A 72,089-nucleotide genomic window follows, 5' to 3' on the forward strand; every position below is an offset into this window, starting at 1 on the left:
GAGAATATTTGAGTTATGAGTTTGGTCTTCATTTGAAATAATGCGGAATAGTTTCGCAACTCACGCCACCCGGAACACCAAAGTGTAATGGTGTGTCCGAATGTCGTAATCGTACTTTACTAGATATGGTGCGATCTATGATGTCTCTTACTGATTTACTGCTATCGTTTTGGGGTTATGCTTTAGAGACGGCCGCATTCACGTTAAATAGGGTACCATCGAAATCCATTGAGACGACGCCTTATGAACTGTGGTTTGGTAAGAAACCAAAGTTGTCGTTTTTGAAAGTTTGGGGCTGCGATGCTTATGTGAAAAAGCTTCAACCTGATAAGCTCGAACCCAAATCGGAGAAATGTGTCTTCATAGGATACCCAAAGGAGACTGTTGGGTACACCTTCTATCACAGATCCGAAGGCAAGACTTTTGTTGCTAAATTCGGAGTTTTTCTAGAGAAGGAGTTTCTCTCGAAAGAAGTGAGTGGGAGGAAAGTAGAACTTGATGAGGTAACTGTACTTGCTCCCTTATTGGAAAGTAGTTCATCACAGAAACCGGTTTCTGCGACACCTACACCAATTACTGAGGAAGTTAATGATGATGATCATGAAACTTTAGATCAAGTTGTTACTGAACCTCGTAGGTCAACCAGAGTAAGATCCGCACCAGAGTGGTACGGTAATCCTGTTCTGGAAGTTATGTTACTAGACCATGACGAACCTACGGACTATGAAGAAGCGATGGTGAGCCCAGATTCCGCAAAATGGCTTGAGGCCATGAAATCTGAGATGGGGTCCATGTATGAGAACAAAGTGTGGACTTTGGTTGACTTGCCCGTTGATCGGCAAGCAATTGAGAATAAATGGATCTTCAAGAAGAAGACTGACACTGACGGTAATGTTACTGTCTATAAAGATCGACTTGTTGCAAAAGGTTTTCGACAAGTTCAAGGGATTGAGTACGATGAGACCTTCTCACCCGTAGCGATCCTCAAGTCTATCCGAATCATGTTAGCAATTGCCACATTTTATGATTATGAAATTTGGCAAATGGATGTCAAAATTGCATTCCTAAATGGATTTCTGGAAGAAGAGTTGTATATGATGCAACCAGAAGGTTTTGTCGATCCAAAGGGAGCTAACAAAGTGTGCAAGCTCCAGCGATCCATTTATGGACTGGTGCAAGCCTCTTGGAGTTGGAATAAACGCTTTGATAGTGTAATCAAAGCATTTGGTTTTATACAAACTTTTGGAGAAGCATGTATTTACAAGAAAGTGAGTGGGAGGTCTGTAGCATTTCTAATATTATATGTGGATGACATATTGTTGATTGGAATTGATATATAATTTCTGGATAGCATAAAGGGATACTTGAATAAGAGTTTTTCAATGAAAGACCTCGGTGAAGCTGCTTCCATATTGGGCATTAAGATCTATAGAGATAGATCAAGACGCTTAATTGGACTTTCACAAAGCACATACCTTGACAAGGTTTTGAAGAAGTTCAAAATGGATCTAGCAAAGAAAGGGTTCTTGCCTGTGTTACAAGGTGTGAAGTTGAGTAAGACTCAATGTCCGACCACCACAGAAGATAGAGAGAAAATGAAAGATGTTCCCTATGCTTCAGCCATAGGCTCTATCATGTATGCAATGCTGTGTACCAGACCTGATGTGTGCCTTGCTATAAGTCTAGCAGGGAGGTACCAAAGTAATCCAGGAGTGGATCACTGGACAGCGGTCAAGAACATCCTGAAATACCTGAAAAGGACTAAGGATATGTTTCTCGTATATGGAGGTGACAAAGAGCTCATCGTAAATGGTTACGTTGATGCAAGCTTTGACACTGATCCGGACGATTCTAAATCGCAAACCGGATACGTGTTTTTATTGAACGGTGGAGCTGTCAGTTGGTGCAGTTCTAAACAAAGCGTCGTGGCGGGATCTACATGTGAAGCGGAGTACATAGCTGCTTCGGAAGCAGCAAATGAAGGAGTCTGGATGAAGGAGTTCATATCCGATCTAGGTGTCATACCTAGTGCATCGGGTCCAATGAAAATCTTTTGTGACAATACTGGTGCAATTGCCTTGGCAAAGGAATCCAGATTTCACAACAGAACCAAGCACATCAAGAGACGCTTCAATTCCATCCCAGATTTAGTCTAGCTGGGAGACATAGAAATTTGCAAGATACATACGGATCTGAATGTTGCAGACCCGTTGACTAAGCCTCTTCCACGAGCAAAACATGATCAGCACCAAGGCTCCATGGGTGTTAGAATCATTACTATGTAATCTAGATTATTGACTCTAGTGCAAGTGGGAGACTGAAGGAAATATGCCCTCGAGGCAATAATAAATTTATTTTTTATTTCCTTATATCATGATAAACGTTTATTATTCATGCTAGAATTGTATTAACAAGAAACATAATACATGTGTGAATACATAGACAAACAGTATGTCACTAGTATGCCTCTACTTGACTAGCTCATTGATCAGATATGGTTAAGTTTCCTAACCATAGACAAAGTGTTGTCATTTGATCAATGAGATCGCATCATTAGGAGAATGATGTGATTGACTTGACCCATTCCGTTAGCTTAGCACACAATCGTTTAGTATTCTGCTATTGCTTTCTTCATGACTTATACATGTTCCTATGACTATGAGATTATGCAACTCCCGTTTACCGGAGGAACACTTTGTGTGCTACCAAACGTCACAACGTAACTGGGTGATTATAAAGGTGCTCTACAGGTGTCTCCGAAGATACTTGTTGGGTTGGCGTATTTCGAGATTAGGATTTGTCACTCCGATTGTCGGAGAGGTATCTCTGGGCCCTCTCGGTAATACACATCACTTAAGCCTTGCAAGCATTGCAACTAATGAGTTAGTTGCGGGATGATGTATTACAGAACGAGTAAAGAGACTTGTCGGTAACGAGATTGAACTAGGTATTGAGATACCGACGATCGAATCTCGGGCAAGTAACATACCGATGACAAAGGGAACAACGTATGTTGTTATGCGGTTTGACCAATAAAGATCTTCGTAGAATATGTGGGAGCCAATATGAACATCCAGGTTCCGCTATTGGTTATTGACCAGAGACGTGTCTCGGTCATGTCTACATAGTTCTCGAACCCGTAGGGTCCGCACGCTTAACGTTTTCGATGACGCTTATATTATGAGTTTATATGTTTTGATGTACCGAAGGTTGTTCGGAGTCCCGGATGTGATCCTGGACATGACGAGGAGTCTCGAAATGGTCGAGACATGAAGATTGATATATTGGAAGCCTATGTTTGGATATCGGAAGTGTTCCGGGTGAAATCGGGATTTTACCGGAGTACCGGGAGGTTACCGGAACCCCCAGGGGGGCTTAATGGGCCTTAGTGGAAATAGAGGGCAGCAAGGGGAGTGTGGGGCACGCCCCCCAAGGCCCAAACCAAATTGGTTTAGGGCAAGGGGCCGGCCCCCTCTTTCCTTCTCCCCCTCTCCCTTTCCTTCCCCCTCTCCTATTCCTACTAGGAATAGGAGGAGTCCTACTCCTAGTGGGAGTAGGACTCCCCCTTGGCGCGCCTCTCCCTGGTCGGCCGCCTCCTCCCCTTTCTCCTTTATATACGGGGGCAGGGGGCACCCCATAGACACAACAATTGATCGTTTGATCTTTTAGCCGTGTGCGGTGCCCCCCCTCCACCATAGTCCACCTCGATAGTACTGTAGCGGTGCATAGGCGAAGCCCTGCGTCGGTAGAACATCATCATCGTCACCACACCGTCGTGCTAACAAAACTCTCCCTCAACACTCAGCTGGATCGGAGTTCAAGGGACGTCATCGGGCTGAACGTGTGCTGAACTCGGAGGTGTCGTACGTTCGGTACTTGATTGGTCGGATCGTGAAGACGTACGACTACATCAACCGCCTTGTGCTAATGCTTCCGCTTTCGGTCTACGAGGGTACGTGGACAACACTCTCCCCTCTCGTTGCTATGCATCACCATGATCTTGCGTGTGTGTAGGAATTTTTTTGAAATTACTACGTTCCCCAACACTTCTTATGGTTGTTGTGTGGAGATGACTGTAGCAACCCGACCTCAGACGGTCAAGTCTCTGTGCTTAAGTGTCATCCCTGGATCGGTATGCTGACACACACAGTACTCGAGGATTTATAACAGAGGTAAATCACATGTATAAAGTAACGTAAATACTATTACCTCAATCCAAAAGGCAGAAGTAACAAAGGTCGTGGATTCCCATCAACACCAACGACAAAGTTGAGTGTAGAAATCGTAACCCTAACATATCACTTACTCGTCGTAAGATTCCTGCAACATGAGATGTTGCAGCCACAAAGGGTCAGTACATTGAATGTACTAGCAAATTCACACCATAGGATAATGATGAATAATAGCTATCACTACATGCATATTTGGCTGGTGGAAAAGCTCTACGGTTATAATGTTTTTGCGAAAAGCCAATTTTTCCCTACTGCAAAGGAATATATTTTATTTAACTACAAAGTTGGTTGATAAATATTGAGAAGGTTCCTCCAACTCAATCCCAAAATAATAATCATTAACCCAATCAAATTAATTAATTAAAGTGTTGAGATCAACATGATAATCCAAGAACCAGATACTCAAGATGTCCATAACCGGGGACACGGCTAACCATGATTAGTTTGTACACTCTGCAAAGGTTTGCGCACTTTTCCCCACAAGACTCGAATACATCCATGATCGGAGATTCGAGACACAGTCTTTCTGAAGCATTAACTCTCCACTCTGGATAGACAATACCACCTACAACCCCCTACATCTGCTAGTCTACCTCTTCGAGAGCTTCACGCAACTTACTCAACTATGCCAGAGCCCATAATGGCTTGTGGCTGCACACGGAAGTTTCTAGCATGAATAGTCTTATGATCTCTTTGAGCCTGGGTGGCATTCCATAGGGTGATCACACGGGTCCTCCGGGATCCCCTTGGGCAAGCACTGGGTTCTCCAGGTGCCCGGGCAGACCACTGGGTGCTCCATGGTGCCCCTACCATTCCACCCAGATGTATATTAAAGTAGCCACCTTAAGTTGAACCATTAAGTAAACAATCTCACATCTGTCATGGAATACACTCAAACCCAATCCACATCTACGAGCATAACATAGTAGTATAAGCAAAACGTAATAGTAACTCCCAAGGGTTTAATGCGGGACAATAGGTTCCTACCTAATCAACTACTCCCCAATACCCACATGTTATCAATCCTACTCATGCAATGTTTGAGGGTTGAAACTAATGCATAAAAACTAGGTAATAAAGGGATATGATCAAAGTGTGAACTTGCCTGTACTGTTGATGAAGATGATTCGCACTCAAAACTCTTGATAGTTCTACTCGTCACACTCCGGTCAATCTATCATGAGCAAGCAATAGTAACCACACATAAGCAATCACTCAAAAGATCGGAAAGAATGAAGAGGACACTTCGGAAAACATCAAAACCAAGCAAATAACTCTTGCAACATAAAACAGTTTCTAACAATACCAAAATTATGTGAATTTGGCCTTATCAGAAAGTTTAGGTCAAGAGCTTCGATTTGCAAAAAGAATCAACCAAATCGGAGTTACGAAACTCATGTTATGATCCAACGAAGTTCAAATACAAATTTGTTTGACTTCAAATTTTAAAGCTTTCAAAAATATGTTTAAGTTGTTTTACTGGAAAGAGGGAATCATAACGAACAAGTGGGCATTGGTTTCGTTGGATTTGGACAAACGAGTAAAAAGTAGCGATCGTTTGAAACAGAGGGACTAATTTGTAAGATAGATCTTATCTGATGAGAAAATCATGTTTCCGAAGATTTTATTCCGTTTGGACTCCGTTTGATATTCTGTTTCTCCGAAACACTGAAATAGGCAAAGAACAACAATTCTGGGCTGGGCCTCCGGTTAATAGGTTAGTCCCAAAAATAATATAAAAGTGGAAAATAAATCCCAATATAGTCCAAAACAGTAGATAATATAGCAAGGAGCAATCAAAAATTATAGATACTTTGGAGACGTATCAAGCATCCCCAAGCTTAATTCCTGCTCGTCCTCGAGTAGGTAAATGATAAAAAGAGAATTTTTGATGCGAAGTGCTTCTTGGCATAATTTTAATGTAATTCTTCTTAATTGTGGTATGAATATTCAGATCCGAAAGATTCAAGACAAAAGTTCATATTGACATAAAAATGATAATACTTCAAGCACACTAACTAAGCAATTATGTCTTCTCAAAATAACATGGCCAAAGAAAGTTCATCCCTACAAAATCATCTAGTTTAGTCATGTTTCATTTTCATCACACAAGAATGCTCTCATCATGAACAACCCCGATGACAAGCCAAGCAATTGTTTCATACTTTAGTAATCTCAAACCTATAAACTTTCACGCAATACATGAGCACGAGCCATGGATATAGCACTATGGGTGGAATAGAGTATAGTGAGGGGGGTTGTGTGGAGAAGACAAAAAGGGAGAAAGTCTCACATCAACGAGGCTAATCAATGGGCTATGGAGATGCCCACCGATTGATGTTGATGCAAGGAGTAGGGATTGCCATGCAACGGATGCACTAGAGCTATAAATGTATGAAAGCTCAACAAAAGAAACTAGTGGGTGTGCATCCAACTTGCTTGCTCACGAAGACCTAGGGCACTTGAGGAGGCCCATTGTTGGAATATACAAGCCAAGTTCTATAATGAAAAATCCCCACTAGTATATGAAAGTGATAACATGAGAGACTCTCTACTATGAAGATCATGGTGCAACTTTGAAGCACAAGTGTGGTAAAAGGATAATAACATTGTCCCTTCTCTCTTTTCTCTCATTTTATTGGGCCTTTTCTCTTTTTTATGGACTTTCTTTTTTTTGGCCTTCTCTTTTTTTATGGCCTTTCTCTCTTTTTTTATTCCTCACTTGGGACAATGCTCTAATAATGATGATCATCACACTTTTATTTATTTATAACTCAATGATTACAACTCGACACTAGAACAAAGATGACTCTATATGAATGCCTCCGGCGGTGTACCGGGATATGCAATGAATCAAGAGTGACATGTATGAAAGAATTATGAACGGTGGCTTTGCCACAAATACGATGTCAACTACATGATCATGCAAAGCAATTGACAATGATGATGCGTGTCATAATAAACGGAACGGTGGAAAGTTGCATGGCAATATATCTCGGAATGGCTATGGAAATTCCATGATAGGTAGGTATGGTGGCTGTTTTGAGGAAGATATAAGGAGGTTTATGTGTGAAAGAACGTATCATATCACGGGGTTTGGATGCACCGGCGAAGTTTGCGCCAACTCTCAATGTGAGAAAGGGCAATGCACGGTACCGAAGAGGCTAGTAAGGATGGAAGGGTGAGAGTTCATATAATCCATGGACTCAACATTACTCATAAAGAATTCACATACTTATTGCAAAAATCTACAAGTCATCAAAAACCTCGGCACTACGCGCATGCTCCTAGAGGGATAGATTGGTAGGAAAAGACCATCGCTCGTCCCTGACCGCCACTCATAAGGAAGACAATCAAATAACACCTCATGTTTCAAATTTGTTGCATAACGTTTACCATACGTGCATGCTACGGGACTTGCAAATTTCAACACAAGTATTTCTCAATTTCACAACTACTCAACTAGCATGACTTTGATATTATTACCTCCATATCTCAAAACAATCATCAAGCATCAAACTTTTCTTAGTATTCAACACACTCATAAGAAAGTTTTATTATTAATCTTGCATACCAAGCATATTATGATTTTAAGCAAATTACCATGCAGTTAAGACTCTAAAAATAATCTAAGTGAAGCATGAGAGATCAATAGTTTCTATAAAACAAATCCACCACCGTGCTCTAAAAGATATAAGTGAAGCACTAGAGCAAAACTATAAAGCTCAAAAGATATAAGTGAAGCACATAGAGTATTCTATCAAATTTCAAATCATGTATGGCTCTCTCAAAAGGTGTGTATAGCAAGGATGGTTGTGGTAGACTAACAAACAAAGACTCAAATCATAAAAGACGCTCCAAGCAAAACACATATCATGTGGTGAATAAAAATATAGCTCCAAGTAAAGTTACCGATAGAAGTAGACGAAAGAGGGGATGCCTTCCGGGGCATCCCCATGCTTTGGCTTTTAGGTGTCCTTAGATTATCTTGGGCGTGCCATGGCATCCCCAAGCTTAGGCTCTTGCCACTCCTTGTTCCATAATCCATCAAATCGTTACCCAAAACTTGAAAACTTCACAACACAAAACTTAAAGTAGAAAATCTCGTGAGCTCCGTTAGCGAAAGAAAACAAAAGACCACTTCAAGGTACTGTAATGAACTCATTCTTTATTTATATTGGTGATATACCTACTGTATTCCAACTTCTCTATGGATTATAAACTATTTTACTAGCCATAGATTCATCAAAATAAGCAAACAACACACGAAAAACAGAATCTGTCAAAAACAGAACAGTCTGTAGTAATCTGTAGCTAGCGCAAGATCCGGAACCCCAAAAATTCGAAAATAAATTTATGGACGTGAGGAATTTATCTATTAAACATCTTCAAAAAGAATTAACTAAATATCACTTTCCAAATAAAAATGACATCAGTTCTCGTGAGTGCTAAAGTTTCTGTTTTTTACAGCAAGTTCAACAAGACTTTCCCCAAGTCTTCCCAACGGTTCTACTTGGCACAAACACTAATTAAACACAAAAAAAAACAATCAAAACAGAGGATAGATAAATTATTTATTACTAAACAGGAGCAAAAAGCAAGGAATAAAAATAAAATTGGGTTGCCTCCCAACAAGCGCTATCGTTTAACGCCCCTAGCTAGGCATAACGAGCAAGAATAGATCTAGGTATTGACATCTTTGGTATTAGGAAAGAAAAGAGAAAACTTGCTATCTATAGAATTAATCCTTCTATTTTGATAAAGAGCATGGCTATTAATAGTATAAGAAAGATTAAGTAAATTACGGAAATTTGTATCTAGACTAGCCGTCATCTCTTTAATAGATTCATTTTGGTAAGAGAGCAAAAGAGATGTAGATTCAACTTTCTCATTCATGGGGTGACCAAATATGGTTTTCATTTTTTCATAAGTGTCTATGGAATCCCCTTCAAGAAAACCTTCCTCAAATATAGAATCTAAGACATGCTTAAAAGAGGAAGGAAGGGCAATATAAAAGCTTTTTAAGTAGACTTCAATTTGATATTGAGGCACATAAATAGCCCTTATTCTTAGTAGTCTATACCAAGCATCTTTCAAAGATTCATCAATTAAATAATGAAAAATTCCAGAATCATCTTCATCAAAATTATTAAGATTCTCATCGATAACTCCGGTAGGTTTTTCCATAGTATTTTTATTTATGAGCTTAGCTAGAACAGAAGGGTTGTCCAAAGTACTAAAACTCCGGAGGGAACCCCCAATCCTTTTGGATTCAGACATGGTGAAAGAAAGGCGAGGGAAAGAGAGGGAGAATAGAGAGAGAGGGCGAATAAAACGGCAAGGGTGAAGTGGGGGAGAGGAAAACGAGAGGCAAATGGCAAATAATGTAATGCAGGAGATAGGGATTGTGATGGGTACTTGGTATGTTGACTTTTGCGTAGACTCCCCGGAAACGGCGCCAGAAATTCTTCTTGCTACCTCTTGAGCACTGCGTTGGATTTCCCCGAAGAGGAGAGGATGATGCAGCAAAGTAGCATAAGTATTTCCCTCAGTTTTTGAGAACCAAGGTATCAATCCAGTAGGAGGCTATGCTTCAAGTCCCTTGTACCTACACAAAACAATAGCTCAACGCAACCAACGCTCTTAGGGGTTGTCAATCCCTTCACGGTCACTTACGAAAGTGAGATCTGATAGAGATGATAAATAATATTTTTGGTATTTTTGGTATAAAGATGCAAAGTAAAAAGTAAAAGCAAAACAATAATAAAGTGATGGAGATTGATATGATAAGAACGAGACCCGGGGCCATAGGTTTCACTAGTGGCTTCTCTCAAGAGCATAAGTATTCTACGGTGGGTGAACAAATTACTGTTGAGCAATTGACAGAATTGAGCATAGTTATGAGAATATCTAGGTATGATCATGTATATAGGCATCACGTCCGAGACAAGTAGACCGAAACGATTCTGCATCTACTACTATTACTCCACTCATCGACCGCTATCCAGCATGCATCTAGAGTATTAAGTTAAAAACAGAGTAACGCCTTAAGCAAGATGACATGATGTAGAGGGATAGTTTCATGCAATATGATAAAAAACCATCTTGTTATCCTCGATGGCAACAATACAATACGTGCCTTGCTGCCCCTTCTGTCACTGGGAAAGGACACCGCAAGATCGAACCCAAAGCTAAGCACTTCTCCCATGGCAAGAACAACCAATCTAGTAGGCCAAACCAAACTGATAATTCGAAGAGACTTGCAAAGATAACCAATCATACATAAAAGAATTCAGAGAAGATTCAAATATTATTCATAGATAAACTGGATCATAAACACACAATACATCGGTCTCACAAACACACCGCAAAAAGAAGATTACATCGAATAGATCTCCACAAGAGAGGGGGAGAACATTGTATTGAGATCCAAAAAGAGAGAAGAAGCCATCTAGCTACTAGCTATGGACCCGTAGGTCTGAAGTAAACTACTCACACTTCATCGGAGAGGCTTGGATGATGATGTAGAAGCCCTCCGTGATCGATGCCCCCTCCGGCGGAGCTCCGGAACAGGCCCCAAGATGGGATCTCGTGGATACAGAAAGTTGCAGCGGTGGAATTAGGTTTTTGGCTCCGTCCCCTATCGTTTGGGGGTACGTGGATATATATAGGAGGAAGAAGTACGTCGGTGGAGCTCCGAGGGGCCCACGAGGTAGGGGGCGTGCCCTAGGGGGGGTGCCCCCACCCTCGTGACCACCTCATGGCTTTCTTGACGGGGGGTCCAAGTCTCCTGGATCTTATCTGATGAGAAAATCACGTTTCCGAAGATTTTATTCCGTTTGGACTCCGTTTGATATTCTGTTTCTCCAAAACACTGAAATAGGCAAAAAAAACAGCAATTCTGGACTGGGCCTCCGGTTAATAGGTTAGTCCCAAAAATAATATAAAAGTGGAAAATAAAGCCCAATATAGTCCAAAACAGTAGATAATATAGCATGGAGCAATCAAAAATTATAAATACGTTGGAGACGTATCATCGTCCCGCGTCGGGGATGAGGCAGACGGGGCGCGGGCTGGGCTGGGCCGTGGCTTGGCCCGGTTGGGTGCTGGGCCGGCCCAGTCGGCGAAGAAGAAGTTTTTTTATATAAATATTTTTTTAACAGAGAGAAAAGACAGAAAAATAAAATAAAGTAAAAATATTATATAGGCATATAATATATCAAAATTTTCAGAAAAAGATTTTCTACAACTTGAACATTTTTCTAGCCTCAAATAAAATCCACACAAATTCAAATAAAGCAAAGAGTGCTACAGCTCTAATAAAATCCAATAAAAATCATTTTAAAAACACTAAAATGATTTCAAAATTATTTCTCTCCAATTTTCTGATGTAGGGAATCATTTTACCCTAATTTCTGTATATTTTATTTTGGAGAAAAATAATTTAAAAAACCCAAATAACTCCAAATTGAAAATAATTTCAAAAGGACTTTGAATTTGATCCTTTTAAACTTCCAACTAATATTTCATATGTTTTGAAGAAGTCATTTTATCTTCTCTCATGAAAATCATTGAGTTGCATGAAGTTTATGAATTGGAAATATTTCCGAGTGAAATTCATATATTTTCAAAAACTCTTTTCATTTATTTAATTGGAAGAAGTCATGTCATCTTCTCTCTAGAGTTTTGTATTTGAAAAGAATTTGAATTCACGGAGATCATAAAAGAAAATGAAAGTTTGGGAAAGTCCTTTTATTCCCTCTCATTTAACTTTCAAAAAGTTTCAAATTTCACTCAACTTCACACAATCAATCAAACAATCAATCAAAACTATCTATTTATTATAACATTCCAAAATTTAGAATTTTGGGATGTTACAAACCTACCACCCTTAAAATGAATCTCGTCCTCGAGATTCGGAGAGGCTAAAACGAAATAGGTTAGGTTCGGGGGGTCTTCTCAAAATTCATCGATCATCTCCGGGGTCTCAGGTGCTACCACCCTTAGAAGCATGGTTACGGTTCCATCAAAACTCATATACTCCATCCTTATTGTTGACAGTGTCGGTCTTCTTAGATCTTCAGGATAATTCCTTCTCTGGGCTCTTCCGGTAGTGGCATAACCTTTTCCTCAATTCTTCTATCCTTTCCTCTTGGTAAGGTTATTCCGAGACTGGGTCTTCTTGGCTGACGGATCTGGTGCCAATACTAATCAACTATCGATATCTCATGGTGGTCAACAATTTATGGTTTCTCCTGCAGGAAATGGGTCTGGGTTGAACCTCACAGTATAACCTACGATTAGCAACAACTGCCTTGTACAAGGGAAAATTGCTATACCATTCTAAGGTTCAAACATGGTTTAATATCGCCGTCTCTCTACTATAGGCAAGTCACTCAGATTTGCCATCCCACATAGCAAGGCGAATAATAAGAGTAAGTCGGTATGGTGATCAATCCATCCCGCACCCAAATCATTACCGTGTAGATGGTTTAGCAAATCTCGCATTCTAACATTCGGTCATCCTCACAAGCATTGCAGAATTTCTCTTGTCGACGAACCAAGTTCGGATAAATCCATTGATTCTGCAAGCCAAAGAAACATCTATCGTTCCTTCACAACTCTCAGGTTTTGCGTACTCCTATAAGGCCGTCTGTTGATAAAGGCATATCCTCTTCCAGGTTTTTTCCTTCAGCAAGAATGTGCTTACTTCTTGGCAGGTCCTAGGGCCTGTGGGTTATGGCCCATCTCATCACTTTCAAACCTTGAACTCATCCTCGGGGCAACTGATCTTTAATCCAACATCCAACTTCCAGCTTCCTAGCATACTTAAAATCCATCCAATTGTACTTTCCTTCTTCCTTCTATTGGTATGAAACTAAGACGTGATTACTCGGACTCATCATGGAGTTACAACTGCTCCTTATTACCAACATTCTTCCTCCTTTATATCCAATAGTACTTCATCTCTTCATACTCTTGGGGTATCCCACATATCGAGACAAAATTCATACTTATTTTGTCCGAAATCCACTCCGTGGAATATCATTAAGGTCAAGGGTCCTCACAGTTACTACCACCCTTAAAATGCACAAACTCATCCATAGACCATATTTCTCATATCCTCGAAAATGGTCAAAATCTCTCTTCATAGAGTAACAACTCATAAAAATCCAAATCAGTACCAACGATGCTTTATTGATTCTCAATTTATTACAATCCCCTGCATTTCCTTTACATAATTTAACTTCTCCTGAAAATAAGGGTGCTTACTACTCTATTTATTACATTCCTTACTCCAGTATCAAAATACTGAAGTACTTTACTCATGCTTCCTTGCGTTCTGGACATTCCCTAGCACCATGTCCTACTTCTTTGCAACATAAACAAATGACTTTCGACAAATCTCGTGGCTTATTTGTGATTGTGCCTACTCCTTGGTTTCTTGGCTCCTTTCCTGGGCACATATTGGCATAGTGACCCAAGGTTCTGCACTTGAAACAGGTGATGTAACTTAGGTCCTTCTCTGCAGAGATTTGGTTCTTCCTGGTAAACTTTCTCTTCTTCCTCCTGGATTTCTTTGTTCTGATCAATACTTCCATTTCCTGTGGATCAAACTCCACTTCTTCCATCGGGAAGTCCTCCGGGTACTAGCTTGGCTTTCCTTTTGTGCAATACAGTGATAAATGTCCTTCTTCCCCACATGAATAACAAGCATGGGAGTAAAATCTGTTTAGGCCTTCTCCATCGGGGTCTTCAACAACTTCCTTCTTCACAGGTTCCTCAAAACCTTCCCGAAGGGCTTCTTTCATTGCTTCATTCTTCTGCTGGATGGTTCGTTGTACCATAGGGTAAATGTGACACTGAGCAGGGTAGTGGGTAGTCCCTTCACACAGGAAACAAGTCACGTGCATAGTGGGGCATTCTTTAGCTGGGTGACTTTCTTCACAATGAGGACATCCATCATTGTGTTCCTCATGGGTGTGTCCTATTTCTCCACAAATCTTGCATGAACAAGGCTTCTTCATATCACTTCCATAGGGCTTCAATTTCTGGGACACAACCCGAGACTTTGGCAAATTCGACTTCAATTATTTCCAAGTGGTTACTCCTTGCCATCCATTGATGGTTTGGTACAACCTCCACCAAGTAGCAGCACCTCTTTCAAAGCACTGAAGAGCATGTTGGGTCATATCCTTTCCGACTATAGGGTTATTCTTCATGTGATCCTCCATGTTCTAAATCCATCGGTCCGTCTACAATTGACTTATCGGTCTAGGTAACATGAGTTCATCTCCATTCATCCTCTATTGGGTCCATGGGTTTTGGGGTGAGATAAGAGAGATAGAGAGGGATGCACACAATACAAACAAAAGTTTTGAAAAGACATATTTTATTTGTGGCTGTCGAAAAAACATCAAACAAAATGACAGCCCACAAACGTCGCCTCTAACGTAGGTATATAACAGGGGTTTGGTCTTCTAAAGGTCATTAAATCTTTAAACTCTCCAAACTATTCAAGTCTTGTTCATGTCTCCGATGGCTTCTTCCGATCGTGCTTGTCCTTCTCAAGTTCTTTTGCCATATCATCTTTGTTGACGCGAAGTCTCTCATGACACCCTTTAATATTTCTGGAGTTGTGTTCCAAACTTCTGGGTTTCAACATCCTTGGCATGAACCTTGGTCCCACTGTCCTTCAGTTCCTGACGAATCTCCGGTATCTCGAGGTTTTGTTCCTCTAGTTTGGCTAGTTTGGCTACTTCAGCTTCTGGGTCCTAAGTCCTTCACGAAATGATTCTTTATCAAAATACGGTTTCCTGCAGGTCCATCTTAAAACTCCTGATGTAATTCTCTCGATCCTGGTGATACACCAGCCTAGGTTAAAACTACATCCTTTGCTGACAGATGCTCCTCCATCAGCCTTCCACCATCCAATCCTTCTATGCATGCTTAACTCAACACGATGATAATAGCATAAGCGGGCGATAACATCATGGATAGCCGTGTTTATGCCCATGTCATTGCCATGAGCTATCATTCCATAGTTGATATCTCCTGCCTTAGGGTTCTCTTGAAAAAACTTTGAGTTCTAATGCTCCATGTTCCAGTCTTCCTTTGATACACCTTGATCTCGAGTATTGACAACTTTCAATAGTCTGACAAATTCCATAAGGGTTGCCTTCCTAGTTCATACCAATCCGGAAAATCTTCAGAGCCTTCAAATTCTCCTAGTCTTCGGAGTCTTCAACCGTTGTAGTTTCCATCATTATAATGCATGGTAAAAATCCTCTTCATTCCGAAGTGGTCTTAGTTATCCGATATCTTGTACCTCTTGGAGTGGTCTCATCAGTTGAATCTTCGCGGTCAAAAGGGGAAAGGAGTATAGTCTCACAAGAAGGGAAATTTGAATAAGCTCAGAAGAGAAGAGGGGTAAAAGATCTTTTTGAAGATAAGGTTTGAGAGAAAATCTTTCCTATGGGCTTGCCAGTTTCTAGGGGTCACGTCCTACAGTCAACATGTGCTCTAATACCATCTTGTAGCGACCCGACCTCAGACGGTCAAGTCTCTGTGCTTAAGTGTCATCCCTGGATCGGTATGCTGACACACACAGTACTCGAGGATTTATAACAGAGGTAAATCACATGTATAAAGTAACGTACATATTATTACCTCAATCCAAAAAGCAGAAGTAACAAAGGTTGTGGATTCCCATCAACACCAACAGCAAAGTTGAGTGTAGAAATCGTAACCCTAACGTATCACTTACTCATCGTAAGATTCCTGCAACATGAGACGTTGCAGCCACAAAGGGTCAGTCATTGAATGTACTAGCAAATTCACACCATAGGATAATGATGAATAATAGCTATCACTACATGCATATTTGGCTTGTGGAAAAGCTTTATGGTTATAATGTTTTTGCGAAAAGCCAATTTTTCCCTACTGCAAAGGAATATATTTTATTTAACTACAAAGTTGGTTGATAAATATTGAGAAGGTTCCTCCAACTCAATCCCAAAATAATAATCATTAACCCAATCAAATTAATTAATTAAAGTGTTGAGATCAACATGATAATCCAAGAACCAGATACTCAAGATGTCCATAACCAGGGACACGGCTAACCATGATTAGTTTGTACACTCTGCAGAGGTTTGCGCACTTTTCCCCATAAGACTCGGATACATCCATGATCGGAGATTCGAGACACATTCTTTCTGAAGCATTAACTCTCTACTCTGGATAGACAATACCACCTACAACCCACTACATCTGCTAGTCTACCTCTTCGAGAGCTTCACGCAACTTACTCAACTATGCCAGAGCCCATAATGGCTTGTGGCTGCACACGGAAGTTTCTAGCATGAATAGTCTTATGATCTCTTTGAGCCTGGGTGGCATTCCATAGGGTGATCACACGGGTCCTCCGGGATCCTCTTGGGCAAGCACTGGGTTCTCCAGGTGCCCGGGCAGACCACTGGGTGCTCCAGGGTGCCCCTACCATTGCACCCAGATGTATATTAAAGTAGCCACCTTAAGTTGAACCATTAAGTAAACAATCTCACATCTGTCATGGAATACACTCAAACCCAATCCACGTCTACGAGCATAGCATAGCAGTATAAGCAAAACGTAATAGTAACTCCCAAGGGTTTAATGCAGGACAATAGGTTCCTACCTAATCAACTACTCCCCAATACCCACATGTTATCAATCCTACTCATGCAATGTTTGAGGGTTGAAACTAATGCATAAAACTGGGTAATAAAGGGATATGATCAAAGTGTGAACTTGCCTGTACTGTTGATGAAGATGATTCGCACTCAAAACTCTTGATAGTTCTACTCGTCACACTTCGGTCAATCTATCGTGAGCAAGCAATAGTAACCACACATAAGCAATCACTCAAAAGATCGGAAAGAACGAAGAGGACACTTCGGAAAACATCAAAACCAAGCAAATAACTCTTGCATAAAACAATTTCTAACAGTACCAAAATTATGTGAATTTGGCCTTATTAGAAAGTTTAGGTCAAGAGCTTCGATTTGCAAAAAAGAATCAACCAAATCAGAGTTACGAAACTCATGTTATGATCCAACGAAGTTCAAATACAAATTTGTTTGAATTCAAATTTTAAAGCTTTCAAAAATATGTTTAAGGTGTTTTACTGGAAAGAGGGAATCATAACGAACAAGTGGGCATCGGTTTCGTTGGATTTGGACAAACGAGTAAAAAGTAGTGATCGTTTGAAACAGAGAGACTAATTTGTAAGAAAGATATTCACAGATAAGCCCCTGGCCGAAAACTAAAACTAAAAATAAAAATCCTATCGAGCGAACGTTCGCTACAGAAGCATATGCGAAGAAAACTGTTCATTACAAAACCCTAACTAATGAACGCTCGCAAAATAAACTAAACTAAATAATAAACCATTTTTAAGAAAAACCAAAATAAACCTAAACCCTAAAAAAACCGGACCGGGAGGTTTTGTACCGGTTTAGGTGGCGGTTCGGGTCGACGACGGCGGATGGCAGCGGCGGCTCCAGCGTCGAGGCGAACGGTGGCGGCGGCGGTTCCGGCCTCGGGCGGCGGGGTTCGGCGCGGCGGCTCCAAGCGGCAGCGGGGAAGGCGCAGGCGACGGCGAGGAAGCTCGGTGGCGGCGACGGAAGGCGAGGCGGCGGCGCGGTTCCGGCGAGATCGGGATGAGGAGCGGCGACGGCGAAAACGGGATCCCGCGGTCCCGGGCGCGCTATATAAAGGCGGGGGAGGCGGCTTCGTGGAGGAGGGGCAAGGCAACGGCAGAGCGTAGCCGAGGCGGACTCGGCGGCGTGCGGCGGCGGGAGTCGTCCCGTCGGGGACGAGGCGGATGGGGCGCTGGCTGGGCTGGGCCGTGGCCTCGCCCGGTTGGGTGCTGGGCCGGCCCAGTCGGCGAAGAAGAAGTTTTTTTATATATAAACATTTTTTTAACAGAGAGAAAAGAAAGAAAAAGAAAATAAAGTAAAATTATTATATAGGCATATAATATATCAAAATTTTCAGAAAAAGATTTTCTCCAACCTGAACATTTTTCTAACGTCAAATAAAATCCACACAATTCAAATAAAGCAAAGAGTGCTACAGCTCTAATAAAATCCAATAAAAACCATTTTAAAAACACCAAGATGATTTCAAAATTATTTCTCTCCAATTTTCTGATGTAGGGAATCATTTTACCCTAATTTATGTATATTTTATTTTTGGAGAAAAATAAAAAAAACTCAAATAACTCCAAATTGAAAATAATTTCAAAAGGACTTTGAATTTGATCCTTTTAAACTTCCAACTCATATTTCATACATTTTGTAGAAGTCATTTTATCTTCTCTCATGAAAATCATTGAGTTGCATGAAGTTTATGAATTGGAAATATTTCTGAATGTAATTTATATATTTTCAAAAACTCTTTTCATTTATTTAATTGGAAGAGGTCATGTCATTTTCTCTCTAGAGTTTTGTATTTGAAAAGAATTTGAATTCATGGAGATCATAAAAGAAAATGAAAGTTTGGGAAAGTCCTTTTATTCCCTCTCATTTAACTTTCAAAAAGTTTCAAATTTCACTCAACTTCACACAATCAATTAAGCAATCAATCAAATCTATCTATTTATTATAACATTTCAAAATTTAGAATTTTGGGATGTTACAATGACAGACCTACACAGATTCCAGATCTGAATGCAGCACTTGATGCATGAATTTTGTCATGTTACATTTTTTGTTGCAAGTTCAGTGATGAACTGTATCTTGGTATGAGTTCATGGGTGAACTTTTTAGGGGCATAAACTTGTAACTTGTTGAATTTGCTGAATTTTGCACCTGAGGCATCTTGTAACTTGTTGATTTTACTGAATTTCGCTATGAGTTAATGGGATGCAGCACATGTGCATTTGCTGAATTTTGCCACTTTACTGAATTTGTTGAATGTTTGCACCTCCGCTTTACTGAATTCGCTGATGAAGCACCTCCATTTTACTGAATTTCTTTACTGAATTTGCACCTCTTAGGCCTGGGTCTCGAACCCATGACCTATGGTTAGAGAAGTAGAGTGCAATGCCAGTGCGATAAGAGTAGGAACTTGTTAGGGATAGATGCAGAAAGTTAGTTGTACTCATAATAGAGAGGCCAACTCCCACTCGCCTACTCCCCACTCTACTCCTCTGGACGGTTCGCGTTCCCACCCATCGCATCAATAAAACCACCCACCCACCGCTCTCCACTCCCCACCCACCGACCACCACTCCCCACTCACCGACCGCGTCGCCTCCACTCCCCACTCACCACCGCCGGCCACCGCCACCATGGCGAACATCAAGGGCTGGAAGAGAGCACTGGAGGATCTGGCCAGCAACAACCAGTCGTTCCATGCGCAGATCAAAGAGGTGTGCACCTGGTTCCCGAGCGCAAAGCTCATGCTCAATCACGCGCGCGGGTTGGCCAAGGTGTTAACGGACGGCGAGAAGGCGCGCGCCTTCCCCAGAGGCCTCACAGTGCCGCCACCGTCCTTCCTCGTCTGGGTAATGCGGGAGGCCACGCTCAGCGTGGATCCATACCAGCGAGCTAGGTGGTGGATGTACCGCTCCACCACCTCTCTGGCCCCGGCCCCCCTCGACGGAGACCCTGCGGACGTCGTCGGCGTCATGCTCGTGCTGCTTGCTCCAGTCGACCCTGCGGACGATGACTCTGATGACGACCTGACAGAGGTTGTTGTCATCCCTGACGACGACATGGATGAGGAAGAGGTTGTGCTCGTTGCGCCGGTCGCTGTTGAGGGTGGCAGAAACATGCCCATCGACGTCGAGCTCCCGCCAGAAGAGGTGAAGGTCAAAGAAGCAGAAGAGGTGAAGGAGCCAGTGCAAAAGAAGAAGAAGGGAGTAGTGAAGAAGGAGCCAGTGCGTCGCTCCATCCGCCTGCAACAACTAAAGAAGTGAAGAAGGGGCACTGAAGATGTCTGCAGCTGAAGAAGGGAGAAGTGAAGAAGATGTAGTTAGGTATGTTGATCTATATATTGGCATATAAGTTAACAACTATTTTGAGCTGCTGTTGATCTATCTATCTATGTTGAACTGTTGTTATCTATGTTGAACTGTTGTTATAAGTTATGGCCTATGTTGCTATGTTGAACTGAAGATGTTGGCCTAAGTTATGTTGCTATGTTGAACTGAAGATGTAGTTTATGGCCTATGTTGCAGTGTTGCTTGTTGTATCTTACTATCAAGTTGTGTCTTGCCTCTTTTCTGCCCATGTTGTGCCCATGTGCACACATCCAAAAATAGAATGTACCAGGTGCTCACATTCTGCCAAACATGCAACATTCCAAACTTTACTACCTGAAGATCCCTGGGCCCCTTCCAAATAAAGTGGTCTGAATTTTGCTTACAATTACCTGAATTTAACTTAACTGGAATTTGCTTGCATTATTTGATTTTTTTGCACTATTAGGTTAACTGAAATTTGCTTGATCTGAATTTTGCTTACAGTCAAGTTAACTGAAATTTGCTTGCATTATCTAAATTTTGCTGCAACTATCTGAATTTTGGTACAATGCACAATTTTAGTTCTCTAAAAAACAATTTCATCATCATTTCTTCACGGGGCAAGAGCAATTTCAGTTCTCTGAAAAACAAATTCATCATCATCACAATTTCAGTTCTCTAAAAAACAATTTCATTTCATCATTTCTTCATTTGGTCACTACTACATCAACATTTCTTAGCACAGTAAAAACACCCTACTTGCTAACAATGACAGTTATCAGAATGGCAAACAGGCCAACATACAGAAGAGCTCCAAAACAAAAAATCTTATCTCTAAATTGCTCTCTTTCCTTCTACATCTTCACAATTGCTCTCTTTTCTTTCTCATTCCTTTTAGTTTCTACTTCAAGTACTTTAATCCTGGCCTCCAACTCCATGTTCTTCATGGCTAGATCCTTAATCACTGACTTGGCTCTGCCATCCCTTCCCCAGCCCACTCCTGAAAAAATGATGAGCAATTCAAGTCAAGGCCTTGTACTAAGTCAAGAACTGCAGTTCACTATTCCTAGGGATTCATGATTTCTGTACTTACCTTCTTACCACCAAAGTCAAGAACTGCAGTGACCCTGGCGCTAGGTTCTCCAGGCCCGCCGCCACCCAGGAACCCGTTGACGCCTACTCCATGGGATCGGAAGCCACCACTCTTCTTCTCCCGCCGCCGTCACCGAACGCTCTCATTCTCTCGCCGTCAGGATTTGGACAGGGGAAAGGGGAAAATAGGAGAGAGCTAGGGATTTGGACAGGGATAAAGAAGACAAGGGAAACAAGGACTGTGGGCGTGATTTCCTAAAACATTAAGGGGTTTTCCGCAAAAGAGCCAGTCCGGCCAGGTGTGCCACGAAGCAACCAGCTAGGCGCCAATTGTTCCTGTCTGATTGGTTGTGGACTAGTTGATCACATAGTTTGCAAGTTTGTGGACTAGTTAATCATCTTTTACAAGTTTATGAACTAAACCATCATATCCAATGTAAATTCCTGGGTGTCTAGTGCTCTTGCCTTGGTGCGAAATATGCCCAGCAACCAGCAAGCTGTGCGGAGACATCATGCCAGGCCCGTTCGGACAACACAGACAGCGATTCGTCTGAAAGCAAAGCGTTCGCATAGCAGTGCAGTACCATGATTACCGTACCGAAAGTTGTTGCCGACACGTCGACACTGCCACTCCCCGCGGAGGCGGACATGCCGAAACGGCCAGCAGGCCCACTTTCAGCTGCACCGTCTCTTGGCTAAACCAGCTCCCGTTCCGTCGAAACCTCCGCGCAGGGAAAAAAGGTCTCTCCTGCACGCGCCCGATGCTCACATGTGACATGTCACGTGGACCGCTGGCAAACAAGGCCCACCTGTCATGCGCTTTCCTACTACTCACCGGCCCCACACACCCACAGCTTTCGAAAATCACTTCCTCTGCGCTGTTGCCAGTCAGTGGCACGCACGCCTTCCAATGGCGCTCTCTCTCTCTCTCTCTCCCGTCCGTTCAAACCCCACCCCCCAAATCGCCACTTAATTAACGCCCACAGGCCCCGGCGCGTTGGTTAATTTTAAATAACTTGCTAATCAAGTTATTATATTTTTTTTCTCATTTTTAAGTTTTTCTAACGCTTGTTAACCAAGTTCTAAATCGAATTAAGCGCAAGAAACCGGCGCTCCTCCTAATCCGTTACCCCCCGCGTCCTCTCTCTCTCCGCCGTTCCGAACGCCATTTTTCCCCTTTCGATTGGTTGTTTATTCCTCCCCTTCGCCGCCATCATTCGCCCTTTTTTCCCTTCCCGTATGCGGATCCGTCTCCTTGTGCCCATCGCCATTCGCCACCACGCCCGCGCCTGATCGGTGGACATGCGGAGAGGGGGAGGGGGAGGGGGAGGGGGAGGAGATGGTGGGGATGGAGGGGGAGTGGAGGAGGCCACGGACTTCGAGGTTGGCATCGTCGTGCCCAAGCTCTCGCGCTCCGCGGCGGGAGAGGACTGCGTGGCGAGCCTGGTGCGTGAGCTTGAGGGCGCCGGCCTGCTCGTCGAGCGCGTCCGCGGCGTCCCCGCCGAGTTCATCAAGGTCAGTGCGGCTGTCTTTTTCCTTTTTCAATTTGTTTTGCCATGGTACCCTAATTCCAAGTAATGAGGCGGTTTCCGAGAGAAAGCCCAGAGATTAAAGAACTCCTCAAATTGATTTATAGTGCATGTGGTTTTGCTGTTCCAATTTAGCTGTCCGCGCCCATGGGGATTCTGGGCAGAGCCGCTTCTGAGATGCAGATGAAGAAGCTTACCTACATCGGTAACTCAACTAATGCACTAAGTGTTTGAGATGTGGCGTCAGACCGTCAGTAATGTGTTCGTGTGCTCATTGTTAATCTTCCTTCAGGAATGGAGCTGCAGTTTGAATGGGAACAGGTGGCAGCATTCGTCAGGCAGCCTGATGGTTCCCTCTTTAGCTGGCGAGAGCGTTTTACCTGTTTCCGCTACTTGATATATGGCATTGTGAGTATAACCTCTTTTATAGCTGCTGCCTTTCCTAGTTATGCCAAATTGTAGTTATACTCCCTCCGTTTCGTTTTACTCCGCATATTAGGTTTCTCTTAAGTCAAACTTACTATAATTTAACCAAATATATATAATTATCTACAATATGAAAATGTATTCATGATGGATATAATGATATTGATTTGGTTTTGTGGATGTTTGATGTTTTTTTCTATTAAAACTTGGTCAAACTTCCAAACATTTGCCCTAATATGCAGAGTTAAAAAGAACGGAGGGAGTACACTTTAATATGAGGAACCATATTTATTTTAAATTATATCTACATCTTACATATGGATGCATTCTAGCATACTTTTATTTTTGTGACCTGATTCTTTGGATAGGAAACATTTATTTTCTTATAATAATGAAATTTTCTTGTCTATAGCATTGTGTGCCCTGATTTGAAGCAAAATAATTTGTTTCTATTGTCTGGTTTCTGCATTTGATATTTGTCTCTTCTAAATGATATAGTAACCGATGCATAGATTATCAGAGGACCTGAAAGGGGCAACAATATATGCATATTTGTCTCTTCTAAATGATATAGTAACCGATGCATAGATTATCAGAGGACCTGAAAGGGGCAACAATATATGCATATTTATCTCTTCTAAATGATATAGTAACCGATGCATAGATTATCAGAGGACCTGAAAGGGGCAACAATATATGCACGTTTGATATATGAGCTATAGAAAGTGGGATTTTCTACTTAAATTTTCATTTGTTTAATATGATGTGTGAATAGTAAAGCATATACCCAATCTGAATAGCATTTTAGTTTTTGTGATACGGAATCTCAGATTTCCCTGTGTGATAGCACATTGTTATTGAACCATGCAGGTGAACAAGACCAACTCTGAAATATCTCTCAAATTTGACGATAAAGAGTTCTATTGGAAACAAAACGAGTCACTATTGCGTAGGCTTGAAGATGAAGGAGTTGTAAAGCTAGTCTTCCCTTTGCATGGTACATATATTAACCTAAGATAATAAAAATATTTGTAAAATTCGTAGCATTAGCTAACACTACTTGCTTGTAGAGGAAGTTAAAAGGAAACAGCTCCTGAGAAATTGGGCACTTAACTGGCATGACTTCACATGGCAACCTATTGATGAAGTTTACTCCTATTTTGGAACCAAGGTAGAACAACATGACAGCACGTTGCAGCTACTGTATCTTGTTTCTGGACCATTTATCAAAAGCAAATCAATAAATGAATTCCTTTCGAGACCATAACCCCCCCCACTTTTGAACTGCAGATTGCAACATACTTTGCTTTCCTAGGAATGTATACGCGTTGGCTATTCTTTCCAGCCGTATCTGGATTGGCCACTCAGCTTATAGATTTTGGGTATGCATGTTACCGTGGCACTTTTTTAAAACATGGTACAAATATAACTAATACAGTCAGCTAAGTAGTAAGTATTCCCCTCTGCTCTTTGAACTCAGGTCATTCCAGTGGCTGGTTCTTCCTGCTTTCTTTATCTTCGTGATTTCTTGGGCTGTCTTCTTTTTGCAATTTTGGAAAAGGAAGAATTCAGCACTTCTTGCTAGGTACCATCCAATTCCAGGATATGCAGTTGTTATTCAAGCTCTTGTTGATTAAATTCCTGACCACAACTTTTCTTTCTTCCATATGTTGCCTGAAAGCAGATGGGGCATTAATTATTCATTTGCTGAATACAAAGCTTCGGCCAACGAACTGGAACCAATAAGGCATTATCTTTCTATTGAGCGTGTGGACGAAAAGAATTTTGATGATGCGCCTGCTGAGAAAAGGAGATTGCAAAGAAATGAGTGGTCTGGTGTCCTTCTAAGAATTAGGAACAATGCGATTATTGTTCTGGGTATTATTTGTCTTCAGCTGCCATTTGAGTTGGCCTATGCTCATTTGTATGAAAAAACTGAAACTGAGGCGCTGAGGTAAGAATGTCACCATGATCTATGTAGTAGTTCATTTATCATTGTAGAATAGGATTTGATGCAAGACAATTGTATTGACATCATGGGGTGCCCATATGTAGCATGTAAAGGGGTAGTTCCGTTCACTACTGTGACCCTAATTACAGATTATAGACTTGGGAAAGAAGCGGGACAACTACACCTAATACACGTATGTGTACACTTGGGACACGCACAATTATCTCTCAACCCCCTCCCCCCCCCCTCGCACAGTCGAAGCGCCGTGTTTGGCGATGCAAAGACTGGACTGGAACTCCTCAAAGGTAGATGTTGGCAAGCCTTTCGTCATTGTATCCGCGAATTGTTGGGTCGTGGGAACGTGAAGAACTCGAACCTTCCCAAGAGCCATGTGTTCGCGAACAAAATGAATATCCAGCTTGATGTTCTTGGTTCGACGGTGATGGACTGGATTGGCGGAGAGGTAGACGGCGGAGACGTTATCGCAATAGACGGTGGCTTTGTGGATGGGATGACAAAGCTCATGGAGAAGCTGTTGAAGCCACGTACACTAAACAACGGCGTTGGCCACGCCACGATACTCTGCCTCAGCATTGGATCGCGAAACCGTCGGCCTTCGTTTGGACGACCACGATGTGAAGGTCCAAGAAACACACAATATCCAGACGTAGAGCGGCGAGTGTCGGGACAGCCAACCCAATCAGCATCCTAGTAAGCAACGATGTCGATGGAAGGCGACACACGCAAGGTGATGCCAAGATCTATGTGACCACAGATGTACCGGAGAATCCACCTCACTAAGGACCAATGAGCATCGCGAGGAGCGTGCATATGAAGGCACACCTGCTGATGCACTGCAACTCGGGACGAGTGAGCATCAAGTACTGCAAGGCACCAACAATGAACCTGTAGTAGGAGGCATCTGGGCTAGAGATCCGTCAGTGGTGGAGAGCTTGGCCTTTATATCCACCGGTGTGGCCGTGAGCTTGCAATTAAGCATGCCAACACAGTCAAGTAACTCATGAACGTACTTCTGCCGATGGAGGAAGAAGCATGGATTATGAGTCCTAGGACTAGTCAAGACTAGTCTATCTATAGACTAGTCTATGAGTCTCAATTCCAAGGCCGACTACACTTCAGTGTCGACTAGTCTATGAGCCGTAACTTCGCTGTCGACTAGTGTCGATTAGTCACGCTTAGTCTATGAGTCTCAACCTCGGAACGACTCGTCAACTTGTAAACCTTGGGAAGAAGCCGTCCGGATGACGTACCACCTCGATGCCAAGGAAGTAGTGGAGTGGCCCCAAGTCCTTGATGGCAAACTCGACGCAAAGACGTTCAGTGAGCCGGCGAAGAAGATCGGTGGTGTAGGCTGTTTGGATGATGTCATCGACATAGAGGAGCAGGTAGGTGGTTGCAGCGCCTGGTTGTATACGAACAATGAGGCATCCGAGCGAGTGGAGCGAAACCTGAGCTGATGAAGAAAGGCCGCGATGCGCTGGTACAAGGCACACGACGCCTGTTTGAGCCCATACAAGGAGCGCGAGAACAAGCAGATGTGGTCGGGATGCGTGTCGTCGACAAAGCCGGTGGGCTGCTGGCAGTACACATGTTCATCAAGATGTCCATGAAGAAAGTCGTTAGAAACGTCCATCTGGTGAACTGGCCATGCTCGAGACACCCCGAGCTGGAGGACGGTGCGGATCGTGCCTGGTTTTACAACCGGAGGGAAGGTGTCAGTGAAGTCAACGCCCGCATGCTGCCTGAAGCCTCGCACCACCCAACGAGCCTTATAAGCTCGAGTGTGCCATCGGGGCGGAGCTTATGACGTAACACTCACTTCCCGCTAATGACATCGGCATGTGTGGGATGAGGGACAAGCTTCCGCGTCTGGTTCCACAATAAGGCGTCGAACTCCTCCAACATATCTGCAAGCCACTTAGGATCGCGGAGAGCGACACATGCTGAGGTAGGAAGCTGCGACAATGCGGAAGTCGATGCAGTGCAGACATACTCATTGTCGGGATAATGCCGGCTCGGCCTAGTGATACCCGCACGAGCATGAGTTATCACAGGAGCCAGAGGTAGCGGTGCAGCATCTGTCGATGAAGGCGCCGAAGAGCCAATCGAGTCAACCGTACCGGACGCGGCCGAGCCGGGGCCAGTCGAGCCTGCGGCGATGGCAGACGGTTTGGGCACTGCGTTGGCAGCTTCAGAAGGCGCGGTCGGGGTTGAGGCTGCCATAGCAAACTCGGACACCATAGGGCCATGGGCCTGGCGAGCATCGGCGTGCCAGTAGCCGAGCCGGTCGGACAGAGAGCTGGCGAGGTCCCGTCGGTGATGTCCACATCTGATGACATGCTGAAACGGAAAATACCTTTCATCAAAGTGAACATGTCATGAGGTGATCACACGATGAGAGACCGAATCGTAGCAGTGATATCCCTTTGTGTTAGCCGGATAACCAAGGATTATGCAGGCGAGAGACCGGGGAGCCAGCTTATGATGTGTAGTAGAAGCAATACTAGGATAGCAAAGGCATCTGAAGACCCGTAACTCATCATATGAAGGTGGTGAACTGAAGAGGTGGGGCGGCGCATAGTTCCAACGAACACAACATGGGCGAATGTTGAGTAGCAAAGATGCTGTGGCGAGGGCGTCGGGCCAAAACCGAGCAGGGATATTAACATGAAATAGAAGAGTGCGGACGCAATCATTGAGAGTTGGTAGGATGCATTCGGCACGACCGTTTTGTTGCGAAGTGTATGGACACGTGAGACGGAAAATGGTGCCATGGGAGCTAAGAAGCGTGCGAATGGCGAGGTTGTCGAATTCCTTTCCGTTGTCAGTTTGGATAGCACGGATGGAGCGACCAAACTGGGTGGACACAAGGAGTAGAACGCAACGAGGGAGCGTGCAACATCAGACTTATGGCGTCAAGGAAATGTCCACACACAGTGAGAAAAATCATCCAAGTCACAAGATAGTATAGGTAGCCAATATTACTTGAGATAGGTGAGGTCCAAACATCACTATGAATTAACTGGAAAGGAAACAAACCTATGGTGGATGACGAGCTAAACGGAAGCCGAACATGTTTACCCACACGACAAGCATGACACGTGTGAGCATCGGTTTTATTACATGAAAAGGAAAATCCCTTAAGGAGATGACTAAGTGCAGCGGAGCTGGGATGACCAAGACGGGCACGCTAATGATCAATGCTGACAGAGAGGGCGACTGGAGCGTGGTAGAGGATGACAACTGGGCAGGGTAGAGATCACCAGGGTTGTCATATCGGTGTAGAACCATCCGGGTTCGGGCATCCTTAACAGAAAAACTGAATTCGTCAAATTCAACAGTGACATGGTTGTGGAGAAATGACAATGTTGTTAAGAGACAATGACAATGTTTTTAATAAAGTGTGGAGAAATGACAATGTTGTTAAGAGACAATGAAGTGGATGACGATGGAAAGGAAGTACAACCAATATGTGTAATAGGAAGAGAAGACCCCGACAATGATACGGGCGGAGGTGGCGGTGGGTCTGGAAGTGATGAGATTACCAGGGTTAGGCGCCATGTGAGAGGTAGCTCCGGAGTCCATGAACTAATCACCACCACTGTCATAGTTGGTCGGAGTAAGAGCCGTTTGCAGGGCAGTGAGGAGCATCGGGTCCCATGGTGGGACGACAGTTGTGGCGGTGGAGCAGGGTAGCCATCGAACTGGCACGGCGAAAAACGCCCGAGGCCCCCGTCGGACGGGGGCCTAGAAGGCCGGGAGTCAGCACGGGCATGGACAACCCCTGTCCAAGGGTTGTACCCGCCGCTCCACCACGGTGTAGGCTGCGACTGGGGCACCTGGCAGGGTGGCGCGGTCGTGTTGGTGCACGGTTGGCACGGCTGGTCATTCCTCAAAAGTTGGAGGAGTGAGAAGCGTGAAGGTTGGGACTAGGGTTAGGGCGGCTGCGGAGGGAGGAGGGAGGCAGCGGCGGCGGTAGGGTTGGAAGGTGGAGGCGGCAGCGGCCGAAGATGGCAGCGACGGCGGCGTTGGGTAGGGGGTGGAGAGGAGGAAAGCGTCAGCAGCTGGAGGTGAAGGGAGAGAATGGAGAGGTAGGCTGATACCATGTAGAATAGGATTTGGTGCATGACAATTGTATTCACATCATGGGGTGCCCATATATAGCACATATGTGGGTAGTTCCGTCCACTGCTATGACCCTAAATTACAGATTATAGACTTGGGAAACAAGCGGGACAACTACACCTAATACATGTACGTGTACACTTGGGACACGCACAATTATCTCTCAACAATCATCAAACTGTGCTAGTGACTTGCTAGCTAGTATTTCTCATGTTACTCTATTGACTATGCCAATTTGATCTGCTATGTTTTTTTCCATTTTTAGGTATGTCTTGACTGCACTATATCTTGTTGCAATTCAGTATTATACAAGGATTGGTGGAAAGGTGTCTGTCATTCTAATAAAGTATGAAAACAACCAAGGAGAACAGTCTAGTGCTGATAGTTTGATTTATAAGGTAAACATTATGACACAACAAAGCTGGTTCATGCTTTAAGTTAAGCTTCTTACTCCTTGTGCATGTGCAGGTTTTCGGTCTATACTTTATGCAATCATATATTGGGTTATTTTACCATGCATCCCTTTATCGTGATATTTTGACACTCCGGAAAGTCCTTATTCAACGTCTAGTCGTGTCTCAGGTATTTGCACTCTGCAATGCAAGTACACCCTCTGTTCTTAAATGTAGGTTTCATTATCGGGTATGATGATGCCGTACACTATGATGATATATTTAAATTTCTAGGTGTTGGAAAATCTGATTGAGAATTCTATTCCTTATCTCAAATACAGCTACAAGAAGTACAGTGCTGTTCAGTAAGTTTTGTTGCCTTGTATAGTCTTTGCCCTGCAGTCCTGCTATTCTTATTTCCAGGCCAATAGAAGAATGTAAGAAACCCCTCTCATTTTGTAGCAAGAAAAGACAAGAGAGAGAATCACCATCAGGGAAGTCAGTTCGATTATCAACAAGAGTGGAGAAAGAATATTTAAAACCCTCTTATACTGCAAGCATTGGAGAAGAGCTCGAAGATGGTCTGTTTGATGGTAATAATGATAAGTAGTTGCTGTGCTCAGTTGCTATGGTAGTTTGCATAGTATTTGGTTTATAAGTCTGTACCACTTTTGCTGATCTAACAATGGCATTTGTATTCTTGAAAGACTGTCATTTTTGCTTCCATTGTTGAATCCATTGCAGATTTTCTTGAGCTAGCTCTTCAGTTTGGGATGATCATGATGTTTGCTTGCGCCTTTCCATTGATATTCTGCTTTGCTGCTCTGGTATGTGGTTACGACGACAGTTTACAGTCGTACATGTTTTAATTCTTAAAAAAACCATCTTCATGACAGAACAATGCAACTGAAATAAGAGCGGACGCATTGAAGTTGTTAGTCATGTTGAAAAGACCTGTTCCCCGTGCTGCAGCTACAATTGGAGCGTGGTTGAACATATTCCAGGTTCATTAACACTACTGTTTTGCACTACTGCTAACGGCACATGCACGTCTTGATGTTCATTGTAATATTACTCTTTTCAGTTCCTGATCGTAATGGCAATCTGCACCAACTGCTTGCTTCTTGTTTGTCTATATGATGAGGAGGGTAAATGGCGGATTGAGCCAGGACTCGCGGCAATCCTTATAATGGAGCATGCTCTCCTCTTAGTCAAGTTTGGCTTCTCGCACTTTGTCCCTGAGGTGATTTTCTTCACCGTTATGCTTTGTGCATATGTAGTGGTATTTATATCAATGCCTTTGTTTGCGGCACAAATTTATCTTAGAAACTGAATGTGGGCTTTTCCTCTTTTTGTTCAATTAGGAGCCTGCATGGGTGAGAGCAAATCGAGTGCGGTATGTAGCTCAGGCACAGACTGTCTGCTCTCAACAACTATTGAGGAGCATTTCAAAACTTGATAGGAAATGGGAGTGAGGAGCATTACCACCTTCAGTATTTAGAAGGCAAAGCTAGTTTTGTAAACTAGGATAGAGCAGAGATTTGTCAATCTCGTGTAGGCAGTGTAGAAATTTTAGTGCTCTAATTACTGACGTCCTGGTGTTGCTAACTGTTCCCATTGGTAAATGTATATATTGCTACGAGATAATTTATAGGAGATTGGGTGGGGGCATGTTGCCCATCATTGTGAAGATGTTACGGGTGGTTTCCTTGCAAGCGAGATACATCTGTGGTGTGAGTATTATTTTGAGGACCATGGTTCACAACAGTGCAAAATTAGCCCGCCAATTTGCTGAGGAAAAAAGACCGTGCTTGCTGCTGTTTATTGTTATTCACAGGCACTACTCCCTCCGTTTTGTACTAAATCAGCGACATTTATTTTGGGGGAGTATCATATTTGCTGCCCAAATTTTATTCTATTTGTTAAGAATGGGACTATGGGAGAGACATACTCCCTCAGTTCCTAAATATTTGTCTTTCTAGATATTTTAACAAGTGACTACACACGGAGCAAAATAAGTGAATCTACACTCTAAAATATGTCTACATACATCCGTGTGTGGTAATCCATTTAAAATGTCTAGAAAGACAAATATTTAGAAAGGGAGGGAGTAGATCAGAGTACATACAACGAACTAATGAATGAATTAATGAAATCTTCAGCAGCATCTTGTCGGCCGTCGCCTGTGAAGTGCCATCAGCTGTCCAGTCCAAGCCGAATCATCTTTCGTCGCCCGCGTTCCGGTGCTCCGACGAGCCGTCGCTCTTCTCAGGCCAGGCGCCGAAGCTCAGCTGGCGCAGCAGCGCCCCGACCGCCTTGGCCCATCGCTGGATGTCGCCCTTGAGCTTGTCAGGCTCTATGTCTGCGAGCGCACCGGCGGCAAGGCCAGACAAGAGGCGGTCATACCGCGCACCGCTGGACGACGATTTCGGCAAGCCGGCGCTCGCGTCCTCGGCGTACTTCTGGCCGACTGACATGCCCTCGGGGTCTTGGGTTCTTCGGTGAAATTGTGGATTATAGGTGGGAGTCGGGTTTTATACCGGTACGGGTAGAGATGTGGGTGTCCCGCACGGCTTGTGAAGAGTGGGTTTGGCTCCATGGTTCCTTCCAAGATGCCCCAAGGTTTCGCGTCCAAGGAATCGACTTACAATACGGCGTGGATTTTGACTGTTAAATTGTTCCGTGGCGTTAAATTTCCTTGGATGCCCACGGAATGCTTGAACCAACCAATTCAAAGGTTGAAAGAAGAAACCGTGTAGCATGATCGACAGAAGAAAAAGTAAAATACAAATTCAAGTTGCATACTTAAGTTACCACGCATAATACCCAGTTGATATAAGTTTAGCACTTCAACGAGCACATTCCTCCCTAATAATAATAAATCACGAATTGACTTTGTCGGATTCACCGTCACAATACACTTCTTTTCATGAATTTACGCTTTCAATTTTTTCACCTATATTATTTTCTACATCCGAGATGGTACTATTCATATGATCATGTGGCCCGCCACGCACGACTGTTCTGTCCGGAGCGATGCCACCCATGAGTTTATGGAACGTACATTTACTAATCCGGTTTTCTGTTTTTAGTTAACTAGCAAAAGAGCCCGTGCGTTGCAACGGGAGAGAAAACATAACACACGCTCTTAACTCAACAATCATCACTCAAGATCACAATAGGTCCGTCTCCTTTATTTTTGTGAGGCATCATATTTGTGTTGCCGCTTATCCTCCTTCTCACCCTCGCCGGCGATGGCCTCGGTGTTCACACAAAACAACAAAAAAGTGTGTTGAATATGGTTAATCCTAAGCGTCTCTCTCCCTCTCTCCTCCCTCCCTCTCTCTCTCTCTCTCTCGCGCGCGCTCGCGATGAGAAATCTGTTGTTTTCCCCTGCGACATTTTTCAGAGGTATGCATGTGTAGTTATCGATGTTTTCTTTTCCCTATATGGTTATAGCGGGGTGTTTATTTGCAATATGGATCGCCGCCGGTATGAAAAAAACGGATCTTGCGCTATAAATTATAAGTTTGCTTCAATAACAATATTTTAAAAATACATTTGCTTTATTATTAGGTAATTAATTATAAGCTGCCATCTATTACATATATACCTGCGAAAAATAATTCTATTAATTAACCCGCCATCTATTCTATAATAGCAAAAAGTAATTTGTCCTGAGATTCAAACTTACACAACCTTCCGTTCTTACGCTACAACAACAACCAGTTGAGCTGGCACCCAAGTTTCAATATAAAACTGGGTTAGCTCTTAATAATCTTGGTTCGAAAGCTGGCCAAATATTCTGGCCCACCCAGCCAAACGTAGCCTGATGGAGTGAGAATACAGAGACAGGCCCAATTACCCTGGCCCTCTGTGCCGAACGAAGCAAGGTTAATTCCAATCGATACATGCATGCTTTTAATAATTAGATAAAGTTAACTCCACATGAATTATCCAAAGTGGAACTTATATTTACATTGCTACAAATATAATTCCAAATATTTAATTAAGAAGTTCAAATTAAGAGTGGGTTATGCTTAATTCGAAATGGATGGGATTGTTATTTTTAGCTCCCTAATATTTTTGGGGGGCTATGTTCATGAGTAATAAAAAGAACCACCATGTGAATTCCCTCAATTTAGATAGATCAAAGATCCATAAAATTACTTATTTGAATTTCATTTGGTTGGTTAATTTAATAAAATTCAAGTGAGGGATTTTTTAAAAACCTCAATTCAAATCAAAGTAAATAACATGAAACAAACATTATACTCTCTCGGTTTCAAATTACTCGTCGCAGAAATGAGTGTATCTAGAACTAAAATACATCTAGATACATCCATAGCTGTGACAAGTAATTCGGAACGGAGGGAGTAGTTTAGTAGATGTAGTACTGATGCAACAGAAGCCTAAGATGCTTAGACATGTTGCACTTGAAAAAAGTAAAGTATCAGTGATAAGAAAACTTCAAGGGAAAGGCCTGGTTGACTCAGTCCTTATACACGTTGTTCCGAAAAGCGCACGAAGCCAAGCCGGGGCGTCACACAAAGTTATGTATGTTTTTTTATGTATTGCACTTTTTAGTAACCGTGTGATTTTCCTAAATTTTCAACAGCGGTAATGGTGTCTTAGTAAATAAAATAGGCATGCTTAACAGAATGCAAGGACGTTAGTGGTGATATGATAAACCGATCAGCTTTGTGCACATGCTCATAATAGAAATACCGTTAAGTTGATGCTTTAGGATTTTTTTTAACTCCGTTGCAACGCACGGGCCCTTTTGCTAGTGTGTAACAGAAAAACACGCATCAGCAGCACTCAAACTCCAAGCAATTCAGCAAAAACAATTAATGTGGAAAGCCAATAATTGTGGAAATGATTTCAAGAGGCTTCACAACATAGTCATGGGTACAGATATAGAACCTACTGAGAAAACTTGTGCCAGTATGCGGAGCACACCATTCATCATATTCAATCTCCATACTCTTAGAACAAATCTAAAAAGCTGGAAACATAAACCAACAGATCCACAAAACAAGCTCATTGGTCCCTCAGTGCTTACTGCCTGTTCTTCTTCTTGACACCGGACTTGGCAACCTGGAGGCTGCGGTAAACAGCGCTCAGTCTTGCAAGAGCAGGCTTGGTCAAGTCAGGCCTGTAGTAGTTGTCACTGACCTGGAAAGCAAGAAGAATAACAATTAGATTAAGAAAACAAATGAAGGTGACATGGTTTAACAGGAAGACATCTTAAGCAGCATTTCTCCTCTATTTGTAACCACCAAAGGTAGGAAGCATTGATGTTTATGTTCATTATCAACTAGTACCATAGAAAACCAAGTACAGACAGGCAGGGGCAGTTTACAAGACAGGCGTAAAACCAAGTACAGACAGGCAGGGGCAGTTTACAAGACATGCATACTGCTCAGAAAATTCCAATCTTTACTGGATATAAAACCTTTTTCCACATTAAGGCTCAGAACGGGTCGGAAGTGAAAGTTCACATACTAGATACAACCAAATTGAGAGTAAATATGTATTCTTAGAACATTAATGTCAGTTTATTGATTAAAAGTATTACATCTGCAGATTTCATAACACAGTCCCTACAGATGATTAGAAATCAGACTAAACTAAGAAGCCAATCACAACAGTTACATTTCACCTACGAGGACCGAAACACTGAAATGGTTGTTACAGGTTATATTTCCAATACCAGTTGTCATCTAGAGTACTTAATCTAGACCATCCAGCATCACAACTTTCATCATAAAAGAACGATATGGTTGTTCTGATGCTAATACCTGGTTCTTGATAGCCTTGGCCATCTTGCGGAACTCCTTGCGCATGACAGTCTTGTGGGTGAAGGCAGCAGGCTTGTTCTGCTTCTTTGACTTGGTTGTGGAGAGGACCACGGTCATCTCCTTATCAGCAGCTGGCTGCACAGTCACAGTCTTCTTGTTTGCCAGGCCTGAAAAATCACACCACACCAAACCTTCAGTCAGTGGACGAAGGGACATCCATAGCATTCAAAATTCAACCAATCAGGGGAGGGCAATAACCACTGACCAGAGTACTTGTAGGAGTGGACATTGTAGAGGTTGTTGGGCTCCTTGCTGAACTGGACCTTGGCATTGCTGTTGCCGAACTGCTTGATCAGGAAGCAGTTGTTCTTCCTGACGAGCTCCCAGACCAGAGAATCCGAAACCGTCGCCATTTATCCTAACCTAGAAAACTTCACATATCAACCACTGAATATGAAGCCAATCATAAATCTAGAGTACTATCGCCATATCAACGACCCCAACAGACGCCAGATTTCTTGCACCTAGCTAGGGCCTCTTTGATTCGTAGGATTGCAAAAACACAGGAATAGGAAAAACGTAGGATTGAAATGGCATGTCCATTGGATCCCTATAGGATTTGAGTTTGTTTGATTGCGGCATGGGGAAAGCAAAGGATTTCTTCCAAGAGGTTGGAGTGGATGTTAGAATTCCTGTGAAATGCAGTACAAATAAATCCTTAGGAAAAATCCTACAAGATTCAATCCTACGAATCAAACGACCAACGTAGGAAAAATTCCTAAGGATTCCAATCCTTCAAAAATCCTATAAAGATCCTTTGAATCAAAGAGACCCCTAATCTAGAGAACTATCGGACGAGATACAGCTGAGCAGACGAACATATACTGATCTGAAAATAAATCAGCTGACTGGTTTCTAGCAAATCAACTACGCCGTACAAACGATTCGAGCAGTATGGCATATACGATGCGAGAGCATACCAAGGAACGCTAGAGATTTCACCCGTTAACCTAAATCGCTAGCGCCTCAAATCACGAATGGGTCGGGACTGCGGGGGCAAATTGAACAATTGGGAGCTTATAGAGTGGCCTCGCAGGCGCGGAGACTGTGGAAAGGAGGGAAAGGTTTCTTCTCACCGGTGATTGGAGTGACGCGCCGCCGATCTGCTTCGTCCCGGTGTTCGTCGTGTGTGGCGGCTGCGGTAGCGGGGCGAGTTTTGGGGGCGAGCTTTTATAGTACTGCGGCGCTCGTAAACCCTAGGCCCGGCTGGCTGCTTTTTGGGCCGGATTGGAGTGGGCTGAGCTGTTCTCCTGGGCATACAGCTGATTCTATATTTTCGTTATATATAAAAAAGCTTATTCTATGTTTTTCTCTCTAAAAAAGAAGCTGATTCTTTTTTTTATAAGAAAAAGAAGCTGATTGCCTAAAATAAATCTGAATCTATATTTCTATTTCTCCCCCTAAAAAATCTGATTCTATTCATGGAAAAGGTAGCTACATTAAACTCCTAAAGAAAGGTACAGAAACAACAGTTCTGTAAAAATAAATAAAAAATGTTCCTAAAATTCAAAAAAGAAAAACAGAATCTACAATGGCACTAAGAAACTGTACCAAAGTCAGTATTGGAAGAAAAAATGCAGTGTTGTTCTAGGATTGTATCTATTTATAAACATAACCGACTGTTCCCGACTGTTCTTCTGACCAAATAAAATCAAATCAGGTTTGGACAGAAATGCTTTCCTATGAACCAACATGTGGTTGGATTATTAGGGTAGTTGTACCCCGAGCACACCAATGATCAAACACACAGTTTTGACCTTTCACTAGGCGGAATGTTTTTTCGCCATAGGTGACATTTTCGTTCGATGGCGAGGCATACATGGTGATTTCATGAATCATGATGCTCCCCAAACCTAATCTTCAGTAGACTCTGTGTGAGTGGGCATGTGCGGTGAAGTGTATGTGTGTTTACGTTCTACTTAGTGTTTCTTATAAAGACTGTGCCAAGCTGCCCATACAGATAGCCTCCAGATGGGGATTGGATTTTCACGCTTATTTTCATGGATGTGGGTTTGAGTTTTGAAAGATCATATGATTTGTTTGAACCTGCAACTATCAAAATTTTGTTGGATATTACACGAATGGAAATGATTCAAATCACCTGACCGACAAACAACGCCTACGTCCGCCGGCTTCGTGGCCGTCGGATCGATTTTAATCCAATGGTTCGGGAATAACGTATTATCTAGACCAGTTTTTACAACTGAGCAGTTGTTGCAATTCCCTCACCGCAATAAGAGATATGTTGTGGGATCTGAATCTGGATCCTCTCGTGCTCTCCCGAGCTCCCTGTCAAGCCGACGCCTTCATGCGTTGCTCCAACCACCGCCACCGCTGCTCGCCGCCAGCAACACGCAGACGAGGCCACCGATGAGCTCACCTCTCCCCGTCTCCCCATGTCTGCTCATGACCAGTGGCCATGGATGCTCGAGCGCGCACGGCGGAGCTCTGCTCCGGCCACCATTGTCGATCTATGACGCTCCGGCCCCATGCTTCATCGCCTCCACCACCACCATCATCGCATATGCAACACCCTCCTCCCTTCCCCAACAAGACCGAGCTTCTGCTCCAGGCCATGACCGCAAGCAATGCAACACGGTGACTTTCTGCAACAAAACATTTGTTGCAAGAAGATATCTGTTTCAAAAAAAATCTCAAAACTATTCTGCAACGAGACATTTGTTGCAAAAAACTGCAACATAACCTTTGTTATAAAAAAATTCTGCAACAAGACATGTGTTGCAAAAGGGTTCTCGCAACACGACTTCTGTTGCAAAGGTGACAACGACACTTGACGCGAAGATAGCGTCAGACTGGACGGCTCGTAGACCGGCAGATCTTTCAAAAAGATTCATCGGCCAACGTGTAGCACGACCCTTACACGAATATCCAAAGTGTGGGTAATAGCAATAACATCTGTTGGCCCATGCGAAAAAATAGAGATGAAAATAAGCCAAGGATGACTTAATAAACAATACCAAATAAAATCCTCTGTTTCTAAATACAAGTCCTTTTAGAGTTTTCAATATAGACAATGTACCGAGCAAAATGAGTGAATCTACGCGTGCGCCATACGTACCGCCTACGAATAATAGGTAGCCCCACTGTCGGTGTCAAAACCGGCGGATCTCGGGTAAGGGGTCCCGAACTGTGCGTCTAAGGCGGATGGTAACAGGAGGCAGGAGACACGATATTTTACCCAGGTTCGGGCCCTCTTGATGGAGGTAAAACCCTACGTCCTGCTTGATTGATATTGATGATATGAGTATTACAAGAGTTGATCTACCACGAGATCGTAGAGGCTAAACCCTAGAAGCTAGCCTATGGTATGATTGTTGTTGTATATGATCTATCGACTAGCCTGGCCTCGGTTTATATAATGCACCAGAGGCCTAGGATAACAAGAGTCCTAGCCGAATACGCCGGTGGGAGGAGTCCTTGTCTTGATCGCCAAGTCTTGTGGAATCTTCCTTGTATGCGGTAGCTGTCCGAACTGGCCCATGAGTATACGGCCATGGGGGTCCTCGGCCCAATCTAACAGATCGGGAGATGACGTGGTGAGTACCCCCTAGTCCAGGACACCGTCAGTAGCCCCTGAACCGGTCTTCAAGTTAGGGACGCTCCTCGATTCTTCCGAACTGTTCTTCATCTTCGGTCGTCGGTCTTGAAAACTGGTTCAGCAAATCTTCTCATCTTCGATCTTGAGGATCGCCGAAATGCATTCGACGAGTTTACACGTCGGGTATCCGAGGAGCACCTTTAAGTTTCCGGCCTTTATCAATGCCTCTTTATTTTTATGCCACACCTCGGGTTTGAAATTGTTCCCGGGCGGCAGCGTCCTCTTGCGTCCGAGCTCCAACGTCGGACTGCATTCGAGGTATCTTTTGCAGCCGAGCACCAATGCCGGACCGCTTCCCAGCTCTAACGCCGGAATGTATCCGAGTTCCAACGCCGGACTATGTATCCGAGCTCCAACGCCGGACTGTATCCGAGCTCCAACGCCGGACTATGTATTCGAGCTCCAACGTCGGACTGTATCTGAGGTGTCGTAAATCACCTTGGTTCAAAGAAGTTTGAAGGAGTTTAGCCGAGCTTAATGCCGGAAATGCCCTCTATGGAGCCAGCCACTAGCGCCCGAGCTTTATGCCGGAGTGCTTCCGAGGTGGTGTACCACCCCGAATGTGGGCCGATTTTTGTCAATATTTTCGATTGGTGCAATTTATTCTCTGCCGAGATATATAGCCAGTAGCCCTCAAGGTGGGTATCGGTCTAAAACCCGAGATGCACATGAAGGATGACATAAGACCGCTGATCCTAGTAGCCGCTGAGACTCAGGTTGATTTGCAAAATCGGTCTGAGGATCAAGTCCTAGCTCGGCAGAATACTTCGGGACACAAAAAACGGCGTGCTCAGTCCTCGAGACTCAGGTTGGGTGCGGCCGACCAACCTGAGGATCAAAATCTCCTCGGAAACTGTATTGCACTTAAAATTTTCTGCATTGGACAGGCAATGCAGTAGCCCCCGAGACACTGGTCGGGTGGCACACCAGATCAGGGGATCGATGTGCCCCTTTAATATTTGTAAATAATAAGCCCGAAGCCCAGTAGCCCCCGAGCCTTAATGCGGGCACGGGTGGCCGAATTAAGGATTGATATCCATAGTAAAATCACAAATTATGTGTAACGACTCTATGTATCCAAGTACTTTACGTCATTAATGCTCGGATCCGCATTGTACAAAACTTTGTTGACCGACCATCGGCTTCCACCTCCTCGGCCAATAGCCGAGGAGTGTTTATCCTACTTTATAAATCCTTTATGAGGGCAAAGATTTACAATAAACAAGGCAATCTGGCCATACGGTTTTATAAACAAAGGTACGCAGAGAGATATGTTATATTATTGTTTAACAAAAGAAATGTCTTTCAAAGAAAATAGTCCCGCTATCGGTTCCTTTCTTTGGGTTGTCATGCTAAGCATGATCATGAAACCTCAGCTCCAATGTAAGAGCAAAATATCGAGGATTTAGTTTGGGAGGCCAGTTAATAGACCCCGGTAGTGTTCGACGACAGTCGAGGTCAAGCCGTAAACACTTCGGCCATTGTTATGAATGGCCCGTCATTTAACACCATCATCGGATCGCTGACCAGTTTACGCTTATTGTGACAGTCAGTTTTCGGCTTTCTCCACTGAGGTGCTTAACCATGTGAGCTGGAAGCACAATCGCAGTGGTTCTCCCTTTGCACACCTAGCCGAACAAAGCGGAACGTAGGAGGCAAGCGCAGGAGTCGGGCAACCCAACTATTGACCAAAGACACAATTCGAAACCGATGCATATATAGCAATATCCGAGAATGTTTTTGCCGAATCTCTAAAGGTGTGCGGCGTTGCACTGCGAGACTTGTGCTGAAAACACACAAATAGTTTAAAAGTGCCACAAGCTTGGAAAACCAAAAAACATCAGTAAAAACTTGACGTCCGAACAAGATCAAGTGTTCGGTGCCAATCCGAAAATTGGCCTTAGAAAAAAAGTGCTTCTGTCGTGCTTTAACATGACACATCCTATCTCAAGACTTCAAGCGGGTCAGCCTACGGCTTCAACCTCCTATCCCGAAGGCGGAGTACTTCTCGTTAGGCCAGCTTAACAAACTAAACTCTAGCAGCTTTGAGAGAGAAATTAGGCTCCCCGGCTAGTGACCACACACTCATGTCGAAAAAAGGAGTGATAAATAATAATAATAATAATAATAATAATAATAATAATAATAATAATAATAATAAAACTTTGCAACGACTAAGAAGAAGAACACTTATTATAAAACGGCTCAAATAAATTTAAGAGCCCTCAAGTGACTTGGGTAAAAGAATGATTGCATGTACCGAAGTACTTATATCATATCTATGTTCAACCGAACTTTAAACATGTCTTAACCGACCGTCGGCTTCTCCCTCTTCGGTCAAGGACCGAAAAGTGTTATGTACTCCATCTGTCGAGAATATCGACGGTGTTTCCAATAACCAGGCAATCAGGCCATAAGGCTGTAATAGACAAAGCGCGCTCAGGGAACTTATGCTATATTACTGCGAAGTGTAAGAAGCATCTTCGAAGAAAATAGTACCTCCACCGATACCTTTCTTCGGTGCTCATTGTTATTATGAGACTTGTGCAATAGATTTTTTGTACTCATGAGTTCCGTTGTGTGCCGACCATAATTGAAAACAATAAGAGCGCTAGCTTTCGGCTTCACCCAGTCTGAGGTCCGGCTTGGGTGACCCGATCGTGACAATCGCAGAGGTGCTCCCTTTACTCCCTAGCCGAACAATCGGGAACGTAGGGGTAAACACAGGAGCGAGGCAACCCAGCTTGCAAATCGCTTAAGTCAATATGGTGCATATTGTGGCGTAATACACGAACATGGAACAAAGCCGTACAAGTATAATCATATGCAAGAGGAAAAGCTTCATGAAGGAAGCCCCCAAATGAATTGGGTATTTGAATTTATGCGTCACAAACAAAGTTTGGACAAGGAAATTTTTTACAAGCAACTTTTTTCCAAAAAAGTAAAATGCTTGTGTGACGCCCCGAGACCGATGTGCCATGTGTCTTCCTGTTATTCACCGACGTTGCCATGTCATTTGCTTGCGTGTTGCATTTCATCATGTCTTCATGTGCATTGCATCATCATGTTTTCAAAACGGGCATCCGTCCCGGTCTCCTCGTTCTTTCCGTTGTCCGTCCTGAGCCCAGACACACTTGCACGCGCTCGCGGCATGTCCGAAATATTATTTTACAAGTGGCCGTAAAATGTTCTCGGAATGGCTTGAAAGTTGGCGTGTGGTCTTATTATAGTGTACATAGACCGCCTGCCAAGTTTCATCGTTTTCGGTGTTCGTTTGATAGCCCAACCGTTAAACTATAGCGGCATTATAGCCGGTCAAAACGTCGGACGTTTTCGGTCTCCGGAAACAGCCGCCGGGTCTCTCTCTCTTCTCTTCTCTCAGCTCGAGCCCTTTTGCACAGTCCGCTGACAACCGCCAGGCCCCGAAACCCTCTCTGCACAGTGCATCGAACCCCTCACGTGCGCGTCCGAAACTATCCCGGACCCAACCCGGGCAGTCGTCACCGTTGAATCCGGATCATCCCCAAACGTCTACAAAACATCACCGTTTTCTTATTTGGCCTCCCTAGCCTATTTTTCCTGACCATCCGATTTTGATCGGAGGGACGAGATAGCCCCTAACCTTACCAACTCGTTATATATATTAGTCTAACCTGAGACCAAATCCCTAGTTTCTAGGGATCCCCTAGCTGCCGCCGCCACTCTTCCTGTCTCCTCCTCATCGGGATCTCACCCAGCTAATCTCCTCTTTTTCACCAACTAGCCAATCCAGAGCATAGCCCCCTCCCTGCCTCGATCTAGATCGAGAGCCCGAGCCCCTGCACCCACCAGAGGCCTCCCGTGCACACCCCGCAGCCGCATGCCTCCTCGCCTGAAGTCCTCCTCGCCGACGTCTCGTCACACCGGCTCCAGCCGCCTCTCTGGCGACCCTGCCGCTCTGTCGTGCCATCTCTCCCTCTCCATTCCCTTTTCTTTCCCGGTTCCATACTTCTCCTCTCACATCTCGCTCCCTCTCGCTGTTTTTCCTCGCAGGAGCCGCCATGGGGAACCACAAGCAGCTCCGCCCAAGAACTCCTCCTTCCGCACTGCCGTTTGCCCGGATCCGGCGCCGACCGACCGGATCCACCCGCCTTCGCCGTTCTTGGCGCTGCCGGCGCCCCAAGTTCCCGTCCGCGCTGCCGTTGTCCGGCCATGAAGCCTCGGCCTCCCCTGCTTCTGTTCCGGGAGGAGGACGAGCGCTTCACTCGCCAAGTCCCCTGCTTCGTTGACCGCCCCCCTCCACCTCGTTCGATCCCGCCAGCGTGGACAGGCACCAAGGCCCAGCACCGCCCCAGCTTCATCCATCCCAGCTCACGGCCCGGGTCCCAGCAACGCTATCGCCGGCCTCCTCTGCTTCCAGCTGGGCCGAAGCCCATGGTGGGCAGCAGATCCAGCGCCCCTCCTTTTTTTTCCTTCCACTGTTGGGCGGGCCTCTGATCTGGCCCATTCATGTTTTTTCCAGATCTACGATTTTCCTTTTTCCTGAGTTTACCTGTTTTACAGAAAGGTCCCTCAACTTCATGCATATAATAACTTAATAACCGTGCATCGGATTAAAACAAACTTTATATGTAATATGTCTAGAATTTTGTCTAGTTTAATAATTTGCAACTTTCATCCATGTTTGAAAATTTTAAATTATTGTTTGATTAAATTTTGCTCATATGTCATGTTAAAATATTTTATTTCATAACTAAATAACCGTAACTCGGAATTTAATAAACTTTATATGTAAATGGGGTAGAAAAATGCCTAGTTTAACATGATGCACTCATCTAGCATGTTTAACAACTCTAAAATTATGTTTAGGGCAGAACAGTGCCAACTCTATAATATGCTCATGAGGAGTTTCTGGAATTGTTCTTTGTTGCTTCCGGCCTCATTTAAACTTGCCTAGATTAGATAGTTTCATCATGCTTCACCTCTTGCCATGCTAACAACATTTAATATTATTGGGTACATAAACGAGAGAGAACTAAATAAGTCATGTGGTGTTTTCTTCAATATGCAACTCCGTTGCATAATGAGCTCCACTTAATTTGTAGGATTGTTTGTGCACTTTGCCATGCCATGCTTCATTAAACCGGACATGCATCATACTCGATTGTGCATCATGCCATGTTGATGTGTTGGTTGTTTACTATGTTGTTTGCTTCTTTCCGGTGTTGCTTCTTCGGGTTGGTTCCGATAACGTCGCGTTTGTGAGGACCCGTTCAACTACGTCCGTTTGTCTTCTTCATGGACTCGTTCTTCTTCCTTGCGGGATTTCAGGCAAGATGACCATACCCTCGAAATCACTTCTATCTTTGCTTGCTAGATGCTCGCTCTTTTGCTATGCCTATGCTGCGATACCTACCACTTGCTTATCATGCCTCCCATTTTGTTGAACCAAGCCTCTAACCCACCTTGTGCTAGCAAACCGTTGCTTGGCTATGTTACTGCTTTGCTCAGCCCCTCTTATAGCGTTGTTAGTGCAGGTGAAGATCGAAGTTTGTTCCTTGTTGGAACATGGAGATGTTGTTCCTTGTTGGAACATGTTTACTTGTTGGGATATCACAATATCTCTTATTTAATTAATGCATCTATATACTTGGTAAAGGGTGGAAGGCTCGGCCTTATGCCTGGTGTTTTGTTCCACTCTTGCCGCCCTAGTTTCCGTCATACCGGTGTTATGTTCCCGGATTTTGCGTTCCTTACGCGGTTGGGTTATAATGGGAACCCCTTAACAGTTCGCCTTGAATAAAACTCCTCCAGCAAGGCCCAACCTTGGGTTTACCATTTGCACTAACAACCTATAACCTTCCCTTGGATTTTCGCGAGCCCGAGGGTCATCTTTATTTTAACCCCCCCGGGCCAGTGCTCCTCTGAGTGTTGGTCCGAAACGGGCAGCCTGCGGGGCTACCTCGGGGCAACTCGAGGGTTGGTTTTACTCGTAGCTTGACCTATCCGGTGTGCCCTGAGAACGAGATATGTGCAGCTCCTATCGGGATTTGTCGGTGCATCGGGCGGCTTTGCTGGTCTTGTTTTACCATTGTTGAAATGTCTTGTAACCGGGATTCCGAGTCTGATCGGGTCTTCCGCTAGAAGGAATATCCTTCGTTGACCGTGAGAGCTTGTGATGGGCTAAGTTGGGACACCCCTGCAGGGATTTGAACTTTCGAAAGCCGTGCCCGCGGTTATGGAAACCTGAAGTTGATCTTAATTAAAATGCACCAACCGCATGTGTAACCGCGATGGTCTCTTCTCGGCGGAGTCCGGGAAGTGAACACGGTGTTGGAGTTATGTTTGACGTAGGTTGTTCTAGGATCACTTCTTGATCATAGTTTTATCGACCGCGCCTTGCCTTCTCTTCTCGCTCTCATTTGCATAAGTTAGCCACCATATATGCTAGTCGCTTGCTGCAGCTCCACATCATACCTTTGCCTTACCTATAAGCTTAAATAGTCTTGATCGCGAGGGTGCGAGATTGCTGAGTCCCCGTGACTCACAGATACTTCCAAAACCAGCTTGCAGGTGACGTTGAACCGTGCAGATGACGCAACCAAGCTCAAGGAGGAGCTCGATGAAGATCTTGCCCTTTGTGTTGTTTCGTTCTAGTTGATCAGTAGTGGAGCCCAGTTGGGGTCGATTGGGGATCTGTGTAGCATTTGTGGTAGTCTTCTTTTATTTTGGTTCCGTAGTCGGACCTTGATTGTATCTGGGTGATGTAATGCTTTATTCATGTTTTGTGTGAAGTGGCGTTTGTAAGCCAACTATGTATCTCTTTCCCTTATGTATTACATGGGTTGTGTGAAGATTACCTCACTTGCGACATTGCTTTCAATGCGGTTATGCCTCTAAGTCGTGCACGTGAGAGATATAGCCGCATCGAGGGCGTTACAGCTTGGTCGAACCAAACGTAAGTTAGAAATTAAAGCTTTGAGCATGAAAGCGACTTAGCTGGTTAGTGTGTTCGGTATTGATGACGCGGTCCGAGCTTGATGCGGGACAAGGTTCCATCCCCCAAGCCGGTCCCGAGGTGGCGGAGCGGAGAGCTCGACACGCCGAAGTGGTGACATAGCACGGTCAATGCAGACCGGCAGAGTGACGCCGAAGTCCCCGGATCATTTTCCTGTGCACAAAAAATAGTGCAAACCGGAGATAATAGTAATAATGATAATTAAAAAAACGTTGCATAATAAATAATTTATGCAAAGTGAGTAATAAAAGAAATATGGCATGGCGCCGAAGTCAATGTCGATGCAGGGCGTCGGCATGATGCGGTGAAGGCGTGACAAAGCCTGAATTCACAGGTCGGTCCGAGCTCCGGATGCGGCATTTGCCGGACTATGTACGGAAACTGACCGAACCACCATGCGACTGTCGTTAATGCGGCCACCATTTGATAGACCTGTGTGCATATGATGGACAAACCAGAGTAATAATTCCTTGGGAAAAATGAACCAAACAAGCAAAAAATACTGGGATTAATAGCACCTGGTTTATTTGTTGTAGCAATCCGAAGGAAGGTGATTCCCAAAATTGGGACTCGATCCGCACACCCATTGCTTTATGGGCGATAAAACGACGGCACGGCAATGCTGGCAAAGGTTGGCTCGCCGAGGCAAATCCCTCGGTCCAGCTAACGTGACGGAGCTGGTCGGCTAGTGACGTCGAAGTGTCCGGAGTAGGTTGACGAAGAGATGGCGAAGCCCCCGGTCCAGCCGAGATGTCGAAGCCTCGATGTCAGCCGATGAGTCGAAGTAGGTCAGCGTGATGGACACCAGCTTGAAGAAGCAATAGTGCGGCCCTGCCGATGCAGGTCGTGATGTGGTCGATGCCGGCTTGATGAAGCGACCGTGCGGCGATGCCGGTATGCCCACTCCGTGTAATCCGTGGGGCGGCGATGTTGGTGATGATTTATCCTTCGCGATGAAGGACTCTTGTTCGGCTTGCCGAGATGATGATCCGAAGAAGTTGAGCTCGGCTCAACAAAGTGACGACGTGTCTAGCGTAGGTCGGCTGCCGTGGAGCAATATTGCCGGACTGGTTTGACACTAGCATGATGTTGAAGATCATGTTCAAAAGATCTTAAAGTTAGTGGGATGTGTTCGGGAACAAAACACAATACCCCATACAAAACTTCCTTCAAAAGGGATGTCCGAAATCCCGTTCATAAAAAAGACGAACTCGGGTCGGATTCGTTTTCACGCAGAAAATAGATCCGAAAAGTGATGCACTAATCGGAAGGTTCCCGGAGTTTGCACGGTCGGATCGAGCTGAAATTTTGAGAGGTGGTAGATATAGGAATTCCGCAGCGATCAACGGTTGGATCTTCCAAAGGACGTCCGAGCTAGAAGCTGGACACCACGCCCTAAACTCATCCAGATTCCCGTCCAGATTTGACAGGGCTCCGGTATATCGTGGATTGCCAGAGATTTCTCCATCGGAACTCGACGAAATTTTCCAGGGTTGTTGTAGACTCAATTCCGCACAATTCCATCAAAGCGATCGTTAAAAAGACACTTGAGGAGGCGATGGCGGCGGACACAAGTTTGCTGTCCAGAAAAACAGCACGGTCGCCCGAGGGCAATGTTGACGTTGAGCCCCCGGGCTCCCTGGATGATTCCTCCATGATCTTGATAGAGATCAGAGTTGATGTTTATAAAGGCCCTCATCCGAACATGACGATCGGAGGTAGGGCGTGGTCCTTGGTCAAACCAAGGTGACCAGTCGAGCTGGTGACGAAGATGTCGAAGTCGCAGTTGATCTGCACGCGAGCCATCAACCTTTTGTCGAACATACAACAGAACTCTCAATGAAAACACCAATGTCGGTGTCAAAACCGGCGGATCTCGGGTAAGGGGTCCCGAACTGTGCGTCTAAGGCGGATGGTAATAGGAGGCAGGAGACACGATATTTTACCCAGGTTCGGGCCCTCTTGATGGAGGTAAAACCCTACGTCCTGCTTGATTGATATTGATGATATGAGTATTACAAGAGTTGATCTACCACGAGATCGTAGAGGCTAAACCCTAGAAGCTAGCCTATGGTATGATTGTTGTTGTATATGATCTATCGACTAGCCTGGCCTCGGTTTATATAATGCACCAGAGGCCTAGGATAACAAGAGTCCTAGCCGAATACGCTGGTGGGGAGGAGTCCTTGTCTTGATCGCCAAGTCTTGTGGAATCTTCCTTGTATGCGGTAGCTGTCCGAATTGGCCCATGAGTATACGGCCATGGGGGTCCTCGGCCCAATCTAACAGATCGGGAGATGACGTGGTGAGTACCCCCTAGTCCAGGACACCGTCACCCACCCCAGGCAGAGTTTGTGAGCCGTGTAATAGGCGACCATTTCGCGCGGTTCGGGGGCACTTGAATAAGCCGCCGACACCCGGACGGATAGAGCAGATGGTCCGACTACAGAACTTCTTCTTTTTCATTACTTCCATGGTCGTGCCCCATGGCACGGCAGCACCCGTACTATTGAAATGGTTCGTCAGTAGAGATGTTCCCACTGGTGCCTCTTCTCGATCCATCAGCGAGGACTGTATCATTTAGCGAGCTAAAAACTTAAGGAACATGTATGTGAGAGTTCCACTTTAGCTCCCTCAACACCAGGCAGGACGAGCAGCCCTATACCATGTGTAGCCACACTCTAGTGTCCTTTTCTACTTAGTTGGACAGATCACTTCAAAAAATCGTATAAAAATCAAGCAAGAAAACAGATGCGCTAACGCACTCTAAAATATGTCTATATTCATCCATACGTAATACATATTGAAATCTTTAAAAAAGACTTATGTTATTTTTGGGGAACGTAGCATGCAATTTCAAAAAAATTCCTACAAACAAGCAAGATCTATCTAGGAGATGCATAGCAACGAGAGGGGGATAGTGTGTCAACGTACCCTCGTAAACCAAAAGCGGAAGCGTTTGACAACACGGTTGATGTAGTCGAACTTCTTCTCGTTCCGACCGATCAAGCACCGAACGTATGACACCTCCGAGTTCTGGACATGTTCAGCTCGATGATGTCCCTCGAACTCTTGATCCAGCAAAGTGTCGAGGGAGAGTTTCATCAGCACGACGGCGTGGTGACAGTGATGGTGAAGTGATCCGCGCAGGGCTTCGCCTAAGCACTACGACAATATGACCGGAGGCGTAAACTGTGGAGGGGGCACCGCACACGGCTAAGAAACAACTGTTGTGCTTTGGGGTGCCCCTACCCCCATATATAAAGGAGGAGAGGGAGGAGGCCGGCCACAGGGGGCGCTCCATGGGGGGCAGGAAACCGACTAGGACTCCTAGTCCTAGTCGCCCCCCTTTCCTTTCTTTCGGAGGGGGGGGAGGGAAGGAGAGGAAGAAGGAAAGGGGGTCGCGCCCCTCCCCCTTGTCCAATTTTGACTCCCATGGGGGGCGCCACCCCTTGCGGGATCCCCTCTCTCTCCCTTATGGCACATGTAGGCCCATTACTTCCCCAGGGGGGGTCCGGTAACCTCCTGGTACTCCGAAAAATACCTGAAACATTCCGGAACCATTCCGGTGTCCGAATACTATCGTCCAATATATCAGTCTTTACCTCTTGACCATTGCAAGACTCCTCGTCATGTCCGTGATCTCATCCGAGACTCCGAAAAAATCTTCGGTCACCAAAACACATAACTCATAATACAAATCATCATCGAACGTTAAGCGTGCGGACCCTACGGGTTCGAGAACTATGTAGACATGACCGAGACACATCTCCGGTTAATAACCAACAGCGGAACCTGGATGCTCATATTGGTTCCTACTGTTGGGGAACACGGTAATTTCAAAAAATTCATACGCACACGCAAGATCATGGTGATGCATAGCAACGAGAGGGGAGAGTATCGTCTAAGTACCCTCGTAGACTGTAAGCGGAAGCATTATGACAACACGGTTGTTGTAGTCGTACGTCTTCACGATCGAACGATCTAGTACCGAAGATACGGCACCTCCACGATCTGCACACGTTCGGCTCGGTGACGTCCCGCGAACTCACGATCCAGTAGAGCTTCGAGGGAGAGCTTTGTCAGCACGACGGCGTGATGATGGTGATGATGTTGCTACCGGAACAGGGCTTCGCCTAAGCACCGCTACGATATTACCGAGGTGGATTATGGTGGAGGGGGGCACCGCACATGGCTAAAGATCAATGATCAACTTGTGTGTCCATGGGGTGCCCCCTCCCCCGTATATAAAGGAGTGGAGGAGGGGGAGGGGCCCAGCCTCTCTAGGCGCGCCCCAAGAGAGTCCTACTCCCACCGGGAGTAGGATTCCCCCTTCCCATTGTTGGGTATAGGAGAGAAGGAAGGAGGAGGAAGAAGGAAGGAAAGGGGCCCCCCCTCCCAATTCAGATTGGGCTTGGGGGGGTGCCCCCTCCTTTGCTTCTTTTCCCTCTCTTCCACTAAGGCCCATATACCTCCCGGAGGGTTCCGGTAACCTCCCGGTGCTCCGGTATACTCCTGATTTCATCCGGAACCATTTCGATGTCCAAACATAGGCTTCCAATATATCGATCTTTACGTCTCTACCATTTCGAGACTCCTCGTCATGTCCGTGATCAAATCCGGGACTCTGAACTACCTTCGCTACATCAAAACACATAAACTCGTAATATCGATCGTCACCGAACGTTAAGCGTGCGGACCCTACGGGTTCGAGAACTATGTAGACATGACCGAGACACATCTCCGGTCAATAACAAATAGCGGAACCTAGATGCTCATATTGGCTCCTACATATTCGACGAAGATCTTTATTGGTCAAACCGCATAACGATATACGTTGTTCCCTTTGTCATCGGAATGTTACTTGCCCGAGATTTGTTTGTCGGTATCTCAATGCCTAGTTCAATCTCGTTATCGGCAAGTCTCTTTACTCGTTCCGTAATGCTACACCCCATAACTAACTCATTAGCTACATTGCTTGCAAGGCTTATAGTGATGTACATTACCGAGAGGGCCCAGAGATACCTCTCCGACAGTCGGAGTGACAAATCATAATCTTGATCCATGCCAGCTCAACAAACACCATCGGAGAAACCTGTAGAGCACCTTTATAATCACCCAGTTACGTTGTGACGTTTGGTAGCACACAAAGTGTTCCTCCGGTATTCAGGAGTTGCATGATCTCATAGTCATAGGAACATGTATAGTTATGGAGAAAGCAATAGCAACAAACTAAACGATCATCGTGCTAAGCTAACAGATGGGTCACGTCAATCACATCATTCTCTAATGATGTGATACCTTTAATCGAATGAAAACTCATGTCCGTGGTTAGGAAACATAACCATCATTGATTCAACGAGCTAGTTAAGTATAGGCAAACTAGTGACACTCTGTTTGTCTATGTATTCACACATGTACTAAGTTTTCGGTTAATAGAATTCTAGCATGAATAATAAATATTTATCATGATATAAGGAAATATAAATAAAAACTTTATTATTGCCTCTAGGGCATATTTCCTTCAGTCTCCCACTTGCACTAGAGTCAATAATCTAGATTACATTGTAATGATTCTAACACCCATGGAGTCTTGGTGCTGATCATGTTTTGCTCGTGAGAGAGGCTTAGTCAATGGGTCTGCAACATTCAGATCCGTATGTATCTTGCAAATCATTATGTCTCCCTCCTTGACTTGATTGCGGATGGAATTGAAGCGTCTCTTGATGTGCTTGGTTCTCTTGTGAAATCTGGATTCCTTTGCCAAGGCAATTGCACCAGTATTGTCATAAAAGATTTTCATTAGACCCGATGCACTACGTATGACACCTAGATCGGATATGAACTCCTTCATCCAGACTCCTTCATTTGCTGCTTCCAAAGCAGCTATGTATTCCGCTTCACACGTAGATCCTGCCACGACGCTCTGCTTGGAACTGCACCAACTGACAGCTCCACCATTCAATAAAAACACGTATCCGGTTTGTGACTTAGAGTCATCCAGATCAGTGTCAAAGCTTGCATCGACGTAACCATTTACGACGAGCTCTTTGTCACCTCCATATACGAGAAACATATCCTTAGTCCTTTTCAGGTATTTCAGGATGTTCTTGACCGCTGTCCAGTGATCCACCCCTGGATTACTTTGGTACCTCCCTGCTAAACTTATAGCAAGGCACACATCAGGTATGGTACACAACATTACATACATGATAGAGCCTATGGCTGAAGCATAGGGAGCACCTTTCATTTTCTCTCTATCTTCTGCAGTGGTCGGGCATTGAGTCTGACTCAACTTCACACCTTGTAATACAGACAAGAACCCTTTCTTTCCCTGATCCATTTTGAACTTCTTCAAAAGTTTATCAAGGTATGTGCTTTGTGAAAGTCCATTCAAGCGTCTTGATCTATCTCTATAGATCTTGATGCCCAATATATAAGCAGCTTCACCGAGGTCTTTCATTGAAAAATTCTTATTCAAGTATCCTTTTATGCTATTCAGAAATTCAGTATCATTTCCAATCAACAATATGTCATCTACATATAATATCAGAAATGCTACGGTGCTCCCACTCACTTTCTTGTAAATACAGGCTTCTCCAAAAGTTTGTACAAAACCATATGCTTTGATCACACTATCAAAGCGTGTATTCCAACTCCGAGAGGCTTGCACCAGTTCATAAATGGATCGTTGGAGCTTGCACAATTTGTTAGCACCTTTTGGATCGACAAAACCTTCTAGTTGCATCATATACAACTCTTCTTTAAGGTATCCATTAAGGAATGCAATTTTGACATCCATTTGCCAGATTTCATAATCATAAAATGCGGCAATTGCTAACATGATTCAGATGGACTTAAGCATCGCTACGGGTGAGAAGGTCTTGTCGTAGTCAACTCCTTGAACTTGTCGAAAACCTTTTGTAACAAGTCGAGCTTTGTAGACAGTAATATTACCGTCAACGTTAGTCTTCTTCTTGAAGATCCATTTATTCTCTATGGCCTGCCGATCATCGAGCAAGTCAACCAAAGTCCATACTTTGTTCTCATACATGGATCCCATCTCAGATTTCATGGCCTTAAGCCATTTTGCGAAATCTGGGCTCATCATCGCTTCCTCATAGTTCGTAGGTTCGTCATGGTCAAGTAACATGACTTCCAGAACAGGATTACCGTACCACTCTGGTGCGGATCTTACTCTGGTTGACCTACGAGGTTCGGTAGTAACTTGATCAGAAGTTTCATGATCATCATCATTAGCTTCCTCACTTACTGGTGTAGGAATCACTGGAACTGATTTCAATGATGAACTACTTTCCAATAAGGGAGAAGGTACAATTACCTCATCAAGTTCTACTTTCCTCCCACTCACTTCTTTCAAGAGAAACTCCTTCTCTAGAAAGGATCCATTCTTAGCAATGAATATCTTGCCTTCGGATCTGTGATAGAAGGTGTACCCAATAGTCTCCTTTGGGTATCCTATGAAGACACATTTCTCCAATTTGGGTTCGAGCTTATCAGGTTGAAGCTTTTTCACGTAAGCATCGCAACCCCAAACTTTAAGAAACGACAACTTGGGTTTCTTGCCAAACCACAATTCATAAGGTGTCGTCTCGACGGATTTAGATGGTGCCCTATTTAACGTGAATGCATCCGTCTCTAAAGCATAACCCCAAAACGATAGCGGTAAATCAGTGAGAGACATCATAGATCGCACCATATCTAATAAAGTGCGGTTACGATGTTCTGACACACCATTACGTTGTGGTGTTCCAGGTGGCGTGAGTTGCGAAACTATTCCGCACTGTTTCAAATGAAGTCCAAACTCATAACTCAAATACTCACCTCCACGATCAGATCGCAGAAACTTGATTTTCTTGTTACGATGATTTTCCGCTTCACTATGAAATTCTTTGAACTTTTCAAATGTTTCAGACTTATGTTTCATCAAGTAGATATACCCATATCTGCTCAAATCATCTATGAAGGTGAGAAAATAACGATATGCGCCACGAGCTTCAATGTTCATTGGACCACATACATCAGTATGTATGATTTCTAATAACTCTGTTGCTCGCTCCATTGTTCCGGAGAACAGAGTTTAGTCATCTTGCCCACGAGGCATGGTTCGCAAGTACCAAGTGATTCCAGAATTCCATCAGAATGGAATTTCTTCATGCGCTTTACACCAATATGACCTAAACGACAGTGCCACAAATAAGTTGCACTATCATTATCAACTCTGCATCTTTTAGCTTCAATAATATGAACATGTGTATCACTACTATCAAGATTTAGTAAAAACAGACCACTCATCAAGGGTGCATGATCATAAAAGATATTACTCATATAAATAGAATAACCATTATTCTCTGATTTAAATGAATAACCGTCTCACACTAAACAAGATCCAGATATAATGTTCATGCTCAACGCTGGTGATACGTCTCCAACGTATCTATAATTTTTGATTGTTCCATGCTATATTATATTCTGTTTTGGACATTATTGGGCTTTATTATACACTTTTATATTATTTTTGGGACTAACCTATTAACCGGAGGCCCAGCCCAGAATTGCTATTTTTTGCCTATTTCAGAGTTTCGCAGAAAAAGAATATCAAACGGAGTCCAAACGGAATGAAACCTTCGGGAACGTGATTTTCGGAACGAACGTGATCCAAAGGACTTGGACCCTACGTCAAGACATCAACCAGGAGGGCACGAGGTAGGGGGGCGTGCCTACCCCCCCAGGCGCGCCCTCCACCCTCGTGGGCCCCCTGTTGCTCCACCGATGTACTCGTTCCTCCTATATATACCTACGTACCCCCAAACTACCAGATACGAAGCCAAAAACCTAATTCCACCGCCGCAACCTTCTGTATCCGTGAGATCCCATCTTGGGGCCTGTTCCGGAGCTCCGCCGGAGGGGGCATCGATCATGGAGGGCTTCTACATCAACACCATAGCCTCTCCGATGATGTGTGAGTAGTTTACCTCAGACCTTCGGGTCCATAGTTATTAGCTAGATGGCTTCTTCTCTCTTTTTGGATCTCAATACAATGTTCTCCCCCTCTCTCGTGGAGATCTATTCGATGTAATCTTCTTTTGCGGTGTGTTTGTTGAGACCGATGAATTGTGGGTTTATGATCAAGTTTATCTATGAACAGTATTTGAATCTTCTGAATTCTTTTATGTATGATTGGTTATCTTTGCAAGTCTCTTCGAATTACCAGTTTGGTTTGGCCTACTAGATTGATCTTTCTTGTAATGGGAGAAGTTCTTAGATTTGGATTCAATCTTGCGGTGTCCTTTCCCAGTGACAGTAGGGGCAGCAAGGCACGTTTTGTATTGTTGCCATCGAGGATAACAAGATGGGGTTTATATCATATTGCATGAATTTATCCCTCTACATCATGTCATCTTGCTTAAAGCGTTACTCTGTTCTTATGAACTTAATACTCTAGATGCATGCTGGATAGCGGTCGATGTGTGGAGTAATAGTAGTAGATGCAGGCAGGAGTCGGTCTACTTGTCTCGGACGTGATGCCTATATACATGATCATACCTAGATATTCTCATAACTATGCTCAATTCTATAAATTGCTCAATAGTAATTTTTTCACCCACCGTAAATACTTATGCTCTTGAGAGAAGTCACTAGTGAAACCTATGGCCCCCGGGTTTATTTTCCATCATATTAATCTTCCAACACTTAGCTGTTTCCGTTGCCTTTATTTTACTTTGCATCTTTATCATAAAAATACCAAAAATATTATCTTATCATATCCATCAGATCTCACTCTCGTAAGTGACCGTGTAGGGATTGACAACCCCTTATCGCGTTGGTTGCGAGGATTTATTTGTTTGTGTAGGTGCGAGGGACTCGTGCATGGCCTCCTACTGGATTGATACCTTGCTTGTCAAAAACTGAGGGAAATACTTACGCTACTTTGCTGCATCACCCTTTCCTCTTCAAGGGAAAACCAACGCAGTGCTCAAGAGGTAGCAAAGGGAGGGAGAAAATCTAAAAGATGCTTGGTATAGAATTTGCAATGCTCAAAATAGATCTACCAGGAAGCAATCTACTTCTGTTCTTCTCCGCAATTTTTATGTAGGTGCTAGTCCTTGGTACAGATATATCCTTGATACCATTACCGGAGGGAATTTCTTAGGTAGCCATAATTTTGATTCTTATAATGCTATGATAGATTTGTTTGGCTCACCACCTCTTTTGGTTAATGGAACTATATTAACTTTGGAGCATGTAATGCAAAGACTTGAAATTATTGAAAATAAAGTTGATATCGTAGAGTTAATTGAAAATTTGGATAAAAAGATCCACAACCAAATTACCCAATATGGATCTAAAGTAGGAGTCACCTTGAAAAATATTAAGGAGAAGGAACCCATAGTTAACGAAAGAATAAATCATGATTCCACTAGAATCGATAAAATTGAGGGTATCATTACCAACTTGGGAACCACTTTTTATTCTGTAAAGAATACTCCAAGTCCTCCAACTAAAATTTCCAAGCTTATGTATGTTCCTAAAAATAAGGGTGAATCCTCTAGTAAGGAAACTGCGGATCTCAAATCTATAAGTATTCACCCCAATCTTTTTGCTATCATTAAGGAACCATTTGCTACAAATTAATTTTTCGGTTATGTGGCTAGAAGTTTGATATTTAATAAAAAGAAAGAAACTCCTAAGGATGATAAATGTCTTATTGAAGAACTGCCTACCAAAGATGGCAATACCTAGATCTATCTTCGCTTTTATGCCAAGCTAGGGGCGTTAAACGATAGCGCTTGTTGGGAGGCAACCCAATTTTATTTTTATTCCTTGATTTTTGCTCCTGTTTAATAATAAATAATTTATCTATATTCTGTTTTGGTTGTGTTTTTTGTGTTAAATTAGTGTCTGTGCCAAGTAGAACCGTTGGGAAGACTTGGGGAAAGTCTTTTTAATCTTGCTGTAAAAAACAGAAACTTTAGCGCTCACGAGAACTGCTGCCATTTTTATTTGGAAAGTGAAATTTAGATAATTATTTTTTCAGATGATTAATAGATAAATTTCTAAAGTCCAGCAATTTATTTTAGAATTTTTGGGGTTCCAGATCTTGCGTTAGCTACAGATTACTACAGACTGTTCTGTTTTTGACAGATTCTGTTTTTCGTGTGTTGTTTGCTTATTTTGATGAATCTATGGATAGTAAAATAGTTTATAAACCATAGAGAAGTTGAAATACAGTAGGTTTAACACCAATATAAATAAATAATGAGTTAATTACAGTACCTTGAAGTGGTCTTTTGTTTTCTTTCGCTAATGGAGCTCACGAGATTTTCTGCTGAGTTTTGTGTTGTGAAGTTTTCAAGTTTTGGGTGAAAGATTTGATGGATCATGGAACAAGGAGTGGCAAGAGCCTAAGCTTGGGTATGCCCATTTCACCCCAAGATAATCTAATTACACCTAAAAGCCAAAGCTTGGGGATGCCCTAGAAGGCATCCCCTCTTTCGTCTACTTCCATCGGTAACTTTACTTGGAGCTATATTTTTATTCACCACATGATATGTGTTTTGCTAGGAGCGTATTGTATTATTTGAGTCTTTATTTGTTAGTTTACCACAATCATCCTTGCTGTACACACCTTTTGAGAGAGTCACACTTGATTCAGAATTTATTAGAATACTCTATGTGCTTCACTTATATTTTTTGAGCTTTATAGTTTTTGCTCTAGTGCTTCACTTATATCTTTTAGAGCTCGGTGGTGGATTTGTTTTATAGAAACTATTGATCTCTCATGCTTCACTTATATTATTTTGAGAGTCTTAAAATAGCATGGCAATTTGCTTTAATTAATATCATGAGAAATTTGATGCTTGATAATTGTTTTGAGATATAAAGGTAGTAATATCATAGTTGTGCTAGTTGAGTAATTGTGGAATTGAAGAATACATGTGTTGGAGTTTGTGATTCCCGTAGCATGCACGTATGGTGAACTGTTATGTAACGAAGTCGGAGCATGAAGTATTTGTTAATTGTCTTCCTTTGTGTGGCGGTCGGGATCGCGCGATGGTTAACTCCTACCAACCCTTCCCCTAGGAGCATGCGTAGTAGTACTTTGCTTCGAGGGCTAATAAATTTTTGCAATAAGTATATGATTTATTTATGACTAATGTGACTCCATGGATTATACGCACACTTACCTTTACGCAATTTTCTAGCCTCTTCGGTACCGCGCATTGCCCTTTCTCACCTTGAGAGTCGGTGCAAACTTTGCCGGTGCATCCAAACCCCGTGATATGATATGCTCTATCACACATAAACCTCCTTATATCTTCCTCAAAACAGCCACCATACCTACCTATCATGGCATTTCCATAGCCATTCCGAGATACATTGCCATGCAACTTTCCACCGTTTCATTTATCATGACATACTCCATTATTGTGATATTGCTTTGCATGATCATGTAGTTGACATAGTATTTGTGGCAAAGCCACTGTTCATAATTCTTTCATACATGTCGCTCTTGATTCATTGCATATCCCGGTACACCGCCGGAGGCATTCATATAGAGTCATATTTTGTTCTAAGTATTGAGTTGTAATTCATGAGTTGTAAGTAAATAAAAGTGTGATGATCATCATTATTAGAGCATTGTCCCAAGTGAGGAAAGGATGATGGAGACTATGATTCCCCCACAAGTCGGGATGAGACTCCGGACTAAAAAAAAGAGGCCAAAAAAAGAGAGAAAAGGCCCAAATAAAAAAAATGAGAGAAAAAGAGAGAAGGGACAATGTTACTATCCTTTTACCACACTTGTGCTTCAAAGTAGCACCGTGATCTTCCTAATAGAGAGCCTCTCATATTGTCACTTTCATATACTAGTGGGAAATTTCATTATAGAACTTGGCTTGTATATTCCAATGATGGGCTTCCTCAAATGCCCGAGGTCTTCATGAGCAAGCAAGTTGGATGCACACCCACTTAGTTTCTTTTTGAGCTTTCATACACTTATAGCTCTAGTGCATCCGTTGCATGGGAATCCCTACTCCTCGCATTAACATAAATTGATGGGCATCTCCATAGCCTGTTGATTAGCCTCGTTGATGTGAGACTTTCTCCTTTTTGTCTTCCCACACAACCCCTACCATTATACCTTATTCCACCATAGTGCTATATCCATGGCTTGCGCTCATGTATTGCGTAAGAGTTGAAAAGGCTGAAGCGCGTTAAAAGTATGAACCAAATGCTTGGCCAAAACCGGGGTCATACATGATATGAATATTTTGTGTGGGGAAGATGGAGCATAGCCAGACTATATGATTTTGTAGGGATAACTTGCTTTGGCTATGTTATTTTGATAAGACATAATTGCTTAGATAGTATGCTTGAAGTATTATTGTTTTTATGTCAACATTAAACTTTTATCTTGAATCATATCAAATATGAACATTCATGCCTCAATAAGAAGAATTATGTTGAAATTATGCCAAGTAGCATTCCACATCAAAAATTCTGTTTTTATCATTTACCTACTCGAGGACGAGCAGGAATTAAGCTTGGGGATGCTTGATACGTCTCCAATGTATCTATAATTTTTGATTGTTCCATGCTATATTATATTACATTTTGGACATTATTGGGCTTTATTATACACTTTTATATTATTTTTGGGACTAACCTATTAACCGGAGGCCCAGCCTAGAATTGCTTTTTTTGCCTATTTTAGAGTTTCGCAGAAAAAGAATATCAAACGGAATCCAAGCGGAATGAAACCTTCGGGAACGTGATTTTGGGAACGAACGTGATCCAGAGGACTTGGACCCTACGTCAAGACATCAACCAGGAGGGCACGAGGTAGGGGGGCGCGTCTACCCCCCCAGGCACGCCCTCCGCCCTCGTGGGCCCCCTGTTGCTCCACCGACGTACTCCTTCCTCCTATATATACATACGTACCCCCAAACTACCAGATACGGAGCCAAAAACCCAATTCCACCGCCGCAACCTTCTGTACCCGTGAGATCCCATCTTGGGGCCTGTTCCGGAGCACCGCCGGAGGGGGCATCGATCACGGAGGGCTTCTACATCAACACCATAGCCTCTCCGATGATGTGTGAGTAGTTTACCTCAGACCTTCGGGTCCATAGTTATTAGCTAGATGGCTTCTTCTCTCTTTTTGGATCTCAATACAATGTTCTCCCCCTCTCTCGTGGAGATCTATTCGATGCAATCTTCTTTTGCGGCGTGTTTGTTGAGACCAATGAATTATGGGTTTATGATCAAGTTTATCTATGAACAATATTTGAATCTTCTGAATTCTTTTATGTATGATTGGCTATCTTTGCAAGTCTCTTCGAATTATTAGTTTGGTTTGGCCTACTAGATTGATCTTCCTTGCAATGGGAGAAGCGCTTAGCTTTGGGTTCAATCTTGCGGTGTCCTTTCCCAGTGACAGTAGGGGAAGCAAGGCACGTATTGTATTGTCGCCATCGAGGATAACAAGATGGGGTTTATATCATATTGCATGAATTTATCCCTCTACATCATGTCATCTTGCTTAAAGCGTTACTCTGTTCTTATGAACTTAATACTCTAGATGCATGCTGGATAGTGGTCGATGTGTGGAGTAATAGTAGTAGATGCAGGCAGGAGTCGGTCTACTTGTCTCGGACGTGATGCCTATATACATGATCATACCTAGATATTCTCATAACTATGCTCAATTCTGTCAATTGCTCAACAATAATTTTTTCACCCACCGTAAATACTTATGCTCTTGAGAGAAGCCACTAGTGAAACCTATGGCCCCCGGGTTTATTTTGTTGGGGATCGTAGAAGAAATTTAAAATTTTCTACGCATCACCAAGATCAATCTATGGAGTAATCTAGCAACGAGGGGAAGGGGAGTGCATCTACATACCCTTGTAGATCGCTAAGCGGAAGTGTTGCAAGAACACGGATGAAGGAGTCGTACTCGTAGCGATTCAGATCGCGGTTGATTCCGATCTAAGCGCCAAACAACGGCGCTTCCGCGTTCAACACATGTGCAGCCCGGTGACGTCTCCTACGCCTTGATCCAGCAAGGGGAGAAGGAGAGGTTGGGGAAGACTCGTCCAGTAGTAGCACGACGACGTGGTGGTGGTGGAGGAGCGCGGAACTCCAGCAGGGCTTCGCCAAGCACTACGAGAGACGAGGAGGGAGAGAGGTAAGGCTGCGCCAACAGGGGAAGAACTTCGTGTTATGGGCTGCCCCTTTGGCTCCACTATATATAGGGGGAGAGGGAGGGCTGCGCCCCCACCTAGGGTTTCCACCCTAGGGGTGGCGGCAGCCCCAATCCCCATCTGGGGTGGCGGCCAAGTGGGGGGAGAGGGAGGCGCACCAGGCATGGGCCTTAGGGCCCATCTGCCCTTAGGGTTTGCCCCCTCTTCTCTCTAGGCGCATGGGCCTTGGTGGGGAGGCGCCCCATCCCACCTAGGGGCTGGTCCCTTCTCACACTTGGCCCATGTATGCCTCCGGGGCCCATGGCCCCTCCCGGTGGACCCCCGGACCCCTCCGGTGGTCCCGGTACACTACCGGTGATGCCCGGAACACTTCTGCTGGCCAAAACCATACTTCCTATATATCAATCTTTACCTCCGGTCCATTCCGGAACTCCTTGTGACGTCCGGGATCTCATCCGGGACTCCGAACAACATTCGGTAACCGCGTACATACTTTCCCTATAACCCTAGCGTCGTCGAACCTTAAGTGTGTAGACCCTGCGGGTTCGGGAGTCATGCATACATGGCCGAGACAACTCTCCGGTCAATAACCAACAGCGGGATCTGGATACCCATGTTGGTGAAGGAAATATGCCCTAGAGGCAATAATAAAGTTATTATTTATTTCCTTATTTCATGATAAATGTTTATTATTCATGCTAGAATTGTATTAACCGGAAACATAATACATGTGTGAATACATAGACAAACAGAGTGTCACTAGTATGCCTCTACTTGACTAGCTCGTTAATCAAAGATGGTTATGTTTCCTAACCATGGACAAAGAGTTGTTATTTGATTAACGAGGTCACATCATTAGTTGAATGATCTGATTGACATGACCCATTCCATTAGCTTAGCACCCGATCGTTTAGTATGTTGCTATTGCTTCCTTCATGACTTATACATGTTCCTATGACTATGAGATTATGCAACTCCCGTTTGCCGGAGGAACACTTTGGGTGCTACCAAACGTCACAACGTAACTGGGTGATTATAAAGGAGCATTACAGGTGTCTCCAAAGGTAGATGTTGGGTTGGCATATTTCGAGATTAGGATTTGTCACTCCGATTGTCGGAGAGGTATCTCTGGGCCCTCTCGGTAATGCACATCACATAAGCCTTGCAAGCACTGCAACTAATATGTTAGTTGTGAGATGATGTATTATGGAACGAGTAAAGAGACTTGCCAGTAACGAGATTGAACTAGGTATTGGATACCGACGATCGAATCTCGGGCAAGTAACATACCGATGACAAAGGGAACAACGTATGTTGTTATGCGGTCTGACCGATAAAGATCTTCGTAGAATATGTAGGAGCCAATATGGGCATCCAGGTCCCGCTATTGGTTATTGACCGGAGACGTGTCTCGGTCATGTCTACATGGTTCTCGAACCCGTAGGGTCCGCACGCTTAAGGTTACGATGACAGTTATATTATGAGTTTATGCATTTTGATGTACCGAAGGTTGTTCGGAGTCCCGGATGTGATCACGGACATGACGAGGAGTCTCGAAATGGTCGATACGTAAAGATTGATATATTGGAAGCCTATGTTTGGACATCGGAAGTATTCCGGGTGAAATCGGGATTTTACCGGGTTACCGGGAGGTTACCGGAACCCCCCGGGAGCCATATGGGCCTTCATGGGCCTTAGTGGAAAGGAGAAAGGGGCAGCCCAAGGTGGCTGCGCCACTTCCCCCTCCCCTAGTCCTATTAGGACTAGGAGAAGGTGGCCGGACCCCCTCTCTCTCTTTCCCCCCTTGGGAATCCTAATTGGAATAGGATTGGGGGGGGGGAGTCCTACTCCCGGAAGGAGTAGGACTCCTCCTGCGCCTCTCTCCCTGGCCGGCGCCCCCCTCCCCCCTTGGCTCCTTTATATACTGAGGTAGAGGCACCCTAGAACACACAAGTTGATCCACGTGATCTATTCCTTAGCCGTGTGCGGTGCCCCCTGCCACCATATACCTCGATAATACTGTAGCGGAGTTTAGGCGAAGCCCTGCTGCTGTAGTACATCAAGATCGTCACCACGCCGTCGTGCTGACGGAACTCTTCCCCGACACTTTGCTGGATCGGAGTCCGGGGATCGTCATCGAGCTGAACGTGTGCTCGAACTCGGAGGTGCCGTAGTTTCGGTGCTTGATCGGTTGGATTGTGAAGACGTACGACTACTTGCTCTACGTCGTGTCATCGCTTCCGCAGTCGGTCTGCATTGGGTACGTAGACAACACTCTCCCCTCGTTGCTATGCATCACATGATCTTGCGTGTGCATAGGAAAATTTTTGAAATTACTACGAAACCCAACAGTTGGCTCCCACATGCTCCACGATGATCTCATCGGATGAACCACTATGTCAAGGATTCAATCAATCCCGTATACAATTCCCTTTGTCTATCTGTACGATACTTGCCCGAGATTCGATCGTCGGTATCCCGATACCTTGTTCAATCTCATTACCGGCAAGTCTCTTTACTCGTTCCGTAACACATCATCCCGTGATCAACTCCTTGGTCACATTGTGTACATTATGATGATGTCCTACCGAGTGGGCCCAGAGATACCTCTCCGTTACACGGAGTGACAAATCCCAGTCCCGATTCGTGCCAACCCAACAGACACTTTTGGAGATACCCGTAGTGCACCTTTATAGCCACCCAGTTACGTTGTGACGTTTGGCACACCCAAAGCACTCCTACAGTATCCGGGAGTTGCACAATCTCATGGTCTAAGGAAATGATACTTGACATTAGAAAAGCTTTAGCATACGAACTACACGATCTTGTGCTAGGCTTAGGATTGGGTCTTGTCCATCACATCATTCTCCTAATGATGTGATCCCGTTATCAACGACATCCAATGTCCATGGTCAGGAAACCGTAACCATCTATTGATCAATGAGCTAGTCAACTAGAGGCTTACTAGGGACATGGTGTTGTCTATGTATCCACACATGTATCTGAGTTTCCTATCAATACAATTCTAGCATGGATAATAAACGATTATCATGAACAATGAAATATAATATAATAATAACTAATTTATTATTGCCTCTAGGGCATATTTCCAACATTCTCCCACTTGCACTAGAGTCAATAATCTAGTTCACATCGCCATGTGATTAACACTCATAGGTCACATCCCCATGTGACCAACATCCAAAGAGTTACTAGACTCAATAATCTAGTTCACATTACTATGTGATCAACACTCAATGAGTTCTGGGTTTGATCATGTTATGCTTGTGAGAGAGGTTGTAGTCAACGGGTCTGCAATATTCAGATCCCTATGTATTTCGCAAAACTTTATGTCATATCGTAGAGGCTGCTACCACGTTCCACTTGGAGCTATTCCAAATTGTCGCTCCATTATACGTATCCGGTATCTCTACTCAGAGCTATCCGGATAGGTGTTAAGCTTGCATCGACGTAACTCTTTAGGTCGAACTCTTTATCACCTCCATAACCGAGAAACATTTCCTTATTCCTCTAAGGATAATTTTGACCGCTATCTAGTGATCCACTCCTAGATCACCTTTGTACCCTCTTGCCAGACATGTGGCAAGGCACACATCAGGTGCGGTACGGAGTCCCGGATGTGATCACGGACATGACGAGGAGTCTCGAAATGGTCGAGACGTAAAGATTGATATATTGGAAGCCTATGTTTGGACATCGGAAGTATTCCGGGTGAAATCGGGATTTTACCGGTTACCGGGAGGTTACCGGAACCCCCCGGGAGCCATATGGGCCTTCATGGGCCTTAGTGGAAAGGAGAAAGGGGCAGCCCAAGGTGGCTGTGCCACTTCCCCCTCCCCTAGTCCTATTAGGACTAGGAGAAGGTGGCCCCCCTCTCTCTCTTCCCCCTTGGGAATCCTAGTTGGAATAGGATTGGGGGGGGAGTCCTACTCCCGGAAGGAGTAGGACTCCTCCTGCGCCTCTCTCCCTGGCCGGCGCCCCTCTCCCCCCTTGGCTCCTTTATATACTGAGGTAGAGGCACCCTAGAACACACAAGTTGATCCACGTGATCTATTCCTTAGCCGTGTGCGGTGCCCCCTGCCACCATATTCCTCGATAATACTGTAGCGGAGTTTAGGCGAAGCCCTGCTGCTATAGTACATCAAGATCGTCACCACGCCGTCATGCTGACGGAACTCTTCCCCGACACTTTGCTGGATCGGAGTCCGGGGATCGTCATCGAGCTGAACGTGTGCTCGAACTCGGAGGTGCCGTAGTTTCGGTGCTTGATCGGTTGGATCGTGAAGACGTACGACTACTTCCTCTACGTCGTGTCATCGCTTCCGCAGTCGGTCTGCGTTGGGTACGTAGACAACACTCTCCCCTCGTTGCTATGCATCACATGATCTTGCGTGTGCGTAGGAATTTTTTGAAATTACTACGAAACCCTACGAAACCCAACAGTGGCTTCCGAGCCTAGGTTATTTATGTTGATGTTATATGCACGAGTAGAACACAAGTGAGTTGTGGACGATACAAGTCATACTGCCTACCAGCATGTCATACTTTGGTTCGGCGGTATTGTTGGACGAGACGACCCGGACCAACATTACGCGTACGCTTACGCGAGACCGGTTCCCCCGACGTGCTTTGCACATAGGTGGCTTGCGGGCGACTGTCTCTCCAACTTTAGTTGAACCAAGTATGGCTACGCCCGGTCCTTGCGAAGGTTAAAACGGAGTCTATTTGACAAACTATCGTTGTGGTTTTGATGCGTAGGTGAGATTGGTTCTTACTTAAGCCCGTAGCAGCCACGTAAAAAATGCAACAACAAAGTAGAGGACGTCTAACTTGTTTTTGCAGGGCATGTTGTGATGTGATATGGTCAAGGCATGATGCTAAATTTTATTGTATGAGATGATCATGTTTTGTAACCAAGTTATCGGCAACTGGCAGGAGCCATATGGTTGTCGTTTTATTGTATGCAATGCAATCGCGATGTAATGCTTTACTTTATTACTAAACGGTAGTGATAGTCGTGGAAGCATAAGATTGGCGAGACGACAACGATGCTACGATGGAGATCAAGGTGTCACGCCGGTGACGATGGTGATCATGACGGTGCTTCGGAGATGGAGATCACAAGCACAAAATGATGATGGCCATATCATATCACTTATATTGATTGCATGTGATGTTTATCTTTTTATGCATCTTATCTTGCTTATGATTGACGGTAGCATTATAAGATGATCTCTCACTAAATTATCAAGAAGTGTTCTCCCTGAGTATGCACCGTTGCCAAAGTTCGTCGTGCCCAGACACCACGTGATGATCGGGTGTGATAAGCTCTACGTCCATCTACAACGGGTGCAAGCCAGTTTTGCACACGCAGAATACTCAGGTTAAACTTGACGAGCCTAGCATATACAGATATGGCCTCGGAACACGGAGACCGAAAGGTCGAGCGTGAATCATATAGTAGATATGATCAACATAACGATGTTCACCATTGAAAACTACTCCATCTCACGTGATGATCGGACATGGATTAGTTGATTTGGATCACGTGATCACTTAGAGGATTAGAGGGATGTCTATCTAAGTGGGAGTTCTTAAGTAATATGATTAATTGAACTTTAATTTATCATGAACTTAGTCCTGGTAGTATTAGCATATCTATGTTGTAGATCAATAGCTCGCGTTGTTGCTTTCATATGCTTATTTTGATATGTTCCTAGAGAAAATTGTGTTGAAAGATGTTAGTAGCAAAGATGCAGATTGGATCCGTGATCTGAGGTTTATCCTCATTGCTGCACAGAAGAATTATGTCCTTGATGCACCGCTAGGTGATAGACCTATTGCAGGAGCAGATGCTGACTTTATGAACGTTTGGCTAGCTAAATATGATGACTACTTGATAGTTTAAGTGCACCATGCTTAAACGGCTTAGAATCGGGACTTCAAAGACGTTTTGAACGTCATGGACCATATGAGATGTTCCAGGAGTTGAAGTTAATATTTCAAGCAAATACCCGAGTTGAGAGATATGAAGTCTCCAACAAGTTCTATAGCTAAAAGATGGAGGAGAATTGCTCAACTAGTGAGCATGTGCTCAGATTGTCTGGGTACTACAATCGCTTGAATCAAATGGGAGTTAATCTTCCAGATAAGATAGTGATTGACAGAATTCTCTAGTCACCATCACCAAGTTAGTAGAACTTCGTGATGAACTATAATATGCAAGGGATAACGGAAACGATTCCCAAGCTCTTCGTAATACGGAAATTGACGAAGGTAGAAATCGAGGAAAAATCAAGTGTTGATGGTAGACAAAGACCACTAGTTTCAAGAAAAGGGCAGAGGGAAGAAGGGGAACTTCAAGAAGAACAGCAAGCAAGTTGCTGCTCAAGTGAAGAAGCCCAAGTCTGGTCCTAAGCCTGAGACTAAGTGTTTCTACTGCAAAGGGACTGGTCACTAGAAGCAGAACTACCCCAAGTGATTGGCAGATAAAAAGGATGGCAAAGTGAACATAAGTATATTTGATATACATGTTATTGATGTGTACTTTACTAGTGTTTATAGCAACCCCTCAGTATTTGATACTAGTTCAGTTGCTAAGATTAGTAACTCGAAACGGGAGTTGCAGAATAAACAGAGACTAGTTAAGGGTGAAGTGACGATGTGTGTTGGAAGTGGTTCCAAGATTGATATGATCATCATCGCACACTCCCTATACTTTCGGGATTAGTGTTGAACCTGAATAAGTGTTATTTGGTGTTTGCGTTGAGCATGAATATGATTTGATCATGTTTATTTTAATACGGTTATTCATTTAAGTAAGAGAATAAATACTTGTTCTGTTTACATGAATAAAACCTTATATGGTTACACACCCAATGAAAATAGTTCGTTGGATCTCGATCGTAGTGATACACATAATCATAAATTTGAAACCAAAAGATGCAAAGTTAATAATGATAGTGCAACTTATTTGTAGCACTGCCGTTTAGGTCATATTGGTGTAAAGCGCATGAAGAAACTCCATGCTGATGGGATTTTGGAATCACTTGATTATGAATCACTTGATGCTTGCGAACCATGCCTCATGGGCAAGATGACTAAAACTCCATTCTCCGGAGCGAGCGACTGACTTATTGGAAATAATACATACTGATGTATGCGGTCCGATGAGTGTTAAGGCTCACGGCAAGTATCGTTATTTTCTGAACTTCACAGATGATTTGAGCAGATATGGGTATATCTACTTGATGAAACATAAGTCTGAAACATTTGAAAAGTTCAAAGAATTTCAGAGTGAAGTGGAAAATCATCGTGACAAGAAAATAAAAGTTTCTACGATATGATCGCAGAGGTAAAATATTTGAGTTACGAGTTTGGTCTTCAGTTAAAATAATGTGGAATAGTTTCACAAACTCATGCCACATGGAACACCACAGCATAATGGTGTGTCCGAACGTCATAATCGTACTTTATTGGATATAGTGCAATCTATGATGTCTCTTACCGATCTACCACTATCGTTTTGGGGTTATGCATTAGAGACAGCTGCATTCACGTTAAATAGGGCACCATCTAAATCCGTTGAGACGACACTGTGTGAACTATGGTTTGGCAAGAAACCTAAGCTGTCGTTTCTTAAAGTTTGGGGTTGCGATGCTTATATGAAAAAGTTTCATCCTGATAAGCTCAAACTCAAATCGGAGAAGTGCGTCCTCATAGGATATCCAAAGGAAACTATTGGATACACCTTCTATCACAGATCTGAAGGCAAGACTTTCGTTGCTAAATTCGGAAACTTTCTGGAGAAGGAGTTTCTCTCGAAAGAAGTGAGTGGGAGGAAAGTAGAACTTGATAAGGTAATTGTACCTGCTCCCTTATTGGAAAGTAGTACAACACAGAAAACTGTTTCTGTGACACCTACACCAGTTAGTGAGGAAGCTAATGATGATGATCATGAAACTTCAGAACAAGATACTACTGAAACTCGTAGATCAACCAGAGTAAGATCCGCGCCAGAGTGGTACGGTAATCTTTTTCTGGAAGTCATGCTACTAGATCATGATGAACCTACGAACTATGAGGAAGCGATGATGAGCCCAGATTCCGCGAAAAGGTTTGAGGCCATGAAATCTGAGATATGATCCATGTATGAGAACAAAGTATGGACTTTGGTTGACTTGCCCGATGATCGGCAAGCCATAGAAAATAAATGGATCTTCAAGAGGAAGACGGACGCTGATAGTAGTGTTACTATCTACAAAGCTAGAATTGTCGCAAAAAAGGTTTTCGACAAGTTCAAGGTGTTGAATACGATGAGAGTTTCTCACTCGTATCTATGCTTAAGTCTGTCCGAATCATGTTAGCAATTGCCGCATTTTATGAAATCTGGCAAATGGATAAACAAAACTGCATTCCTTAATAGAGTTATTAAAGAAGAGTTGTATATGATACAATCAGAAGGTTTTGTCAATCCTAAAGGTGCTAACAAAATATGCAAGCTCCAGCGATCCATCTATGGACTGGTGCAAGCATCTCGGAGTTGGAATATACGCTTTGATAAGTTGATCAAAGCATATAGTTTTATACAGACTTGCGGTGAAGCCTGTATTTACAAGAAAGTGAGTGGGAGCACTACAGCATTTCTGATAAGTATATTTGAATGACATATTGTTGATCGGAAATAATGTAGAATTATTCTGTAAAGCATAAAGGAGTGTTTGAAAGGAGTTTTTTTTCAAGGAAAGACCTCGGTGAAGCTGCTTACATATTGAGTATCAAGATCTATAGAGATAGATCAAGACACTTGATAAGTTTTTCAATGAGTACATACCTTGACAAGATTTTGAAGTAGTTCAAAATGAAGCAGTCAAAGAAAGAGTTCTTGCCTGTATTACAAGGTGTGAAGTTGAGTAAGACTCAAAGCCCGACCATGGCAGAAGATAGAAAGAGAATGAAAGTCATTCCCTATGCCTTGGCCATAGGTTCTATAAAGTATGTCATGCTGTGTACCAGATCTATTGTATACCCTGCATTGATTTGGCAAGGGAGTACAATAGTGATCTAGGAGTAGATCACTGAACAGCGGTCAGAATTATCCTTAGTGAAATAAGGATATGTTTCTCGATTATGGACGTGACAAAAAGGTTCGTCATAAAGGGTTACGCCGATGCAAGTTTTGACACTAATCTAGATGACTCTAAGTCTCGGTCTAGATACATATTGAAAGTGGGAGCAATTATCTAGAGTAGCTCCATGCAGAGCATTGTTGACATAGAAATTTGCAAAATACTTACGGATCTGAATATAACAGACCCGGTGACTAAAATTATCTCACAAAGCAAAACATGATCACACCTCAGTACTCTTTGGGTATTAATCACACAACAATGTGAACTAGATTACTGACTCTAGTAAACCCTTTGGGTGTTGGTCACATATCGATGTGGACTATAGGTGTTAATCACATAGTGATGTGAACTATTGCTGTTAAATCACATGGCGATGTGAACTAGATTATTGACTCTAGTGCAAGTGGGAGACTGAAGGAAATATGCCCTAGAGGCAATAATAAAGTTATTATTTATTTCCTTATTTCATGATAAATGTTTATTATTCATGCTAGAATTGTATTAACCGGAAACATAATACATGTGTGAATACATAGACAAACAGAGTGTCACTAGTATGCCTCTACTTGACTAGCTCGTTAATCAAAGATGGTTATGTTTCCTAACCATGGACAAAGAGTTGTTATTTGATTAACGAGGTCACATCATTAGTTGAATGATCTGATTGACATGACCCATTCCATTAGCTTAGCACCTGATCGTTTAGTATGTTGCTATTGCTTCCTTCATGACTTATACATGTTCCTATGACTATGAGATTATGCAACTCCCGTTTGCCGGAGGGAACACTTTGTGTGCTACCAAACGTCACAACGTAACTGGGTGATTATAAAGGAGCTCTACAGGTGTCTCCAAAGGTAAATGTTGGGTTGGCGTATTTCGAGATTAGGATTTGTCACTCCGATTGTCGGAGAGGTATCTCTGGGCCCTCTCGGTAATGCACATCACATAAGCCTTGCAAGCATTACAACTAATGAGTTAGTTGCAAGATGATGTATTACGAAACGAGTAAAGAGACTTGCCAGTAACGAGATTGAACTAGGTATTGGATACCGATGATCGAATCTCGGGCAAGTAACATACCGATGACAAAGGGAACAACGTATGTTGTTATGCGGTCTGACCAATAAAAGATATTCGTAGAATATGTAGGAGCCAATATGGGCATCCAGGTCCCGCTATTGGTTATTGACCGGAGACGTGTCTCGGTCATGTCTACATTGTTCTCGAACCCGTAGGGTCCGCACGCTTAAGGTTACGATGACAGTTATATTATGAGTTTATGCATTTTGATGTACCGAAGGTTGTTCGGAGTCCCGGATGTGATCACGGACATGACGAGGAGTCTCGAAATGGTCGAGACGTAAAGATTGATATATTGGAAGCCTATGTTTGGACATCGGAAGTGTTCCGGGTGAAATCGGGATTTTACCGGGTTACCGGGAGG

At 43.7% G+C, this 72,089-nt stretch overlaps 3 protein-coding genes across 5 annotated transcripts; 1 reads left to right on the top strand and 2 right to left on the bottom strand.

The window, feature by feature from the left end:
* The first annotated feature begins 22,227 nt into the window (after positions 1-22,227).
* On the top strand, positions 22,228-31,542 carry LOC125544435 (anoctamin-like protein Os01g0706700). Of its 2 annotated transcripts, none has more exons than XM_048708131.1 (16): positions 22,228-22,851; positions 23,001-23,070; positions 23,158-23,273; positions 24,162-24,288; positions 24,362-24,462; positions 24,582-24,673; positions 24,772-24,876; positions 24,976-25,245; positions 29,654-29,786; positions 29,857-29,970; positions 30,075-30,145; positions 30,243-30,373; positions 30,525-30,607; positions 30,677-30,784; positions 30,865-31,023; positions 31,145-31,542. In XM_048708131.1, the coding sequence occupies exons 1-16, from the start codon at positions 22,639-22,641 to the stop codon at positions 31,253-31,255; spliced, it is 2,004 nt and encodes a 667-aa protein (XP_048564088.1). In that variant the 5' UTR covers positions 22,228-22,638; the 3' UTR covers positions 31,256-31,542. The 2 variants fall into 2 exon arrangements, with proteins under 2 accessions (XP_048564088.1, XP_048564090.1); XM_048708133.1 differs by having other exon boundaries at positions 22,709-22,851; positions 22,973-23,070.
* A 373-nt stretch (positions 31,543-31,915) lies between these two features.
* Positions 31,916-32,477, bottom strand: LOC125544436. The gene has a single exon (XM_048708134.1). The coding sequence runs from the start codon at positions 32,255-32,257 to the stop codon at positions 32,000-32,002; it is 258 nt and encodes an 85-aa protein (XP_048564091.1). The 5' UTR covers positions 32,258-32,477; the 3' UTR covers positions 31,916-31,999.
* Positions 32,478-34,636: 2,159 nt separating this feature from the next.
* LOC125544437 (60S ribosomal protein L28-1) lies at positions 34,637-36,868 on the bottom strand. 2 transcript variants are annotated; one of them, XM_048708136.1, is made up of 4 exons: positions 36,721-36,868; positions 35,850-36,002; positions 35,585-35,751; positions 34,637-34,958 (listed from the first exon to the last, which is right to left on the bottom strand). In XM_048708136.1, the coding sequence occupies exons 2-4, from the start codon at positions 35,995-35,997 to the stop codon at positions 34,842-34,844; spliced, it is 432 nt and encodes a 143-aa protein (XP_048564093.1). In that variant the 5' UTR covers positions 35,998-36,002; positions 36,721-36,868; the 3' UTR covers positions 34,637-34,841. The 2 variants fall into 2 exon arrangements, with proteins under 2 accessions (XP_048564093.1, XP_048564092.1); XM_048708135.1 differs by having other exon boundaries at positions 35,850-36,007; positions 36,721-36,862.
* Between the last annotated feature and the right edge of the window lie 35,221 nt (positions 36,869-72,089).

The sequence above is a fragment of the Triticum urartu genome, chromosome 3 (genome assembly GCF_003073215.2).
Source record: "Triticum urartu cultivar G1812 chromosome 3, Tu2.1, whole genome shotgun sequence".
Classification (NCBI taxonomy): domain Eukaryota; kingdom Viridiplantae; phylum Streptophyta; class Magnoliopsida; order Poales; family Poaceae; genus Triticum; species Triticum urartu.

Excerpts from the sequence above, each read along its gene's own strand:
- LOC125544436 (XM_048708134.1), bottom strand. The coding sequence starts at position 32,257 with ATGTCAGTCGGCCAGAAGTACGCCGAGGACGCGAGCGCCGGCTTGCCG.
- LOC125544437 (XM_048708136.1), bottom strand. The coding sequence starts at position 35,997 with ATGGCGACGGTTTCGGATTCTCTGGTCTGGGAGCTCGTCAGGAAGAAC. Across the intron at positions 35,752-35,849 it reads CCACTCCTACAAGTACTCTG|GCCTGGCAAACAAGAAGACT; the intron begins GTCAGTGGTTAT and ends GTGATTTTTCAG. Across the intron at positions 34,959-35,584 it reads CCAAGGCTATCAAGAACCAG|GTCAGTGACAACTACTACAG; the intron begins GTATTAGCATCA and ends CTTGCTTTCCAG.
- LOC125544435 (XM_048708131.1), top strand. The coding sequence starts at position 22,639 with ATGCGGAGAGGGGGAGGGGGAGGGGGAGGGGGAGGAGATGGTGGGGAT. Across the intron at positions 24,877-24,975 it reads AATTCAGCACTTCTTGCTAG|ATGGGGCATTAATTATTCAT; the intron begins GTACCATCCAAT and ends GCCTGAAAGCAG. Across the intron at positions 29,787-29,856 it reads CTGATAGTTTGATTTATAAG|GTTTTCGGTCTATACTTTAT; the intron begins GTAAACATTATG and ends GTGCATGTGCAG.